The sequence below is a fragment of the Metopolophium dirhodum genome, chromosome 6, assembly GCF_019925205.1.
Source record: "Metopolophium dirhodum isolate CAU chromosome 6, ASM1992520v1, whole genome shotgun sequence".
NCBI lineage: Eukaryota > Metazoa > Arthropoda > Insecta > Hemiptera > Aphididae > Metopolophium > Metopolophium dirhodum.
In genome coordinates, this window is record NC_083565.1 from 17,925,437 (window position 1) to 17,995,742 (window position 70,306).

At 28.9% G+C, this 70,306-nt stretch overlaps 4 protein-coding genes across 8 annotated transcripts; 2 read left to right on the forward strand and 2 right to left on the reverse strand.

The window, feature by feature from the left end:
- Positions 1–9,956: 9,956 nt before the first annotated feature.
- Positions 9,957–31,042, reverse strand: LOC132946935 (protein N-terminal asparagine amidohydrolase). 3 transcript variants are annotated; one of them, XM_061017054.1, is made up of 10 exons: positions 30,845–31,042; positions 30,620–30,704; positions 28,062–28,145; positions 14,303–14,490; positions 13,129–13,194; positions 11,898–12,080; positions 11,680–11,787; positions 11,500–11,600; positions 11,117–11,278; positions 9,957–10,576 (listed from the first exon to the last, which is right to left on the reverse strand). In XM_061017054.1, exons 4-10 carry the CDS (start codon positions 14,487–14,489, stop codon positions 10,451–10,453), a joined length of 933 nt encoding a protein of 310 aa, XP_060873037.1. In that variant the 5' UTR covers position 14,490; positions 28,062–28,145; positions 30,620–30,704; positions 30,845–31,042; the 3' UTR covers positions 9,957–10,450. The 3 variants fall into 3 exon arrangements, with proteins under 3 accessions (XP_060873037.1, XP_060873039.1, XP_060873038.1); XM_061017056.1 differs by lacking the exons at positions 28,062–28,145; positions 30,620–30,704; positions 30,845–31,042 and adding an exon at positions 24,211–24,364; XM_061017055.1 differs by lacking the exons at positions 28,062–28,145; positions 30,620–30,704; positions 30,845–31,042 and adding an exon at positions 21,345–21,694.
- Positions 31,043–33,533: 2,491 nt separating this feature from the next.
- LOC132946163 (uncharacterized) lies at positions 33,534–40,615 on the forward strand. The gene is made up of 6 exons (XM_061016023.1): positions 33,534–34,237; positions 35,076–35,289; positions 36,857–37,293; positions 37,374–37,590; positions 39,532–39,831; positions 40,096–40,615. The coding sequence occupies exons 1-6, from the start codon at positions 33,735–33,737 to the stop codon at positions 40,498–40,500; spliced, it is 2,076 nt and encodes a 691-aa protein (XP_060872006.1). The 5' UTR covers positions 33,534–33,734; the 3' UTR covers positions 40,501–40,615.
- An 855-nt stretch (positions 40,616–41,470) lies between these two features.
- Positions 41,471–50,572, forward strand: LOC132946164 (dynein regulatory complex subunit 2-like). 2 transcript variants are annotated; one of them, XM_061016024.1, is made up of 9 exons: positions 41,471–41,609; positions 44,415–44,575; positions 44,647–44,760; positions 44,857–44,995; positions 46,237–46,460; positions 46,696–46,893; positions 47,839–48,033; positions 48,428–48,547; positions 49,263–50,569. In XM_061016024.1, exons 2-9 carry the CDS (start codon positions 44,435–44,437, stop codon positions 49,479–49,481), a joined length of 1,350 nt encoding a protein of 449 aa, XP_060872007.1. In that variant the 5' UTR covers positions 41,471–41,609; positions 44,415–44,434; the 3' UTR covers positions 49,482–50,569. The 2 variants fall into 2 exon arrangements, with proteins under 2 accessions (XP_060872007.1, XP_060872008.1); XM_061016025.1 differs by lacking the exon at positions 46,696–46,893 and having other exon boundaries at positions 49,263–50,572.
- Positions 50,573–51,317: 745 nt separating this feature from the next.
- On the reverse strand, positions 51,318–59,117 carry LOC132946162 (ankyrin repeat and LEM domain-containing protein 2). Of its 2 annotated transcripts, XM_061016021.1 has the most exons (12): positions 58,721–59,117; positions 58,540–58,650; positions 58,149–58,465; positions 57,163–57,468; positions 56,939–57,100; positions 56,667–56,866; positions 56,304–56,598; positions 55,975–56,240; positions 54,589–54,797; positions 53,173–53,226; positions 52,673–52,808; positions 51,318–51,575 (listed from the first exon to the last, which is right to left on the reverse strand). In XM_061016021.1, the coding sequence occupies exons 2-12, from the start codon at positions 58,622–58,624 to the stop codon at positions 51,443–51,445; spliced, it is 2,163 nt and encodes a 720-aa protein (XP_060872004.1). In that variant the 5' UTR covers positions 58,625–58,650; positions 58,721–59,117; the 3' UTR covers positions 51,318–51,442. The 2 variants fall into 2 exon arrangements, with proteins under 2 accessions (XP_060872004.1, XP_060872005.1); XM_061016022.1 differs by lacking the exon at positions 58,721–59,117 and having other exon boundaries at positions 58,540–58,706.
- Between the last annotated feature and the right edge of the window lie 11,189 nt (positions 59,118–70,306).

The following is a 70,306-nucleotide window of genomic DNA, read 5'->3' on the forward strand; positions in this document are numbered from 1 at the left end:
AAATTGCATCAAATAAATATAATGCACAATTTATATAAAAAAAAACACACAATTTCGAATCACTTGTAGCCTGAACATAAACATTTGCGAATAGTGTCCCAATCCATACAACAGTCTACAGGATATAATTTCTATTTTCTGTTGAACTATGTCTTCAATATGTTGTCTCACATCACGAACTTTACGCATATAGGTAGCTTTTATGTGAATAAAATATTCGTTTATATTTCTAATAAAATACCTATTCAGATTCCATTGGTTATAACTTATGTTTATTCATCGTTAAATGTTAAATGGTCAGATTCGAGGACTCGGATTATGGTTCTCGGCCTTTTGGTCGGTAAAACATTGAAGGCACAGATAACATGGAAACTGTGAAACAATAATTTTTTGTTCATATTGACTCGTGAGCCAAAACGAAATTCACGTGTGAAACACGTCTGTGTGAGCGACCTATCGGGTTTGAGAAACTAATAGCAAAGAACACTCCCCAAGTTTCAAGGACTATGTGTGAAAAATGTGGTGCCAAATTTAGTTCAGTAGTATTCAAGTCTTTAATATTATAATATTCGTATACGAATACGCAATCTACCATAATTTTTGCGATCTACATAACCTCACTATTGTCATAAATCAAAATAAGAACGATCCCCCAAAAAAATTTCGTACAAATAATCCATACAAAATAAACTTTATCAAATATTAGCTTATGAAAAACCATGTCACATAAAATATTATTATTAAAAATAATACAAATCTATTATTTATAAAAATGTATTTAAAAAAATACATTAATAATTAAATTTCAATATTAAACGTAAAATATCGGACTCAAAATATAATTAACTAGGTACTCTAAAGATACGACGTCAATCACATGCAATAATTAACTGCATATTTTTTATAATATGCTACAATATTATACTTATTACCTACGGCCTACATTTAAATAATTACTGGTAGAATGGTAGCCCTGATATGTTGGTTGGGTATCCACACGGATTTTAATTTTGGTCTGATAATATCACGAAAGTCTTTAACATAATATAGCTACTGTTTATTACCCGAAGATCTCTGTTTCTAATGTTCATGCTTTGTTGTGAAAAAAAATCCGTACGCTGCAGATATAAAATATGATAATTGATAGAATTAATGTACATGCTACTGAAGTAACGCATCTCAGTATCTAATTACCTTTTACAACACGGGCGATATTTTTTGTCGACTCTGGTACTTTTACTTTTTAAGGACTTGGCAATGAAGCTGAAAACAAAAACTTTTTGAATAAAAAAAACAAAAGCACATAGGTATGCTAGTTTTTATTTAAGTACTGGATTTGATGTTAGATCGATGTTTCGCGCTTGAACAACAAGAACACATTTGTTGTTTCAATGGTAATCATTTAAAAATGTGTTTTATATTATACACTTATATCTTATATGGTGTTATGTATGACAAACATTAAATGGACACAAATACAAACATTTGAAATGGAGCTAGTTAATAGGTTTTATTTGAGACGATGAGCGTCGTTAAAATAATCGCCTTTTATGACGCATAAGATACCTAGTCGTCATGGCCGTTCTACCGTAATATATAGATATTTTGCTTATACCAGATGGGCTAACCGTTGTATACTGGTATAATATTTTGATACTTATTCATAATTTATTTACATATAAAGAACCCCCAATAATATTATGGTAAGTATTTAAATCAAAAATATGCATCCATTAGTGTGTAAACCGTATAATTATTACACTTAGATAGATACCAACCTATATAGGTACCTATCTACTATAGTTTGTGACGCTAATACGTCTTATGAGACAGAATAAGACACTGGTTTTTAACTTCTCGTGTTACAAGGTAATAACTGATAACTATGGCCTATGAGAAGTCTGTGTGATTGTTTTTTGCACGGAGTGTTACCTATATTGGTTGTATTCAAATTATATTATATTTTATTAAATTACAAAATCATATATACATATTATAATAAATATATAATGAATTTCTCTAAAACATATAAAACAATATTTGTCACGGATTAGTTTATAGATTCCACTTCATACAGCAACGTAAATAGTAACTTTATACAGTACTTAGGTACCTCCAATTAGAGGTTTCCACTATTACAATTTCCAAGGGTACCTATTTTATAATTTATTTTATTTTAAATTATTTCGAATGTTGTGTGATTGGGTTTTTGGAAAATACTATTTTTTTCTTTTCACTTATAGCCGCTCGACGTCGGGTCTGCAATCCACCGAAGAAGTATTGCCTACCTGATTTGCTGCAACACATTGTCCGCTATCCGACGAAGTCGGATTGCCTACCTAGGTGGCTAACTTAAAAGTTAATCGATTTTGACTTCAGATGACTGACTTGCTAGATACTCCAACACGGTTGTCGACTTTACACTTTTCACATAAGAAAAAGCATCGGACATGCGACAGCACATACCACTCTATCCGCCGCAGGCGGATTGCTTATTTTGGTTTCGTCTAAGACGGTGATGACTTGCTAGACACTCTAACATGCAGGTTTTCGAATTTACATTTTTTGTACACATACAAAAAAGCACCGGACATACGTTGCCGATTTTCATGGGCCATGGAAAATTTCTAGACACTGAAACTCGACTTTCAAACTTCCCGCCTTCGAAACGAAACCAGGCCTTATCACAAATTGTTATCACAAAATCACCTTCTATGTAAGTGTGACATTTATAATTCGACTGTGTCACCAAAATCGGTATCCACTCTCGGCGAATCCAACGGGCCCCGAGTTTCACTTAGAGCTAGTAATGTATATAATATCATCTCCAGTGGAATTCATATCAATATCATAAAATATCATAACCTATATTATTTTCACTGAATGGTGTACAAATAAGTCATAAGTCCGGGAAAAAATAAATTCTTAACTTTCGGTATCAATAGCCAAATTGCTCAATCAGGACTCAATCAAATTAATCATTTCCATCGATTTTCTTAACATACTTTAATTTAGTACCTTGAACTTTTTATGTATTGTAATTTTTGTAAACCGTGTTTCAGTTTTTGTGTGATTCGTATTTATAAATAAATATAAAATGTTAGTCCCTCCCAACGGCCACTGCTGCTGAGTTATTTAAAATTAAATAAATAAAAAATAAAAGAGATTGTATTTCATTATGACTATTAGGTTAGTGTACGTATCATTATTATTTTCGGTTACAATGTTATTAGGATAGACAATGTTATCTAATAAGGCATTAAAGTACCTCCTAATACATCATAATAAAATATAAACTACGTCAAATCGATCAATATGTCTCCAACAGCGCTTATATCGCTATATTTTAATCAAAAATAGGATGAAATTAGAAAAAATAGGACAGAGGCCTCTAACCATCCTGAATATCTGGCACTCGGCCCACAGAATTACAGCACATTTAAACCTGAATCATACACTCAGTACTAATACCAGTATGTATAATCAATGATAATACCTATCATATTATAATATGCGTTCCATTTGTAGTCGTCATTATCGAGAACCCCGTCACTGGTGGAGTGCGTAGTTTGAAAATCACAAAACGAGGGCTGCAGGAATTTAATCGCAAATTGTTTGAACGGGGTGGGAAATGTTGGCGAATAGGGACGTGATGCTGACAATTATAGTAATAATCGAAACGTACACACGCGATACACGATCACACTGAGCACTGGCGTCCTATTGCGGTACGCCTTGAGCCGTGGACTATAATAGAATGCAACGCACTTGTTCTGGTCAGCGTGCATTAAACAGCATCCAATTATTCCATATAATATTTTCTATTACCCACGTATTGGGTATGTGCGTATTGTGACCCAGCCTGAAATCAATGATGATCCTCCGACCGGGTCCGCGGTGGAAATCGAGTCAGCTATCGATTTCAACACGTAATCAATGCACAACGAACCCCAGTCATTATCGTCGTAAGAGAACGGTAAAATCGATACCCATAATTGTATTAATAATATAAAAAACATATATTTTTATTTAAAATATTTAATAACTAGGTAACCTGCAATAAGTATTATCGCGTTAACGACTTTACTATTTCGTAAATATTTTCTTAAGACTTTTAGTTCTTGGCCAATACCTCTATACTGTGGTGTTTCCTGCAGTAAGCAAAAATCGACAAATAATCTCATACTGGATTGTCAAATTTACTTAACTTACCTTTTCTATTTGGACTTGAACTACTGCTGAAAAAAAGGCAAAAGTACCAAACATTTTTAACCACACTTGCAGATTGATTTATATTTATATTTTACAGAAATTCAAATAGATAAATAATACATGTTTTTACAAAAAATTATTTTTGCCTATTTACAGATCATTGGTATAATACAGAGACTTGTCGCAAATATGTGCTTCGAATTATAGCGAAAATGGTTTCTTGCTTAGTGCATAATCTAAATTCTAAGGTATAAATTCTGAGTAAAATATGACGGGCGCTCGGTTTTGCATCTAACAATAAATCCTCGTGATAATATTAATTATATTATAATACGCCGCCAGTCGTATGATGTGTACTCATGCAAGATGCTACATAGATGGACCCTGTGGTGGCCACGAAGGTGGTTGAACCCAGACGGCGTTCCTGCACCACAGCTTCACTAGATGACAAGGATTTAGTTGAGACCAAGAAACGTATGAGAGCTGAAGGTCGGCTTATGACACGGGTTTTTTCAATGCCAAACATCGATGTGATGACCACTGAAAAGGAAATCAAAGCGCCGTATGATGACACAGCTGCAGTACAGAGTTTGAGACTCTCGTTAATGCGGGCCAGCAAGACACGGTGGTAATAACAGGAAAAACGGTCAAGCCTGGACGCCGTTCGATTTGGTCCCACGTTAAAAAAAATTTTAGGCGTGACTGTGCTGCGGATGTGCGTAGTGCCGATAAATTGCTGTTGTGGCCGTTGCTTTGTATACAGTTTATGTACCATATATAGGTACCACCTACAACTCTTAAAATGTTAAAAATATTATTGTATATAGGATGATTTATATGTTTATATAAAAATGAATTAGCCTGATTAGTAATCAAGTGCTGTAAATTTATTGTAATGATTGACAAAAATAAATTTCCGTGTTGAATAATTCAATTGGTTTCAATTTTATGTAATACTAGCTGACTCTGTGCACTTCATTGCCCTTAAAAAAATGTGATTGTTCAAATCCTTTTGGATGTAACTTGCAGCAGTAAGTGCAATTCAGCCACCCTGGTAGACAATCCGACTACGTCGGATCGCGGACATTGTGCGATAGCATATCAAGTAGATATTATGTATATCTAATATAGTAATATATAATGTCGTGCCACAGTGTTTGTTATTGAACTCCTCCGAAACGGCTTAACCGAAACTAAATAATTTTCTAATTATAAATAGGTGTATAAATCTCTAATGAAATGGATCAAGTATGATAGAGAAAATCGGAATGAATATTTACCCGACTTAATAGAATACTTTCGGTTACCAATTGTTTCCCATGAATTTTTTTAGTGTACTGTTGATAAAGAACCACTTTTGAAGTTAAATAACAATTGTAACTATATAATATTTTTATATTTGATTTTCTTATTTTTTCAAAATATATTATGATATATATTTGGTAGGTAGAAAATATTTAGATGAAGCTTATGCTGTTTATACAGTCTTTGGTACCTACTGAGTTAGAAGCACCAAATTTTACTTGTTGCAGTATGTTGTAATTATGAGCAAAAGATCCAACACCATCTTCCTCTTTTGTTTATCATAATCACAAATCAGTGGGAAACTATACCAATAATTATACCACTAAATAGTTATGGTGAAAATTATTTACTCGATGATGGTTTGAGTAAAAAATGTGACCGGATTTAAGAAAATATTGAGAATTACTCTTAATACCACCAAGATCAATTAATGTGCGACCATCATCGAGTAAATAAGTTTTTTTTCGGCACATTTGTTTGACTGTTTCAGCCACCTCATCTCGATCATAGTCTTGCTCCTGTTGCAATTCACGATTGAATGCATCATGCGTAGGCTTCCAACATGAGTAGCTGAGAGAATGTTCAAACGACCAATGTTGGCTGTGTCTCCTTCAGTAGCGATGGCGTCACGCAAGTGGATGTACTCGTCTGATCGTAACTCGACTGATTGAAACGCTCCATTATAATATTCAAATTAAAAAAAATAATAATAAATAAATATTATTCTCATCTCATAGCAACCATTAATAAACAAAAATGTCTATCGTAAATCTCAAAATTCCTGTTTGAGCACATACCGGAGTTGGTCAATCCCCTTTTTAAATTAGCCTATGACACTCACAAAGAATGTGGCTTTCTATTGGTGAAAGAATTTTCAAAATCGGTTCAGTAGTTCCAGAGATTACCCTCAACAACGGTAACTAACAACTCCTCTTTATATAATAATATAGATTAATAAATGGCAAAACGCTATTGTAGAATTAAATAGATTCATAATGAAATGAAAAAAAAGGGTGAGAAGTGAGAACTGAGTAGACTTGGCGATTCACCCTGTATATGTATTAAATATTTTTTTATATAAAACATATAGGTATTTTATTTCCAACAGCTATATTGGAACGTTTTTATTTTGTTTCACTAAATGGCAGATCATTAAATCGTGATCATGAAAAACGGTTTTTTTTTAGATTGGGTAGGTTGGTACACGTGTGTGTTGTGTTTTTGGCAGAATTTCTAATGGGGCACCCGTAGGTTTCTGCCGTACCCCGGGTGGGGGGATGGCGGCACTTGTTCTCCGGACACCGTGACTTGCCCGAAGAAAAATGCCGCCCGCGGCCAAGGTATCGATCTCGGGTCGGCTGCGTCCGCTTGGCCACTCCGTCCCCCCCAAAAAACGGTTATATTTTTAGTTTTACTGTCGGTAATTTTAGGTTTAGAGTGATGAATGTAAAATGTATTCATTTTTAATGATGTGTTTTTTTTTGTTACAAAAAATCTAAAAATTAATTTAACTCAGTTTTTAATAGATGCCGTGAGTCCAAATTTGGACAAAATTAGATATTTAAACACGGAAAATAACGATTGATTTTTGTTTAAAAATATTATAATATAGGTTGACCGTTTGGGTCTTTCTCAGAATCGTTTTCCGTATGGGTACAAATATAATTACATTAATATATACATTTAAATATTGAATTTAAATGTAATACTTCCTTTAAAGTGACTGCCAAGGCACTGAATTTTCAATCTTCTCCCCCAAAGGGTGAATTTTCAAAAATTGAATTACCTTTTTGTTTAGCCAAATATTATTATAATAGCATTTTATTAATAGTTAAAAATCGTAAATTCTTGTGAAAAGTAGCAAATTTTGAGATTTTTAAAAGGAAAATAATATTCCTAGTATTACAATAAAATCGTGCTTATGTCCATTTTATTTATTAAATGTGAATGCGTGGACGGTTTTTTTTATAATTAGTATCAAAGTCTGTGTTATTTTTTTCCTTTAAAGTGCGTACTTCTTCGTCCTCTTGATATTCTTTGCAGCGCCGGTAATATTTTGTATTTTTGCTGTTTATAATTGCTTTATTTACCGTGCATTATTATCTACTATACGAATTATCAGTGAATTAGACTCAGTACTCGAATCCGGTTGCGTATTCGGTATTTCCTGTGTTGGGTAGAATTTTAAATAATAATGAACAATATTATTATAGATCTCAGGAATTAATGTTATTAGCAGAAAATAAAAGAATTTAGACTCAAAATTAAACTTAATTCAAATCAATTAAGATAATTATGAGTTATGACTCATAAATAAACCAAAGTCTAAAATAATAAATAATATTATTATTTGACATTTACTCCTGATAAACCTACCTCAATATGATATGATCATACCTCACCATCACCGGATAAGCCTGTTATCACTTATAATAGGTACCTACTTATACATTTTGTTCATGTAGGTCTCACCTATAACATTTAATTATCAACCATAATATGTACAATGTACATCATCAATGTTATACCTATAAATCTATTCTGCTATATAATATGGTATGATGTATAACAATTTAACATTACTTATTAAGTTGTTACTAGTTACTAATAACTATTAGTCGTTATGCACCCGCTTGTAATTCATTTTTTAAAGGTTATGTTATTTGTAACTTCCTACTTTTTGAATGAAAAAGTAACGTAACGTAGGTAATAAAAATAATGTTGGATAACGCAAATGTAATTTAAATAAAAAATTTAATGTAAGGAGTAATGTTATTTTATGACTTTTTAAAAGTAATTTACCCAACACTGCGTATTTCTAGATCCTAGTTCGTTTCAGCGCGGGGGGGAGCCAAAATCTCTGCATGATATATGTGTTTGTATTAATAATATATTTATTGTATTTATTTTATTAATTTAATTTACAATAGTTATGAATCGTTATTTATTAAATTAATGTAACTTAATTTTTCAAGGCGTTTATGTTGCTTAATGCTTATATGCTTATTGAACACCCAAGCGATAAGTGCACTATGATATAAAAGAATGTTGATATGAATGGTCAATATTTGAGCCCTAAAAAAAAAAACCCAAAAAATACTATTAAGCATATAAAAATTCTGAATAATGAACAAAAAACATGCACCGAATTATACTAATTTTTAATAATTTTGATATAAATTTGGTTTAAATGACAATACATATACATTATAAAAGATTGTAAGAAATTCTATAGATGAAACTGATCGGTAAATCTGAAAATGAATTATTTCCACAATCTTTTTTTTTTTTATAGGTTAGTTTATATATTTGTTTATCGGCATAAAGTTATAGTTTGTTAAGTTTATATAAAAATCATGTAAAAATATTAAAATAAAATAAATATAGGTATAGGTATACTAACATTTATAGGCCCAAAAAATCCTAAAATGTTCTGAAAAATGAAAAAAATGCCCTTAAAGTTTATAATCATCATAAAATGCAAAATAAAAACTTCTTTTTCTGATTCATAAATACATGAAACATTATGTTATACAAAACGAGCATCGCCTAGCAGCAGAGCTAATACAAATAGTGTATCAAAATCCCAACCTTAGTCATTACTTATTATAACAGTCATTTATACAGTCCATGGGACCTCTTATAAGTTATAAGCTTCAGTTATAAAAGTTTGAACTTTTGAAATTACTGAAGCAGCCCTACACGACACGCTAATTTTAAAAATATAGGTAAAGAACATGGGTCTAATCATAAAAAGTTAAAGACATGCTTAACAACAAGGTGGGCATGTCACTAAGTGTCAGTAAATGCTATTAAACATAACTATAGTGCATTATTAAAGGCGTTGGATGAAATAATAAAAAACAGTTCGTTGCCACTTGCCAGATGTAAAATGAATAGGCTTAGGACTTGAAAGTCAATAGATAAGTGTTATCTGATGCTTGTTTAAACATTTAAAATTAAATTCAATGGACCAATTAGTATAACCTAAATAAATAATATCGATATCGAAAAATTGTATAGATACTAGTAAATATCAGTACCGGTTACGGTTTCGATAACTAAGAAAATCTAAAAAGGATTTCAGCAATAAACCTTAAGAGGACGCTACACCCGCATGTGTCGTCCCCGTCTTACAAATGTAAGACATATCAAGAAACTATTTGACATGGGAAAGAACTGAGAAGGATATAGTCATTACTAAGAAACAAAATTTTCCCCACATTAAAAGGAGAATTTTGATTGGGAAATATGGTTCTGATTCCAATATTTTTAAGTTTCCTGCTCAATATTTTAAATTTTGTTGCCAAGCCCTAGTATATAGGTACTATCCGTCACTTGAGTTTATGACGTTATGTAACAAAACAATAAAAATATGCTGCATTTCGTTGCTAATAACAATATTACAACAATACAACTAAAAAACGTCACTTGCAAAATCAATTATGATAAAAAAATATAATTATTGTACTCTTAACATTCATTTTGATTAAAATTCACATGTATGAAACAATTGTTAAAAAAATAAATAAACATTGTATTTTTTTTTTTTTTTTGATTATTTCATCGTACAACATAAAATATAATATTACCACAGTTAAAACTTAATACATATTATAGTTTACTTAATTGTTTTCAAGTTCTCCATTAGCTTCTAAAAATTATAAAAACAGTTTTTAAAAAATTTAATTTAACTATAAAGGCACTTACAAATAAAAAAATAAAATGAACAGCTTATAAAACACAAGATTAGGGCAAAACGAAATGGAATGTTCTATAAATAATAATAGTTAATATTAAAAAAACTAACACTGGTAATTTGTTGTCAATGATATATTACGTTTGAATGTTACCAAATCGTCGACGCCTTACAAACATTGATTTGGCACTTCCGTTTTATCGTTGGATTGTCGAGATAGAGATTCGTATTATTTTAATAGCGAAATGGAGTCCACGTGCCAGAGTGTTCATCTCGTCTATAGTATAACGGTCGATTATCCCTGAACACAGTAACCGCTGGAAATGGATGATCTTGGACGTATTTCAGAGACGCTCGGATCTGAAGTAAAAAAATAATAAAAATTTGAAAATGTTATTTCAATTAATTATTTTCAGCTGTACAAGTCACGTGTAATACCTATAATACAGTTGTAACTTGTATTATAGTGATAAAGTGTAATAAGCATACACCGGGAATCGACATATATCTTATTGATAATTCAAGATGTGAATGTCTAAAATTAAAAAACATTTTTTTTTTTTTCTTTAATACAGAATATTACATAAAAATATAAGATAATATTATATAGAGTATAATGGGCAACATTGAGCAAACTCATGGGGGGCCCAATTAACCATATTATATTCTGAACGTAGCGAACGAATATAATGTATTTACAATTAAGTCTTTTTTTTTAGAAATATTTTTGTTTGAATATTCAGCAAAAAGAAAAAAATAAAACGTTTTTGTTTTCCCAAAATATATTAATATTTTAATGTTTTCAGCGTCATATTATCGAGCTTTGAACTTCCGAGTACGGAGGATACAGTATAAAATTATAAAATTATTATATATATTAGCGTGTAATTTGATTCTTACGGCCATGACTGTGTGCGGTGGTTCTACGTCCGGCGTAGTCGACAAAGCTTGCAGAATGAATTCGTCAGACTGCTGGAGCCACAAGTCGACACTGCGCATAGGCTCGTAGTTGAACGGTCCGATTCTCAAGAGACCCAAGCTGCAGTCATACACGTCCAACACCTATTGATATGTGAAGAAAACATAGGTTATGTCATTAAAAAAATTTTAAATTAAAACGAAAATTGTATGTTTATATTAATGACTTCAAATTATGTAAACAAAATATATATTATAATATGCTTATATGTATATTTTCAAAAACATTAATTTTACAGAAAAAATAATTTTAAATTATAATGCGTATCATAAATTATAACACTATAATACGTATTTAAATATACCGGTTGCAGGCCTGTGAACAGCCGAGCTAGCCTCAAAGGTTGTTCGGGCCCTTTGTCCGGAAAGTTGGCCGGAAACACTTCACCGCTCTTGACCATAACTCCTATGTAAGAGACAAGAACAATGATCAACATTAAAAATTTATTTAAGAAAAAATATAGATATTTAAAAAAAAACATTACCCGCTCCGTAAAGCAACGGCCAGTGGACGTTGTTCCGCATAATGGTGTTGAGTTCCCCAACACACGCGAGCACAAGTTCGATTTCAGTTTGATGTTTGTGAACAGCAACTGTTATATAGGTATGTACGCACGAGTGCGAGATATAATAATATTATTATTATGTATTACGTTAATTTATACCGACTTTTCGGTTGGAAAATAACGTTTACGACATTTACCCATCAGACTATAAAACACTTGTTCGCCATAACGCAACACGTGAGTGAATCCGCCAATCAGAGACATTTCCAGCCGGCCGTCCGGGAAGCCCATGGACAGCTCTTGGATTCTATGCACCATGTTCACCACACATTCCTCGGTACACGAACCGTCTAGATGAGCAAAACCTACAGCACCGGAACCTAAACATGATGTGTGTAAATATTCCCGAAAAAAACAATCAATTATTATATTATGTTATGGCCCAGGCATACTCAAAGTATTATTAGGGTAAATAATTATGAAAAAATTTGGATTTTAAGTGTGCAGGAAAAATATAACCATATTTTAACAAACTATATTATACACACTTTATTCAGCGCTACGTTACTTATTACATATTTAGTATAGATATAATTTATATTATATATAATTTACGTGTTAGTGTTACGGGTACGCCAGCGAATTCTTTATGATAGGGAATATAAAAGCGTAGGTATAATAATATGACTCGGCGTTTGAAAATAATCGGTTTTCGACTTTCACATAGGTATGTTATTATTTGGGCATGCGTGTCACCATGTCCACATAGGTACCCTAATTTATTACGCTAAGCTAACCCTATACGAATATACATATACGGCGAATACAATAGACAATTCAAAATAGTATATAATATAGGTAAGTAAATATAAGTACGCAGCATGCGCGTATATTTCCAAAAAGTATAATTGTAAACCAAAAACGAGAGAAATAAAAAAATTCTGATGATTTGTATACTAAATACCCAATTAGATTCTTTAGAACAACTAGGATTCCAATTTGCATTTGAATATTTAGAAGCAGTGCTTACACAACAGAGATAATCAACATTTGGTTATGAGCGTGTCAAGCAAGTATATTTTGTTGTTTTTTTTAACTAATAAACTCAAAAATATAATTTAAAGTAATATACTGCGCTTGAAATTATTTTAAATAATGAAAAATGTCAATATCACATTTTGAAATTCACCAAATTATTTCACAATGAAAATTGTTTTAATTAATATTGAAGGATCGTTGGCCGTTGAAACTAAAGAGTTTCAGGTAAAGCACTAAATCATATGAACTTATATGTATATATATGAGATCGTTATGGACTTATAGTAGATACCTATTTTATACACCGCGTAATGTTCAAAACATACATAAGGATACTTGGATACGATATAAACATTAACGTACTTATCTATTAATACAAAATAAACTTACCGGTATGTCGGAGTACGAGAATTATGCAAGTGGTAACGTCATCGGAACCAATGATCGAAACGTTTTCTATAAACATGAAATAAATATCAATTTTATTATTACGTCATATATCATAAAACTTAATCAATATCATAGATAATAGATAGGTAGGTACTAAAATGTTTTCATAAACGCGATCAGTAGCATGTTCAGCTTTTTAAGTGGAACGGCGGGGGAGGGTTGAAAGTCTTATGTTATACTTATAATCCAATAAATGTCCGATAAAGTAAAATAATCAAAAATATTGTACATTTGGTGGTTTTTAGAATCCATAAAAATATTATAAAGGTTATTAGTTATTACTTATTAGTTACCTACTTATATTAAATTATACAGTTATATTTCTAAAACATGAATGTCAGTGCCCTATATCATGTGTTAGGTTAGGTTAGGTAGCATACGTACGAGTATTTAATAATTATTCAAAATACGGTCAGATATTTTAAGGTAGAATTGTGTATACAAAGTAATACGTATAATACCAAAAGGACAGGTCGGCACTCATTGGAATCAAAGCGGTCGATGGCTGATAGATAAGGAATATGCTCCACAGTAATTAAAAGTAAAAAAAATTACTAAAATTCATAAAATTCGATTCAGGAAATAAAGAGAATCAAGTTTTTACTGTTTCTAAGGTATAGAAATGCTCACGCAATAATTATGTAATGTCACGCTAATTTGAATTTTTCCGTCGGCCAAAGAATGAGGACAGAAATCGGAAATACTAACAATGTGAACAGGGAAGTAATTATACGAAGCAGGTGCTCATTTCAGTACGTATGAACGTAAAGCTATAGTAATTATTAAGTATCGAAATTATTGTGTTGCACATCACGTATAATTATGAGGATCTCACCTCTCATCTCCATATATTCCAAGATAGGACCGGACAGCGACGTCTTTATAAAAACTCGGAAAGTCGGAACCAATATAATTACAATAAATACCCATTATTAATACGCCATACTGTTTAATAGACGACGTAATTACATTATTAAAATACAAACGCTATTATCACAATAATATTGGAACAAATAAATATAATACAAACGTTTACCCCCCCCCCCCCCCTTGCCCCAACACGATTAAACCACGCGTGGACACCACATTATTTTATAATAATACAAGTACGTACTGTCATGCGGTACGGTCACTGCCATCTCCCGTTGGCACACGTAAAGGAGCCCTATGGGCCCGACGACTTTTGTAGAGATGGTGAGCAGTTGCGATGCGGAATCTCTGAGTACCGGGTGGTTGAGGTACAGCGTCCTCGTGTCCGGCGGGGGTTCGTCCTGAACCACGCCTCGCACTAGTAACACCATCCTGCAGACAATGAGTAAATTAATAAAAATAATTATAAAGACCTTGGTTTTTTTTTCAAATCAAACTTAGCAGCCGCTACAAGTCTTTATAGACTTAACATCATTTATTCTACATAATATGTAAATAGGACATAGGTAATAATAATAATGCAGATCAAAAATTGCGTCCTAATAATTTTTCTACCTATAATTTATTATCATATGTGATTCTCAATAACCAACATACGTCATATCAAGTTGGATTATTAAACAGCTCAAAAGAAAAAAAATATTTAATCCAAAGTAATACACAATTCTTAATTAGATATTTTATATAATATTAATAATAATAGTGTCAACAATTCAAAATTCAAATAAAGTAAACAAAAATAACCGTCAACAAGGTTCAAAATAGTGTAGTATGCCATGATGTGTCACCAAAAAAGAAAAACTATTGTGAAGATAATCTCATTCTCAATTTATATTATAGGTATGGTTTTATAGTTGTTAATTTTTTAAAAAATACACTAATTCTTTAAAGTGTGTTCTATTTCTATGGATCTAAATTAAAGTGTTGTCCTAAAAAAGGTTGAGAAGAACCATATACGGGCATATGCTTACGCTTACGGTATTTATACTTATATTATAAAAAAAAGTTACCTAACCTTAACCTAACCTTTTTTATAAGTATCTTATATTATTATGTTTACATATTTTTTCGTTATTATTTTATTAGTATTTTATTATTGTATGTTCTTCTCTATGAAATACAAGGGAGTTGTTTTTCTTTTTGTTTTTCTCAGTGCAAGATCTTTTTAAGCTCTAATTAGGTTTAAGTTATCTTGTTCAGCGGTTCAATAAAAACCACAAGCTATTGCCGTTCCTAAAATTAGTAAACAAATATACTAATATATTTAGGAAATAATAAATTAAGCTAGGTTACTGGTTAGTCAAACTCAAAAACATTTAAAGTGTACAAACTATAAGACAAATTGAACATTCATATTTTTTTTAAAGCATCAACTGTACAAGGTTTTTAGCCGGAGTTACACAACATATTATTTTAATTGTAGTTATAATATTAAATATAATGAGTGTTGCACATTTAGTTATAAATTGAAATAGGTTTATAGATTATTTAAGGGCTACAAATATAAATACAAAAATTCAATCAGGGACGTAATCCATTTAACCCTTTTTAAAGTTGACAGTGTCGACTTGAGAAAAAATTATACGGATTAGTATCGTAAGTCATGTGTAAAAATAACGTGTTTTTTAGAATAGGTAGGTACCTAATGAAACATAATTATATGAATCTGTTAGCGTATAAATAGAACACAATATAATTATCATACATTTGTGACGATCATGATGATCAAAATACAAGAAAATACAACTCGTCACATACCTACATATAAATAACTTTTTTGTACTTCAATTTGTATGGTTTTTTGAATACTTTCACTCGTAATTGTCATTTTTCAAAGTATGATTTTTGTTTACGAGTGAGTAATACTCTTCTCACAAAAGCATATAATATTACAAATGAATACATACATAGGATTCGAACTATTTTTAGGTACATATAGGTACATTGTATAACATATGTTGTTCTCATTATAAGTGATTCTCCAAGATAATGAAATATTCCTAAAGACATATAAATACAATTGCTTTGTATTGCGTACAAATAAAAAAAAAATATCCATACGATTTAACAACAGTATAATATTTAACGCTAAATAAACCCCTAAATATATAATATAACCGAACAATGAAAAAGTAATTATAAAGAAAAATTGGTTATTATATTAATAATTATTACTTTGATTATTATTTAGTTACGTAACAATTAGTAAAAAAATGGATATTGATTTTAAAAAAATCTTTATATATTATGTTATTAGTTATGCCATATTTCTTTTTATAGATCATAAATTATGATAATATCGCATTCATTAATAAAAAAAAAGTTGTTCATAACAACGTCACTATACGTTAGTTCAATTAAAAAACATACTCTTTTTTTATTATGGTAACTTGTCAATCATAAGTCACAAATTTTTCAAATTTAAATTTCTGAAATAGAATGATAAAATATTTTGCTTAAAATGTACAAACATTTAAACACATTTCCATGTTTAAAAACTATATAAATATAACTGCACAACTATAATTTCTATAATATGTTCGTTTTTTTTACAATTGTGATTTATCTAACTCCAATGCTTTATTATAATAAATAAATAATATGGAATAAATTTACCATAAAAATAATTGATTTTTTTACTTTTAATTGAATATTTTGTTTAAACGTTACATTTTTGTAAGTGGAAAATTGAATAACATAAATATGGAAATAATACATTGAATTGTACATAATTAAAATCAAAATACTAATATAATACATAGGTATTTTATGATGCCCCCTTTCCTATAGATAAATCAAAAAAAAAAAAAAGATAAGGGCTGTAATAACTAATAAGTAATAACGATCGACCTTTAGATTAGGTAGTTAGCTACTATTACCGAACCACCGGGACAAGGTAACATCAAAAATAGATATAATTGCTAGAAGAGTTTAAATTTACCAATGATAATGATATCACATACATATTAATATATTATGTAGGTTTAACGTTCTCCGTATATTATACATATTATATTGTAATTATAATTAAGCAATAGTAAGAAAAATAATAATAAATATATATAATATATTATATACATGAACTTTCCCTAATAAATAAAAATTATTTTTATTTTTATTTTGTGCAATGCAGGTGTAAGGTAAATATAAATGTAAATGTAAGGTATAAGGTGTAAATAGATTCATTAAATAAATTCCTTAGTATAAATAGTTTAAAATTTGTCTAAATATTTTAAACATGTCATTGTCATGATGAAAAGTTCGAAGTCCCTACTAGAGAGGAGAAGGAGGTGCGACATATATGGAATAGGCATTTTATATGGGATAGTCAATTATTTCACAAACTACTAGGCGCTATCTGTCGTATTTGATTGAAACTTGATCTTTAGTTATTAGTTTTATAAGAAATAATATGGTACTGATATCACAGCAACTGTCACCAAAGAGAATAAAACACGTTGTTCGTCTCTTTCAACAACGAAAACTCTATATAAGGTACTTTAAACGCTTTTAAAACAATTTATAACTACCTATGGATTTTTAATCTTTTTTAAATGTGGCTTTATGCTAATTTTTTTTTAAATTCTAGTCAGTACAACATAAGGTTAACTTTGAGTATATTACCAAAATGTTCAAGTTCTTTAAACTAAATAATAAACACGTTAAAAAAAGCCCAAAAATATTTTCAAAATACTAGTGAAAATGTTTGGTGAAAATTTAACAACAAAAATTATTATCCTGATTATTTTGGAATATACTGAACATTTTTACTTTTAACCAGCAAACTAGATCAATTTTGCTACCTACCAGAAACCACTCTCGATATTAGACATTGAAGTATTTTTCTGTCTTAAAATCTCTTTGGTGACAAAAAAAAAAACACATTGTAAAACCAATACATCCCATTACTTTGCTCACAATCTAAACTAGTATGTAAAAAATTACATTTTACGTTTATAAATATCTATAAATTCAATACAATGAACGACAACAGTCGACTTTAAACAAAAATGAATGTGTTTATTTCTAATAAATCAACTTCACCAATATTATTATGTAAACCAACGTATATACGTACGTATATAATATATATTTGTATTAAAACTTTAATAACTACCATTAAGAATTAAGATAATGATTTAAATTACATACGTATAGATATAAATGCCAATTGGTATGGAAAATATAAATAGTTATACTATATTATCAAATGGATTACATCATATTTTGGATATAACATCGTTCGGGCAATTCGAATTATAATTAATACCATCGGATTTTACCTGATAAACAACAACATAATAAACTACGCGTAATATTCTAATGAATACAATATTAAAGTGTATTTTTTTCATACACAGACCACGATTATAGTAAAATACAGAATCATCAATCAATACTTTATTGAAAAAAAATTTACACTATACCTCTATAATATGACCGTTAATTATTTAATTATCTAATAAGTACTCAATATATGTTTCGAGTTAGGTTAAAAAACTTTCATTTTATGAAATGATTTTTTCCTTAAACTAATTGGCAATTTATGTTTTTGAAACGTCACAATTTAAATCCTGTATAATAATATATTTTTATATTATATGTTCACAATATTTTCCGCATTTCAACATGTATTTTATTTAAATCGATCTCTATACGATAAAACGATCACCGACGCAATAAGTACAAAATCCATTTAATAAGATAAACAATAATATATTGTTGGTACTACTATATTTTGATTCTGTTTATTTATACTGTAATGAGCATATTATAAATACAAGAACTACATACTGTTCAAACATAATATAGTGATTCGTACATAGAGATTAAACGGGAACATTTGAAATCAAACAATTACATTTTTCAATGGCAAAAAAAAGAATTAATGATATGAAATAATTAATTAGTGTCTTAAAAATGAAAACTATTGATGAATGGGTAATATCAAAATATTATAATGTAACCCATTAATATATTATTGTACGAGATTTATTATATCCGGGTGGTACAGACTAACAACAAAACGTATCAAAATTCAATAAATATTAGGTATCCATATAGTAATATTAAAATCACCTCCATTACTACGAAATAATATGGTATTGTAGGTTTTAAGTTATTGCAGTTAATTATTTAGGTATAGCCTTGTGAAATGATATATATCTGTCCTGTTCATATTATGTACCTACTTAGTTTTTAAAAATCCGTTTCATTTACAATAGAGTGCACAATGCACATATTATTAGTCGTATTAATATTTACATAACGTGACTAATACACGTATATATTATAAAACTAAAGATACATTGTATCAATAAAAATAATTAAGACCTTTCTGCAGAGTTATGCAAATCATAAGATTATATACCTATTTATAAGGGGGATCGTCTAAGACAAAAAAAAATATTCAAAATAGAAAAGTTTAAATTATTCAAATTTACGCAAAATTAACATAATATGAGGTATTGGGAGTCAACGGCCGTTCTATTGTTTAGGCATAAATATATATATATATTATATACATGACAAGGGTAAGCTATAGTGTCATATTATTAAATAGGTTAAAAACAAGACGTTAGATTGGACTAATACGTTTATATTTTATAATATACATCAATGGGGGAAAATGTACTCGTACATCAAACATCCATATATTTTATAATTTACATTCTTGGAATACTACCATTGAACGGCCCATGTTGAACGATCGAGTGTAATAATAAATTATTGCGATACAATGTTACCACCTAAATTTTAGATATTTCTTAATCTGTTTATGTATAAACCATACGCGAACAAGTTATTGCTGTAGAAATAATGGTAGTTCGGTATATTTATAACTTCGTTTAACAAATATATCGTAAGGTTTAACAATGCTCATTGTCTGTACACCGTATATATAAACGGACAAAGGAACAGCGTACAAGTATTATGGTAAGGTACGTATTATATTATAGTACACGACGTACACAAGACTACAAAGTATATTTTTTTCAAAAAGCATCAGCAATATTATTTTTGTACGAATGTTTAGTATGTATATTTTATTTTAGGACGAACGCCAAATAATTCCAATGCATACGTATTAAGACCGATCAAATAAAACTATATTATTGCTTCCGAGTAGGACAACAATTTAATGTGTCCCAGGACTTATATTTTTATGCGTAGAATAGCCAATAGGGCTAATTCTATGATTTGTTGAACTGTGGAACATATAAATAATATAAACAACATAATGAATACATTCGCATAGATGCTTTAAAAATAATTATATATTATAATATAAAGGTAATGAATTATAATTTGAAACGTGAAATATACATTCTTATTATTACTTTTTATAGAGTAAACTTACATGAATTTGATGTAAGAATTTAAGAGTTAAGACTGAACAAGAAACTGAACTAGATCAAATTTAGGATATGGTTTTAATAACCTTGCATGGTACCTACCTATCTACACTGTTGTGTGGTTTAATATAATAACCATGCCTAAAAAAATGCACAATATGTTTATGGATTGAAAGGTAAACAATATGTAAAAAATATATATTAAACAAGCTTCATGAAAAAAATTGTTTTTCAAAGAATTTATGAAAAATATTTATAATATATTTTGTAATTGATAAGCTTTTTATATTAAAAAAATTATATGGTGGTACATAGCAAAATTTTTTTTTCTTCCTCAAACGTGGAATAAGAACATAAAACAGTCATAGGTATATGAATTGAATTTATATTATACACTACGTGTTGACGTCTAAAAGATGCAAACTTAAATTTCATAATTAGAATGATAATGTTTTGAATCAAATTTTTATCTTACTTATTTTTAATTCATGATGAAATTCATCGATTTGAAAAATCATTAAATTTACAGTCCTGGATCTAAAATAATAATTAATATCAGCATGACACCATTATTGACTTCACAGGAGAATTAAAATATTAAACCCAGTGTGTAAAGCCTAAGCAAACTATACGCCAAGTAACAAATGTTGGAAGTAAAACGTTATTAGTTATAAACTTATATCTAACACAATGTTTGTTTACACATAGAACCAGAAGAAAATACACCACACGGTAGGTACTACAATAGTATATACTAGGTTACATTGTACGATAGTGTGTAATAAGAGTGACAATATGTACGTACTATTATTCAACAATAACAACAACGGTTGGAAATTTATTAAAAAAAAAAAATACAAACAAACAAACCTAATTCGATGTCAATTTACAATTTACTAGGTTGTATTATTCGTTGGCGAGACACTATTAAACCGGTCACGGACACTGGACTTGTCGCACAACAGCCGACCGTTTGGCGACAAATAAAAAATCTGTGTAGGTACGCGGCGCGGGTACGTCCGCGGACTGCAGCGGTATGAATTTCGCCCGAGCGATGAGTTTTTCCCGACGATCGACGACGCCGCCGGTCGACACCCCCCCGGGCACGCACGACCACTATAGGATTGGATTCGCGCGAAGAATTCTTCGACGGCGGCGGCAAACCGGTTGTGTTTGTGTGCGTTGTACACGACTGCCGCCGCCGTGGCTTACTGGGAGACCGCCGCGCCACTGCCGCCGCCGCCACCACTTTCCACCGGGCTCCGGAGACCAATCTCCTCATCCACCCGCACACACGAACACATATATAATGAACACACGGATATATTTTATTTCTTATAGAAAGTACCGTTGTTTTGTTTTCTTCTTTTTCTTAGTCAATCTCTCTCTCTGTCTAACTTCTTTCCTCGCCTCTCTTTTCCTCTCTACACATTTCCATCACGACTATCATCTTCGTTGTGAGCGTGTGTTCATATAGAAGAAGACTAGCTACTTCGTCTATAATACTCACGCTTATCGCATACATATTATTATGTGTAGATATCTGTATAATATATAATATGATCGAACGCACCAAATCTACCAAACAATGATTCCCTTCACAGAAAAATCTTCCAAAATATTTGTCCTAAGAAATCACAGAGATCAAAAAATACAAACCAAAACGTCGATAACTTCGATAGGAATGAATTATAATACAATAGAAATAAACTGATGCAGTACTTAAACAAAATCATTTATGTTGAACATTCCAAAAAAGCAAAAGAATATTCAAATGTCATCAACATCTTGGGAGGGGGAATCTACTATAATAACAAAATCATAGATGCATAATTTTAAGTCATTTAAGTATCGACCGATGAAATAATCCAACGAGTCCGATCGCGTAAACGGCATCGTCGACTACTTAACTACGCGTATTATCCGGAGCAATAAATTATTATTAAATGTGTAGAGAAACTGCTTACCAACAATCATGACCGACGTCTATACTAAACGTATCTCAGATATATGCGAAAAGTTAGTGTAGAGAAACCAGTTCCAACTATTCTTATATATATATATATATAGATAATATTATTTGTTTATATTTTAATTAACTGCCTATATAAAACATTTCACCAGCTATATGTTGATAGTTTTATTTGTACATCACGAATACTCTGATATATCGACGAATAAATTATAAAGTCAAACTTTCGAGCATTTCACTCCAACGGTTTTATTCGAACAGAGATTAACATAGATTTTTCATTAATAATACAACGACATATTTTAATAACGAATAAATGTGACATTAAACGCGGGTCATTCGCTGTATATCAATACATAATAGACTTATATTAATCAACAAGGTGTCATATTCCACAGTTGAACAATTCTTGTATCGTCCTATAATTTAAATATGGAATAGTATACATTATACAAAATACAAAAATACAACACAAATAATAATAATAAAATATTACAACGAATTATTACATTCGGAAGTTAAAATTGGCACGCACACTCGAAACTTTTAGTTCAAAAATATCCTATGTAAAATTCCACCAAGATTATTATTTTTAATATACCTACAACAATACATTATGATATTATGTGAATAAGCAGAAGAACTTTTACAAATAACCATCCAATGTGCACACGCATTCTAATAAATTAGTTTGAGATTATTATATCCTACCTACTTCTTCATTTTGAGTTAAACTATTGTGATTAAACTTAATTATTGTAATTCAACTTTGAATAATTTTAAACTTTAGTACATTCTTCGTAAGTAAATATAAAAATGTATATATGCATTTGATGAGATAAAAATAAATAAGTATACAGGTTGGTTCACCCAACTTTTATCTTTTAATGATGCGTTTATTCAAATTATGATTTTTGCAATTTTTAAGTAGGTAACAGTATATTAGTTAAAGACCATATATTTAAATACTTATATTATATATTTTATACTATTTAATATGATTTGACTCGTAGAGAAACAAAATTCTTTTTCTTTTAATGAGTAAAACCATTTTATTATTGTAAATTGTTATTTTTTTGAAAATGTTGATGCATCTAAATCGAAATCCAAACGATTAGTTTCGAATAATTGTAGGAGGTTTGTGGCGATATGTTTAATAGGTAGGTACATTTAAATATATATAGCCTAACACTGTGCCTAATATCATTATTACAAAAAAAATTCATCGGAAATAGTCTATAAGCATTTTCTGTACATGATACATTTTTTACTTTTTTTTAGCTAAATATTTATAGGCATTTTAAATTGGATTTTTTTTTTAGAAATTGATAAAACACTTCACTTAATCAAAAAGTTTGAAAATGTAATACAAGATCCCTCATAATTTTTATAGTAGTCAGTTTTATAAACACGAATTTTTTATAAACATTATTAAAGTTAACATTTTGACAAAATTCATCAAAAGTGCAAAAGTTTGCAAATTATAGAACTCACGTCATAAATGTATACATTTATTTTTAAATATATGTATTTCAAAATAATGCAATGTCTATAATTTGTGGATTAAAGTTTGAATCATGATATTATACTGGAATATCATTTGTTGCCAGATATATAATTTACTAAAAAGATATTTTAAATAAAAAGAAAAATAGAACAGCAGCTGTTTGAATAAGGTTGAAATGACTATTAAACAAATATTAACTAACTAGGTACCTCAAAAATTTAATGTTTGAAGCTTATACGTATTATCATTTTTCTTACTTTTTTTATTCTTCGTCAATATCACTTTAGTATAATAGTATTTTATTTTTCTTGGATGAGACACGAAAATTATAAATTTTTTATTTAATTTATAACCCAGAACTAAGCAAATTTAATATAGCACAGAGAAGAACATACACACTTCTGGAAAACAAACATAAACTGAATGTATAGTTGCTCGATTAACTAAATCGAACACATATTTTATAATACTATTGGTCCAATACCGCCATTCATTTAAAATACAACTAAGATTATAATATACAATTATCAAGAAGTAATAAAACGTGTAAAACATTAATACCATTAATATATTTCCAAATAAGACAAATCGCTTTTTTTCTCAACTATATACTATTATATACATTAGATAACATATATTAACATATAAAACATATGTAAGGTATATAGTATGAAGGTTAAGAAGGAACGATATAAAATATTATAGTGAAACAACACAACTGTTTTCTGTTAGTATTTTACAAAATGGACTCTGACCACTCATATAGTGGCCCAATTAAAAGATAGGGTGGTATGAGCTCTTATCAACTGTCAAGTTTTATCGAATTATCCGACAGATTTAAAAAAAAAATAAAAGCCAAGGAGATAAGTATCAATGATACTTTCTTGATGAATGCAACACATTAAATACGTAGGCGTCTAATAATATAATGACCACTGATACTATAGAAGAGAAAGAGAAAAACAACTGGACATTAACTCTACCACTCCTACCGCGGCATAACAACCGTACTATAAGGAGACCGCAACGGCGGCCCACTGCAAGGAAAAACTGGTATAACGCAATCGTGATATTAAGTTAAAGCTTCTCAATTATACTTAATATGCGTATACTGTATACGGAACCCGTTAAATGATGACGTTATTCATATAAGTCGGACACATAGCTATAAGCTTCTATACATATATATCACCAAATACCCTTTATAATATAATTCTATCGTATTCGCATACAATAATATTACACTAATTCCAATTATTAATATTATATGTGTAATGCGTGTAATATTTAAATATTAATGTGATTCGGAAAATATTATTTCTTCAAAGACGTTCGAACGAAACAAGCAAAACCTCGACAATATTAACGGTATGGTTTGTTAAATTGTTAAAAGTAATAATGTATAATATTATAAACTACGAACTGTTAAAATGCTGATAAAAAAAATGTATAAACGTTTCGTAAATGTTATCTTCTCTCGCAAGAAATAGTACTCCATTGACTCAATTAAATAAAACACACCGAAAGTAAAATAAAAGAGATCCTACAGATTGCGTCCAACATGACCAAAACGGATGAATAGAACAGATATTATGATTTATGAGTAACATATGCAGCAGTTGCTGCACAAGTGGCAACGACAAAATAACATCTGTACAGTATTAATAACCGTCAATAAAATATTATTATTAGGGCCGAGACTAATTTATTGGATATTATGTATATTCGTATATCTCGTAACAACCAACAGAAATGCGTAATTTTTTGAAAACAAAAAGAAGGTAGTTTTACCTAAACAGGTGAACAGTTAATGGTGTATTGGCCATATTTTATAAATTACTTTTGTGTTGACGTTTTTAGGGTGCATCAAGTTCCCAGCCACAATTATATTACAGTAAATAATTAAAGTATACAAGTGGAATATCAATATATTATAATAAATTATATTGTACGTAGGTATAAAATACACATAGGTCCAAACCGCGGAGCGACGACACCACGTCGTTCGGTTGTAATCAATCAACTGAGGCAGTGTGCATGGCTACGATGTGGGGTCGGGGTCCTTGGCGGCGCGTCGATAGTAATCCAACCATCGCTGGCGCGTACCTATAATATTAACCCGTAAAATAATATTACGACCACACGAAGCAAGAGGCAAACGGCACGATTTATCATTCGGTTACCGCCGCGTCTGTCATCTGTCCGAAATGCAAACGATCCGAACGATGACGACGAACGGTCGTAGACGTAGTGTCTCGTGCACCTTATGTACCTATCCGATAATAGCACAGTACCTACTATATGTTATAATAATAAAATATTAAGTATAGGTACATAGGACGGCGTACAGCTATGATATTATTAGCGTACGTTTTTCGAGAGCGAGCGATGGTCGTTCCAATTTCCAACCGTTTGGTCGAAAACACGACGTGGCGTGGGTGGCGTGTTGGCCATACAGTGCGACGCGCCACGGTTAGAAAAATCAACGCAAGTGAGTTCAACGACTGCACGACGCTTTGAAAGCGTATACCTAAACAATGTATACTATATAGCGTGTGTGGTGTGATACCCATGTATTATAATATGCACAACAACCGTGTATAGAAGAAAATGTTATCGTAAAAACATGAAAATCAATAGTATATACTTATACAAGGAAAACTGATACACGTGGTATGGTTATATACATAATAATATATACAAGTATTCATATTATATACTTTTATTATATCCGCATATACATTATACCGAACCAAAGTTTATTAAATTAGTCAATTTTTAAATTTAAAAAACGGGGATGTATTACGTTTTTGTGTTGTAGAAAGTCATTTTTTTTAAACCAGTACATTGGATATCCAATTTTAGCATGGTATACCTCATACGTGTAGACATTAAAACCGTACATGGCTTAATGTCTATACTCTACCTATATATTAAGAATAACAACGAAGACGCCACTCTGTCTGTGCTCTTTTTATCATAATAATAATAATAATAATAATAATAATTAATAATAAATCATAACATAACTGTTTGGATTTTAATCCAACGTCGACTACGACGGCAGCCTCCAGTTTTTTTTTGGCACGTGCTATTATGGATAATTTTTTTATTAATTAAAACTCAGAATAAATAAATCCCAGTTGTAACTTGAAACTCGATATATGATAAATAAACAAACAAATAAATAAACGATACTAATAATATTTTTTAAAAAAACTATTAAGCAATCAAAAGAATTGATATTATTTATAAGACGTAAAATAATTTGTTTTATGAGTACTGAAAATATGAAGTATAAAAATACCTTTTATACTTAATGAAAACACTATAGTAAACATCAGAATATTTTATTGACTAGATACGTATTTTATACCATGCGTATATAATATTGATAATATTATAAAAAGTTTTCATTAATTGTTTTAATTGTCTCATTTAAAAAGTTCCAAATAATACCCTACCTCTAATTAGCTACCTAATTAATAAACGATTTAATGATCCATTATAATTACTTAACTATTATTTACCTGCAGATGTTCTTAAACTTTATTTGTTTGTTGTTATGCATTAGTTCAGTCAAAACATCACATTGAATTAATTTATTAATTATCATTTATCATTATAGACATAAACTAAAAACAACACAGATAAAAGAATACTAATAAAAAATATACTCATTCAGTTTATCACTAAATGGTTACCTACTAAGAATTGAACATTAAAATTTAATGACCACCTTGCAATATTGATTAACTAGTTTGAATAACTATGTTTATCACATATATTTATAATCACCACTAGGTACATTTAAAATAATAATAATTAATGCCTATAAATAAACTTTTTATGCTTAAGTTATAATTAAAGACTTGGAACAAAAAATTATATACCCAACTAACTAACATATTATTCTATAATCTATATCATAATAAGCTAACTAAGATTTATTCCATTATATATACACATACATTATAGATTCACCTACTAAATAGGTATACAGTATGCTATATTACATTATAAATTATCATGCCATATTTTCACACATAAAATTAAATGATATAAAACTACCAACTACTAACTGTAAAGGTTGTAATAAAACTCTTACCTTAATTATTTTTATAAGATGGTTTTTTTTGTTCTGATACAATATAGTATCAGTAAGTTTTGTTGAAAATTGTTCAACTCCATTCTATAATAAAAATGTTTATATGAGTACAACATTAAAAATTACATGGCAAAAATTGTTTATCTAGTAGTTGGTGGACTATGACAACAAAGTTAATAATATAGTTTATTATTAATATTGTCATATGAATCATAGCTTATAAGGTATCAATTATTTATTTTCAAATGTAAAATTTTTAGTTTCACTATAGGCACTATTACTATACTCTATTCCAAATAAGTTTTGGAAAGAAATCACGACGGAATGTGTTGCGTTAGCGTTTGATCAGTCTCCTTGACTGCAGTCTGTACACTGTCAACTACTGGCCAATCATAGCGGTCCTACCGTTCTGAGGCTGCGCAATTTTTCCCAACTTATTTGGAATAGAGTATAATTATAACTTAGATACCTTTATGCATTAAAGACTATTCGTTGATATATTGATTGTTAATTATTATTTATAAGCTAAGGGCTGCTTTTTGTAACTTTTTACATTTATTAACATCTTTATTTGATATTTTAATAATAATACAATGTTAAAAGTATAAAACAGCTTTAAATTATTTCTTATAGTTTACATTTTGTTTTTAAATGTAGTGATAAACATTTGGATATTATAAATTTATAACAAATAATATGCAAGTTTTTTAGAAGTCCATACTTCTTAATTGTCTTAGATTAAAAACATAAAATTTTATTTTCAACTACTAAAAATTGTCCTACATTCTACAAGCCCTCTCTCTTATTAATGACTATAATATTATATGTTTAATTACTTATAAAGAAGGTTAATTTAATGACTATAAAAAAGTAATATTTGATTTAAAATAGGTACCTAAGGACTAAGATGTAAGAAAAATATTATGAAATAATATAAATATTAAATATCCAACAAGAAAATACAAAAAAACCTTAGTAACTACAACAAATCTAATAAATAATACAATTGATTAGTTATTACGACTTATTATAAAATAGGTATTTATTACAAACTGTTCTGTAATATACCTTACTTTATTTAAAGGATAATAAATTGTTCAAATAAAAATAAAAACAATATGATTCATAATTTTAAATATAATTTATTGAATGTTTAGCATACAATGAGTATTTGACACAATAATTATGCTAATTTAACTATGTCTAAAATTAAAACAATGAACACAAAAAAAAAATCTAGCTAACGGTAGACCAAGTAAAAAATAATTCCGGTAAATGGTTGAATACTTTATGAATGTATAGATATTTTGTTAAATAGATCAACAATAGAAATAATAATTTTAGTGAAGTATTTGCTCATATTTATTCTTTATAGCAATATCCGTGGAATTACTAACTAAGGCATTGCTCAAGTAAGTATTAAGTCATAATAAAATTGAATCAATAATCAGATGTTTAAAATGAGTATTGGGTACATTAAAAATGTTTAGAATTATAATTTAAAAAAAAAAATAAACAAGATTAATTCAAACTAAATTTAGAATTAAAAGCATGCATTATTACCTGTGGCATAAATTAACAAATTATATTCATAACATTTTAAAGGAAAATATCAGAAGAAATATGATTAACGATAAATGACATTCAATAGCATCAGATAAGATACAAAATACGTATTAAATTAAACAGCAAACATTAAACAATTGAAAAAAACATATTATGACCATATATAGGTAGGTACCTAATTATATTTATATTTTATAAAGCCTAGGTATAAGTTTTAATAATCAGTTAATTTAAAAATCAATAGATTAAAAAAAATGATAAGTACATTATTTATTCAATTCTAAAATCAGCAGCTGCTTTTAACACCTGCCAATTATTTATTAAGGTCCCCACACACTGCAGTGGTAGCGGTTACGGCAAAATAAAGCCGGACACAATTTTGCCGCTACCCCCAAGATTAAAGCAACCATTAGACATATAACTAATAATAATCAGAAAAAAATTATTAAATCAACTTACTACTTTTTTGTATGTCTAAGAAAAAAATTAGGAAGTTTGGGGATAGGGATTGTTTACTACTAAATAGTGAACATAATTTTAAAATATAATTATTTTCAAAAATTCCAGTAGGTATAATGGAATAATATTGTACTGTGTTCCATGAATGCTAATTAACTATATACAGGGATTCACCAAGCATTGTCATTGCTCATCAATATAATACCTATTGCCTTAATACCTATAACCTTGTATGTTAACTAAAAAATAAATAAGTTTTTTTGTCGCATGTTATAAAATCAAAATTAACCATACATAAAATGTTTATTTTTTTAAATAATAAGCCAAACGTTTCCTTTTTTATATTAGGTATGTAGATACTAAATACAACATTATTTAATATACCTGACTACTTCCTAAACGTTTAAGAATACCTAATGCTTTCTAAGAACTTTAAATTTGTGATTTATGAGACAACTAAATAATAAAACAATAGTTATAATAAATAGATACGCTGATAGATAGACCTAGTACCAATTATATTGTTTACTTACGATTATTATCAGCATTTATCAAATAATTCCAGTAATAAAACATTGGAAATTCATGTTCATCCAATTATTTTGGATTTGTCTCACCCTGTTTTAACAGAACAAAAATTGTTTACAAACGTTTTATTTTAATTGGTATATAAATCGTAAAAAGTGTACACTGAACAAGTTATTTTAATTGTTTACAATAGGATCAATATATTTTTAATATCTATTAAAATTACTTACTAAAAATTAACAAGAAAAACAAGACATATATGATTGTAATATATATTTATATATATTGTATTGAAAAATATGTACTTATTGTAAATAATGATTTAATACTTAAAAAACTAATAATATTATTTAATATTAACCACAAATTATTGTAGTGAACTATCCAACGTCAACTCCTTCGCACTATATCTAACAGTCTGCGTGATAAATGATAATAACTAGTATTAATTATTGTAAAATATACAATACGAATTATTATCTAGAGTTTTCTGAGACAGTGTAACCAACGTAACGAACTAAAAATATATATTACCGTACGTGTATTTAAATAATATTTATTAATTAATAATTCTGTTTGTATTTATATTTTTACCACAGAATATAATAATGATTTTACCAACCGTCCACCGCCCTGTCCGCCCGGCGTTGCCCGTGCCAACACTTTTTTTTTATATATAAATATAGGTATTTCAATGTTTGTATAAAAATGTGTATGCCATAATTCTACTAATTGTAATGGTTAAATTATATGTAACCAATGGCAACCATTTAAATGAACAAATATAAAATATAGCGCTATATAGGTGTATCTTGGTTTTAGTATATTAGGCAGGTACTTCAGTTCACGAGCAATTCGCCTGTTGAGGGTTGTATATACTATAATATAGCACTTGGTATATTTTTAAACGTGATTCTAACAATTATCTTAACTATCCTGATATATCTAAAAACAATTCGAAATTTTCATAAAAATCAGTCGAGAAGAATTAACATAGATATGTTTTTGAATGGGTACAATTTTTTTTTCTAACCAATTTTTGTAACGCTTTGTTTATTGCCATATAAACAAAAATCAGCAATAAAAATAATACTAAAATTAAATTAAATTCCTAACAAAATGTAGTAGGTACTAGGTACCTATGTTATTACAGTACTACTGCCTACAGCCTACTAAATACTTTTCCACTGCACTATTTAAATACCCAAAAACATATCTTTGATGCCTCCAATTATCCTTGCTGAAAAAAATTATCTAGTAGCATATGCAGCACGGTACTTATAATATATACGAAGTACGAACGAAATTTTTTTTAGTACATGTATATAAGCTATTATACAAACATACATTAAACTATCATATTTGTTTTAAGATATATAACTTCTTTATTCGAGTCCATAAACGCGATGATTTTATGCATGATTGTATTTCATCTGTATCTGTCCATGTAACCAATGGCAATCATTTATAAACAAAAAAAAATTTACAATTTCCATCATAAATCTCAAAATCCCTCTGTGTGGCTGTGTGTCAGTGTGTGAACACCAATTTAAAATGTGAATTTTTGAAAATGTTTTCTTAGTTAATCCGCTTACATGGTGGTACAAACTACAAATGTATAGTAGGTACCATAAAAATGCCAAGTCTCTAGCTATCATAGTTTAGGCTCTATGTTGATCAGGCGACAGGCAGTCAGTCAGTCAAGACATATTCGATTATAATATATAAGATATTATAATGTACTTACACAATATTTTATTATTAACTACTTAACGTCTTAACTACGGCATAGAACAAATCAATATCTAGCTTGGTTTTTATCTTATTTTATTCAGATAATGAGGTTAGTCACTTAGGCCCGAGCCCCAAGAAAATTATTATAATTTTGTAAATAATTCAAGTCAAAATCAAAAATAATCTTAAACAGTTTAGAGTTGAATCATAATTTCATAAAAAAAAATAGCATAGGTACAAAGATCGTTCATTAAAATCAATCGAACAATAAAAATAAAAATACTTTCCTAAATGGTGATTTTAAAATACCTACCTACCTACCCGGTAAATATTGGTATAAAGATAACTATAGACAAAAGTACAATTTGAATTAAAATTTAAATTTTGGACAGTTAAACTAGGTATTCAATAGATGATTCAAATAAATATTAAGATTATTATAATTTATAGGCTGCAAATATGCTGCAAGAGCAAGTAGGTAGGTATATTATATTTTATAATTGTATATCTATACGCTATACCTATTATGGTTAAATGTTGTTATTATTAGAAATATTAAATTAGCTTTGTTCTTTAATATTCACAACTTCATAACTCTTTATAATTATTACTTTATAATAGTTAGGTTGTCAGTAAATTAAAACTCTTCAAAGGCCGGCTATTTCTTTTATAATATAATAAATGTAAATAGCTATAGGTAGTAGGTACTCGGATACCTACTCCACAGAAAAATATTTTGATGATACCAGCTATATGTATACCTACATGCGTAATTGAATAAACAAGGCGGATGAATTGGTATAATAGGTATCTTTGTATAATAATAATTTTAGTAAAAAATGCATTGTATTATTTAATAAAAATATTGTATACAGTATGATTTAAAAATTATTTATGAATATTAAAATACTTGAAACTCCAATCTTACGAGTTTTAAGCCATTAGTTTAAGTTGCAATTGAGCCTAACCTAACCTAGCACTTACCTAATCTAACTTTATATCCTTGATTGGAATATACCACTTTATGTATTACCTTTATATTATTACCTATAGAATTCTTGTTTGCTAAGTGAAACACTCTGTATGTTACAAGGTTATTAGCTCATTATACATATTATCTATTTAGTATACCTATTACACAGAAACTTAAAGATAATATTTAATTGTGTTTTTGATGCACAATAGTGTTTATAAGTTACATTTTAATAATTGTTCAATTCATTTTGACAATTTTACAGTAATATTTTCATTATATCATTGTAAAAAAAATAATAACATACTATTTAAAAAAGTCTTTCACTATCAATATTATAGTTTTAAATAATTATTATAATAATCGTGCATTTATGTGTAAAATATATTTATATTAACGTAATTCGATAAAACATGATTTGGTTACTTTTCAAAAGCTGCAGTAGAAACAAAAAAAGTAAGACGATAAAATCTGATGGAAATTTTATGAAGGTAAATAATTCAAAAGAAATTATTAAAGAACTCCTACCCAAATTAGACGTTTTTAACGATTTGGAAGCATGTAATGATAACGTATTTGTTACGGACAATCATTTTGCATATCTTTCGATATTTGATCCTTACAATGAATTTAAAGATTTAACTCCAGAAATAACAGCAGTGGCTGACCAAATGGTTATTGAAAATGACAATGCAGTAACCTACGAGATTGGTAATTTGGAAGCTAGAATAGAAGATTCTGTGGTTATTAATAATAGATTTAGTAGAGTTACGGAAAAACATTTAAAGACGTTGCAATGTCCATTTACTTGGAATTTTGAACCTGAAGTGTGGAAAAAAAACATCGTTAATAGAATTGAAAAAAAATATGGCAAATACAATATGAATATTTCCGCAGTCAGATTTTCATTTGAAAAGTAAATATATTTTTGTTTTAGAATAATCTATTGTATGTTAAATATGTAGGTACTAGGTAAATACTAAATAGTCATAATTTTATTATTCCATTAAGTTCAAAGTATCTTATTATTTCTTGATGGGTATGTATATTATAGTATGTATTAGTTTTAAGTATAGGTACGTCAATATATTATTTTTTAAATGTTATAGCTCACTTATCAGTTTCTAAATTACTAAAATTATATTTAATAATTAACCTATAGGGTCGTAGCCCATACCTATTCTTTCAAGCAGATAACAAAAAAATGTTTTAGTTATTAGTTATTACATTAGACTTACATATTTAATTTTAATAATACAAAAATTAGGTATTTCAGAAATTCTGAGAAAAGGCATTAGTTTTTACAACGATTCATTATATATTATTTTCACTATTCACTATATTACATTTTTTGCGTTGACTGATTTCTCTGAACATCGTAAAATGTCTAGTCTATTTGATCAGGTACACTTTGGAGGGTTTATTATTTGATATTCTCACCTAAAGAGTATGAGAAAACCGGCAACCATTAAAAATATGAGAAATGTCAGCAACTATGGTTTTAACGCTTAGCTCCAATCAGAATATTTTTTTTTAAACTTTTATTATTTATAACTAATTTTGAATTAATATCACAACATACCAACTAGCATTTCAGTTTGCTACGCCAAGTTACACAAAACAAAATGAGTGTTTAACAGTATATCCAGCCCGATATTTTAATATTATTTAACTTAAAACTATATAGGTAGTGACATAATGTTTATAAAAAATAAAAACGAAAAAAAAATTATATATTATATGCATTTTTTTAGGTACATAAGCAATCTAATAACCAGTTGTGGACTATTTAAAACAAATAAAGTAGACAGAGCACACGATAAATTAATACATATTTGGGAATGGCTAGATAAATTAGACGATAAAAATGAACCGGCATATTTGGCAATTAGAGATGGATTGAAGCATATCGTTATGTCTACATTGTGTCATATATTATTCACCGTGAATAGAGCGCAATGTCAACAGGTAAGTCAAAATTACTCAATATTCATAGAAAAATCGAAGTTAATATGAAGTATATAGGTTCCTGGTATTATAATATAAGCTTAGAACGCTTTGCATTAACCAGAGTAATTAGTAATAGTATTTATAATTAGTATTCTCCGTTAACAAAATACCTTAAATATAGTTCTATATCACTATACCTAACTAATAGTTTTGATTTTTTGAATAACAGTATTCAAGTATTCTTGGAATACCTTTATAGTTTATAATAATAATTTTTTATAAAAGTATTCTCCGAATATCTACTTCTGTCTATAACTCTAGAATATGAGCAAGATGCAACATTATTCATTCAAAACTACTTGAAATTAATTACCTAACGAAATGCATCGATTATATTATCTACTATAAAAATAATATTATAATATATGTAGAAATATTAAAATTCATATTACAGTGAAACTACAAAGTGTCATGGAGCATTAAAAAAATTCTTATTTTTGAGAATTTTGTGAAATAGAATTGAATAAATTTGGTTCTAATTTGGTTTGATTCTCAAAAATATTTCGTTCAACGAAAAATTTGTTAAATAGAAATATGGAAGTTTGTTACACGGTCGTTTCACTGTATATACTAAATATAGACTTTTCTAAATTTACTTTTATATAGCTATAGATAACCTATATAGTGATATTATATAATCATATATTTCAGTAGTAATCTGTATAATATATTTAGGTACCTATTTAGGTATTATACCTATTATAATATTATCGACTATCTGCAGTGGCGTAGGTATACATAACTTTTTTAGGTAAAGGTAGGAGATCAGAGGAAAAAATCCTAATGTCAGGCATTTTAAGGCATTTATGATACTCTAACATTAGTGTTTGTTAAAATAATTTTAGGTGAAACTCTCAAGCCCCCCTCCCTCTAAATTCAAAGACTTAGTTAAGCATATTATGTTTATGCAGTCTATACTTCTATATATACTTATATAAATAATTATCTTTGGATTGTTGTTAAGCTTACATAACAATTAACAACTACTACTACCTATTACCTACCTACATATACACATATTATACTACCTAAACAAAATAAATAATAATATAACATAAGTACCTAAATTATATATATAAATTTAATTCGGTGGGAGTATCTTAAGCAATCACAAAATTAGCTGTCATGATTGCAACCATCGCGTTTTACTATCATCTAGTGGACCCGGATTTAAAAAGTATAGTTAGATATCAACTATAATGTCCCTATAATATTACTAGGTAAGTGTAGGTCGTAGGTATATCAAAATTATAATTCATACAAGTAGGTATTGTCGCTATCATGCTATGTACCTATTTGGCTATTTGTGAAATACCTATACACTTTAACTAAATAGGTAACTACATTTTTTATAAATATGAATAACATTATTAACTTTTTAACCTTTTTTCTAAATTACATTATTTCAGAAATGTATTTTATTTTCAAAGGAGGCAAGGGGGGAGGAACACCCGTAAAACTAGTAAACTATCAATTATCAACTTAATATACCTAATTTTACAATCGATCTAACTGTTTGTTTCAGTTGTTTGAAATGATAACAAGATTTAACAGTTTGGATTCGAAATCAAGAGCTGCAGTTAATGCTTTGCATTCTGCAGTTTGTTTAGAAATTGGTGGTAAATCATTGCATAATGTTGTTCAGTATGCAAAAACAGCATGTGAGTTAGACCCGGACACAGTCCAGTGGAATTATTATCTTTCAATAGCCATGACTGCTCAAAGACAATATCTGAATACCAATATATCGTGCCCTACTGAAGACGAGTTTGATTCTATACAGCAAGCAGTTCTCTTATCAAATGAACCAAATCCATATTTTAACTTCCACAGAATGCATTTGATGACGAACAAAATACTCTATCATTATCATCATGATAATAAAAATAATAAAAGTAATGAAAATGAAAATGCATTGGAAAAAATCAAAAAAGACTTTCTCAATATTATAGAATTAATAAAGTAAGTAATCCAACTAAAGTTAATCATTAATTATTTTTGATATTATAAAATTGTTTTAAATATATATTTTAAATGGTCAGGGACATCATAAGCATGGAACCGGAAGATCCTCATTTGGTTGTCAAATGTGCAAAATCTATGATGACTCTGCCATATTTAACCCAAGACGACATTTTTCTCATTAAACAAATTATATCAATTGCAGTAAATATGGCTTTTCATGACTTTACCGTGATCAGAGCGATTCAAAAAAGCATCGCTATCTTCAGAGAATTGGTCCATACTTGTATAGAAATGGTAAGAACAAATTATAACTTTAATATTAAAAACTGGGGAATTAGGCAGGTAGTCACTGAAATGGATATGTTAAATTTGAATTTAATTATAAATCAATATACATACGACTATAGGGAAAACGATTCTGAGATGAGAGAGAGGCGTGTCACACTCTATTTCTAACAATATTTTATACTACCATTGGTAATACATTACGTTAACTATAGGCGCACAGACATGTCTATAGGCACTATCTTTGCAAACACCTAAAAACATCGATCATTATATTATCATGTATTATATTATTATTGTTAAATTTTACGACAATACCGATGTAGGTACCTATATAATAATTGTATAAATAGCTTAAAATTAGTCTAAATATTTTGAATATTTTATTCCGTAGGTATGTAAAATATGAGTTACGTAATGGCAAAACGTTTAAGTCCCTACGGTTAATATTTTTAAATGATTTCAAAATAACTAAAATCATAATAAGAATTTTGATTATATTATGTTTAGATATGCAATGTTATCGAAGTTTGATCTTCAAACTTGTATAAAAAAGTTGAGCATATTATTATGTATTTTTGATATTTTTAAATTGCTTTAAGAATAACTATAACGACGAATTTTAAGTTCCATTTTCAAGCCTATTAGATATTTAAATTTGAAATGAAACATTTTATAAATTTTAACAACTAAATAGGTAAGTAATATACAAAGTTTGAGATCAATGCTTATAGTAAATAAATTGTGCATATGTAGGTTGTAAGCTCAATTTTCAACCATAAAAAATGTTTTCAAACACAAACAAAAATACATAATTGTAAAGCCAATATTGGTTTCGGTTCACTCAATATCTAAATCTAAAACGTTACATTTCTAATTAAAACTAATTGCAACCTAAAATTCCGCGTAGAAAAACACAAATGTTTCATTGATACTAATTATATTTTGCGGAAATTTTTCGGTGAAATTTCCGCCGCGGATGTTCCACTAGAGTGTCAATACTCACTATAGTGTCTACGACAGGCCCGTGCACGAAGGGGAGTTCGTGTGTTCACCCCCTCCCCCCCATTTCCAAAAGACGTTGATATCAATCAAGTACTGAATAAATTATTTTCTACCCCCTCTCCGAGTAAAATTATTAAAATAATGATTTGTATTTGAAAGTATTAATAAAAAAAAAACAATTTTAATGTACTTTCAAAATTAAGAATAAACATAAATATATAATATTTTTTGATTATTGATGTATCTATTTTATATTTTTTTTTTTCAAACATTTAAAGTTTTTAGATGTAGAACATGATGTTTTTTTTTATGTATTTTCATTTAATTACTAAATACTATTTGTTAGTGATATCAAAAAAATGAAAACAGTACGACGCAGATAAAGTTCTTCCCAATGCGTTGTGGAATTTTGATAATTTTACTATAAATACAGCGAGAGTAAATTTGTCCCTCGCAAAAAAGTTTTTTCTATGTTATACATATTTTGTAAGACGGAGGCAACACATGCGGGTGTGCAACCTCTTAATGTTATACAAGGGGGACGAGGTGGCCGAGTGGTCTAACGCGACGGATTCGGCACAGCCGGTCCGAGTTCGATCCTCGACCACTGGGCGGCATTTTTCTCCGTGCAAGTCACGGTGTCCGGAGAACAAGTGCCGCCATCCCCCCACCCCGGGGCACGGCAGAAACCTACGGGTGCCCCATTAGAAATTCTGCCAAACACAACACACACGTGTACCAACCTACCCAATATAAAACCTACCAAACCTACCCAATATAAAACCTACAGTGCCCTCCCCACACCCAATGGCCTATGTTGCCGCGGGTTACCCAATAAAAAAAAAAAAAAAAATGTTATACAGTGATATTAGGTTTTAATATACTGTATAGTGTGTAGTGTGTACTGTGTAAATGTATAATAAAATAATATATTGTAATGTCTAGAACGAAAATAAAAGTCATTTGAAAAATGCCAATATTGAAAATCGTGTGGAAGACAAAGAGGATGACTTATTAGAAAATGACCTAATACTTATTATAGAAAAATACGGAAAAGGTAGTAAACCGGTACTAGATTTAATTAATCTATTCGAAAAATATGATGGAAATTGTCGATGGAAAATAATGGCACAAATTTGTTCTTACTCGATACTTTTCAAAGAATCTTCAAATCTTCTAGCCGGTGTGGAACAATTCACGATGTTAATGAATGAAAAAAGCATTGCTAATAGCGATATTATTACGGTGAGAAATGGATCCAAATTTATAGATTATATTTATTATTATTTTATTTCAATTTAATATTATTTGTTCACAACACGATATTCATCTATTATTACCTAACAATTCAATATCCAGATTTCAAACATTGTATTTCTGTAGTCAGTGTTGTGCAATAGCTAAACTGAAATCCTGTGTCCTTCTTGTAAATTAAATAATTATAAATTTTAGTATCTTGCTAAAATTAACATAGTTATAACAGTTTTTCATAACCGTAATATTTTTCAGAAACATAGGTCAATATTTATAAAGGATCAGTCCAAGGTATTCAACCTTGCCGAATTAGTGTGTAATGAAATCAAATTGGCCATTACTTTGGGTCGCATCGAGAATCAAGATCAAACTGAATTCTATTTAGATCAATTAACTAAAATTATGGATGTATGTCAACTCAAACCAAAAAAAGTCAACCCCAGTTTTAAATTTGAAATAATTGGATGTAATGAAAAAGAAAATCAGAATAATGTTTCCAAACAGAACGACGCAGTTAACCAACAAAATGACTTGCAGGACACCAAACAAATTGTTTTGAAAAATTCTACTAAGCAACGTCGGTTAAAATATGCTTCAAACAACCATCATGCACGAGCACCTAAATCTAAACCGAGAAGGAGGCATCATCGTTATGACTAATTTTATTGTATTGAACTTCTTGAGAGATTAATCAAAATATTTATATAGAATACTATATAATACTATACTACTTATACTCGTACTATAATAATATAAGTAAAAACTGGAGTCAGTACGGTTTTGATTTTTTTTAAAAAATTAAATATACCTACAAATAATTTATTTATGATTAAACAATGTTAGGTATATCACATCATTCGTGTAATCGGTAGGTAGGTAGAATAATACATAATTACTTATAAAATTCAATACCTATTTTAAACATATAGGAATATTTTTAAGTATAGGCATTGGATATCATACCTATATTGACATAAACAGAAATCCATTAAAATTTCCGGGGGGGGGTTAACATTTTTAACATCAACATGATCCCATACAACTATAAGAAACTGTATATTTTTGGAGGACTAATTATGGGATATTTGTGGAGGCTAAGCCCCCCCCCCCCCCGAATTCCGCCAATGACTATTGGAAATACTATAAAAGTACCTTAACTATATCAAAAAGCTTACAAAATCCAATTTGTGATCTCTACATATTGCGTAAATTAATTACAAAGATGGTATTTGTTGGTATTGACAGAGCTTTACTTAGGAGTGATGGCTTTGAGGGACTGCAGTCCGGGCCCTGTCATAATAAGTTGCCCCATGGATAAATTTGGTTTTATTAAATTATTTAAGTTAAAGTTGTTAAAGTATCGATGCAATATTTTTACCATCTACGACGTTATTCTAAATTTGTATCTAGTCGATAAAATTATATCTATTGAGATAAAATTGGGTAATACGTACATAATCATCGTTACATACCAATACAAATCTTTGAACGCGTGTCGCGTACGTATCATGCGTGTCATGTGCGGGTTTGTGTAGGACGTAGGTATATACCTAAATACCTAATATAACTTAGATTGTAAGCCAGTTCGGTACCTTTATACTACGCAACGTACGTGTGCTCTCGTAAATATATTATTGTACACTATTCGTTTATCAATTGACATTTCTACTTTTTATTAACAATGTTTGAAAAAAAAATACATAAATACTAATTAAATAGTGCAGAAAAACGCAAATTAAAAAGGAGAGCGAAAGTACTGAAAGTTCTTTGTGAGTACCAGAGTATCTTCTATCAGTTTTATTTATATGTACCTATGCAATGTATTTACAAAAAAATCTATTTCTTCTTCTTCTTTTTTATATTATATAATTAAATGGAAAAAAACTCTCTACTCTAATACAAGCTTAGGCTTTAAGGAGTAGTTATATTCTTTATTTATATTTATATTTATTGCATGTATATATTGAATATGTAAATAAAAAAAAAGTTCGATGTGCAAGTTGCCAAAATTAAGTAATTTCTTTAAACCTATAGAACCTATATTAAAGTTGACAAAGTAGTAAGTAATAATTCACCGAAAACCTTGCTGAAACTTAAAAGCCCGGAGCCAAACAATGCAGCAAATCTCATTCAATTCTTGTCGGCAACACACTTAATAAATCAAATATAACTCAAAACCATAAATTTACACAAAACAAAAACTTATAATCATTATGTATGATTTAACTTTAACTTAGTATTTTATAGTTTATTAGTTCAATCAATGTTACTCATTTACGTATTATCAACTAGTAATTTATGTATATATATATATACTTAACTTAATTAGTATACAAATATGTAATGTATTGTCACGTGACAAGTCCAATAAATACCGCGGAACGATTATAAATAATAATAATAATAATAATATTAAAAAAAATTGAATGTTACTGTTAGTAATCTAGGTAATTTATTAGACATTTTGACAAATGCTGATCTTTCTAATAATTATAATGAATCTACAATAGAAAATCGAAATATTAATACTTCAGAGTTCAGATAATGTTCAGAAGTTTGAAAATTATATTGATTTACGTACAATATAAAGATCAAAAAATGTGGTCTGTTCATTTAAATGAAATTTTTAAAAAAAAGTATGCTGCAGCTTAAAAGGATCATAGTTTTTTCAAAATGTTGAACACAAAAATTTTATCTTTCTGGAAAAAAAATGTAAAAATCATAATCTTTCATTAAGTTTATCATCATTTGGAAATCTTTTATCATAAATTACGACCAAATCATGTCGCACTGTCAGTACAATAAGGCCATAATTCAATAAAAGCAAATGTTCAGTAAATCAATAAGAAAGTTTAGAATAAAATGCAAATTTTTTCATCAAACAAAAAATAATGTTAAGGGTATAGATATATATTTATAATTTTGTTGTGATTATAATAAGTGATTTTTATCCTTGTAAATATCTTTACTTTTGTGTGAATTCAACTTGAAAGAACAACAATTTTAATTTTTCTGGTTATGGCTTTATTGCACTACGTTTAATTGATTTTAATATTATTTTGGCCGTAAACAAAATGTATGAAGTATTAAAAATTATGATTTAATTAATATAATAATATTATTACATAATATGTTGATGTTGATCTAAAAAACACTTAAACTGCAAAATAATAGGTATAATAGCATAATATAATATTTAGTTAATAAAATGAACAACTAGTCTTTTGAATGTTTGATTATTTTTAACAATATTAACATTGCAGTTTTCTAACTCTACCATAAGAAGTCATAATAGTTATTATAATAATACAAAAATATATACAATTTAAATACTACGAATTAGAGTTATAGATAATGACTGGAGTAAAAATTAGTGTAATAAATCAATAATAATAATATTTTAATATTATTATTGTTATGACGTATGTTATTATCTCAATATGCAGCGTCATAGGCCATAGCTCTGGAAGTTTGATTGTTTTAAGTTGCAAAAGCGCCATATTTCAAATATATTATATGGCTCTATATGTACTTGTTTCAGTAAACGAGCCACATTTCGTTTTACAGCCACATTATACTTAGGAATTTAACATTGCGTTCAATACAATAAAGATTTTCATCAAATATTATTTTTATTAATATAAGGAAATAGACGGCGCCGACAAAAAATTACGAATTCATAGTACCATAAACACAAAAATCATACATTTCGAGTTGTGACCTTATTGTACTGACGTCTGACAGTGCGATGTGTAGACCTATACCTTAATTTAAGAATATTTCTGAAGACGCTAATTAAATCCATGAATCACATATTGTGCAGCCAACACGTGGTATATTATCATAATATAATATATGCAATACATATAAACCTCAATACATCAAATATCTCGATATTTTATGATAAATCTGTAATATATACTGTTAATAGATTTTTTTGAAACTTTTATTTCCAAAGTAGTTTTGGATATTTTCTTTTATCCCATGGTTCACTATATAACGACTATTTATCCTGCAGGAACTATAAGCATGAATAGACAAGCATAGGTTAAACACCATTAGGTACCTAATTGTAATAAATTATTCAGAAAAAAATATTTCCTTTAGTGCGCACGTGGACGATGATTATAATATACTATTTTTTATTCTGCCGTATTTAAGTCACCTAATTACATTTTGTAAACATTAATTTTACATTAAATAAAATACAAAAATGAATTTGTAATTGTATTATAGACATTTAAGTAGAAACTGCAGGATAATTTCAATTCAAAAAATAATAAAAATACTAGTAGAGAAATGTATGACTTTCGAGATTTTGAATCATATAGATTCAATGGCTCAATCAATTGCGCCACACTATACAATAGTGCGTGTTATATTAATCTATAGTTTCAGTTTATATGAAAATAAAATAGCGTTGCTACCCAAGCAAGAGAGTTTAGTCGATTATGCGATGCACGTTACGTCGCTACACATTACTTATAATAGTAGGTAGCTTATCGGTAGTCTACGCCTGCAAGATACTCAATAACCCACACGTAACGCAAAAGGTTTGTCTTATTGCTCACTAGATCGACTGAAAAATAATAAAATGGCACCAAAAAAGAATAAGAAAAGTAATAAGTTGGCTCGAATGAGTGACGAGGAAAAGTTGCGATACCTGCAGCACCGGGCAGCCATAGAAGAAGAGACGAAACGGCGGAAAGAACAATTAGTCGCCACGTACTTAAAGGTATTCAAGCCAGGTGCTTAGCTACCTACTTTGTTTTGCTGACGTGAATTTTTCTAAACTGTATGTAATAGAGCAAGTTGAAAAAAGAGGAAGCGTTTACCCGGCTAAATACTGCCAAACTGAACCAGCAATGGCGACACAACTTGCGGCAAATCAAGTGCAAGGAACTCAAAGACGAAATGATGGTATGTATAGGTACTATTTTCAATATAGCACTGAACATTTCATATTATTGTAATCGCCTATTTATCGTTTCATTTTACGTGTGTATCTATATGTAGACGATGAAAAACCGATTCCAAATCTTGTTAGACTGCAAAAACGACCACATAGACATGTTATTGAGAGACTTGGAAGACGCTGAAGAACAAAATCTAAAACAGTACGGAGCACATGCGGAGATAGTAACTCAATTCTTGAGTAAGTTAAAATACAGTTAGGTAGGTACATTTTTAATTTGTATTATAATATAATATAAATATATAATTACTGCAATCATAGTGATATTTTATATTGGATTTTATTTTCAAACGAACAAGCCGGGTTATAATTAATGATATCACGATAAAATATACCGTAGGCACAATATAATTTTATGCAAAATACTCATATAATTTAATAACCGCATAATCAATATAATTTGTTATATTAAATGCCTTACCTGACTCTCAACTGTTGCTGGGCTATGCTGTAGCAGTCATATAGGTTACAAAAAGTAATACTTCAAAATACACAGATAGAAATAATGAACACACACTGATTATTGCTCGTAATGAGGAGTCTAGTTGTCGATCTTAGGATCCGCTATTATGGGTTGTTGTTGAGATGGCTGGTGCTCAAGCACTGGTTAAAGGGACGACACGGATATGCTGACCAGAGATTGGCGGGCGGCTTTATCAAAGGAATTTTGCGCATCCGGGACATAGATTTCTCTTCGGTGACTATAAAACCTTTTTCGACCATTCATTTTCTCTGGTGGCATATAAAAAAGCCGCATGCCTTACACTCTACTGTTGCAAGTACGTGCCGGTTTCTTAATTCGTGATCGTATATAGGTAATACAGATCGTACCTTTTTGTCGGTGACAATGGTTTTATTGGGGATGTCCGATTTCTACGTGCGACAGTCTGGCCGTTTTTTATTAGTTTATTACATTTTAGTTTATTTGTTAAAATAAAATTATGTGTGAGCATATCATTACGCGAGTCCGAGTGCTTGTTGCGGTAAGGCTATGGAACATTTTACGATCTAACGGCTTTAAAAGTGCCAGTACATGTGTCACAATGCATAATATGTTGGATACGATTATTTGGTGATGACTGATACGGTATAGGAGTGGCGAGTGCGGAGTTAAGTGTGAGTGTCCTATTCTCACTATAGTGTCGGTGAGTTATCACTTCTTCTCTTTTATAATTTTATAATTTTCTTCTATTTTTATAACAATAAGGGGATGCTTCCATTTTTTAATTCGTAATTTTATATTTTTTATTTGTTTTTAGATAGTTGGGTGGGTACGTTATTCCAGTTTTTCTGTTATACCTACCACCATTATTTTATTATTATTATCATTATTACCTAATTGTCCCTGAATTTGATGTGAAGTATATTTTTTTAAATGACAATAATATTATATTATACCCACATTTGTATTGCTTTAATAGGTATCCATGAGAAATCGTTGGAAGAACTCCATGCTCGCTACGAACACAAAAAGCAGTTGTTGTTAGATGAGTTGAAACATAACTTTAGGTGGATGAGAGATATATTCAGTAGAGACGATGAACGCTTGGACCTTATGTCTGTTATTTTCGAGGCACGTAACGACGACGACACGCGACAAACCCATATAAATTTCGAAGACTCGATCGCCGTATTAAACAATGAGGTAAGGTCCCTATATGTATAGGACGTACCCATATGCCTTGTTTAAACTCTGATAATATTTCATATAGTGTACTGCACTTAAATAATCGAATGCACAAAAATATAATTTTTATAATTTTAAATCTAAAAAAAAAATGTTTAATGTATTACAGCAATATTACTTAGAAATAACAATTCATTATAAGTTATAACATTATTATTATTGTGACTTGTGGGGGTCTGTTATTTGAATTTAGATGCTTTTCGAGAAAGATAGGTTCACAAAAATACGTTTCGCGGAAATACAAACGACTATGAAGAAATTTCAGAAAGTCCTAGACGATTACAGCAATGAAACTGAGTCCAAAAAGAATCATTACAATTATTTAAAAATGCGAGATGAAGCCAACACCGCATCTATCGAAGAGAACAACAAACGAATTCATGCATATTCTGTACGCCCGTTATACATTTATTTACCTAATATATCACTATATATGTCGTAAATATAATTCATAACAAATACAATAGATACTTAAATTTCAGCCAACATACAACACACTGTTGAGATTTTGCTAAATTATATAATCCGCTTAATCTTTATATAACTACATCAATACATATACATTTTTGGACTAAACAAATAACAATATAATAATATAGATTACACTTATAGCTTAAACGTTGGTATGAAAATACAAAACCATTTAACGTACAAAACACAATTAATTTTTGAGATTCGTAAAATAATATTGCGCATAATATAGTCAATTTTGTATTTGTTTTTACTTATAACACTAGGTAAATTTCTACCAAAAAATCTAATTTTGAACTGTTTTTTATCTTGGTAAATTTTTTGATATTTTACTTTTTTTATACAAACCCGTAATTTTAGTTTTATATTCTGAAATGCAATAATTTTGATCTTTCTAAATACTTTTAATCAAAAAGTATTTGTTCAATTTAAGGATATTTATAGGTAGGTACTAGGTACATAAAAATTATTTTGAACAATTTAAGTAGGTAATGCTTGAGATATAAAAATACATTTTTGCAAGATTGCCATTTAAAATAGGACCGTAATTAAATTATCAAATTAATAATAAAACAAGTATCTACTTGTCTACTTCAAACTAAAAAGTAAATAAAAACCTTACAAAATCACACAGGTTGACTAGGAAGTTTGTTGTAGAATTATTGGTGTATACTATATTAGTTTATTAAATATATCCATATATCATAACACAAAATTTATATAGGTACCTACTTGGCTACTCGTATTATGTGATATATTGTATTATATATATAACTATATAAGAAGCCAGTAGTTACTGAGTTTAATGACTACTGACAGAGGCATTACGTTTACTCGATACTCATTACACGTATTATATGTATAGGAAGAGATCAAAATGCTAACACAGCTATGTGCCAAACGCGGCGCCCAGTACGCACAACGAGAAAATGAATTGAAACGGGACCGTGAAGACCTCATAAAACGAGGTTTCGTGGCACAAAATCAACTAAACGTTAATCGAAACGAGTATAAAAATAAACTTGAAGCAATGACGAAAGTATACAAAAACGTTATTGATGTAAGGATGATCAAGTTCATGCTTATAGGTAAACACAGTGGCGGATTTTCAAAAATTTTTTCTATGGGGGAGGGGGAGCGGGGTCCTGAAAAATAATATATATTTCAAAGGTACCTATTATTTTTATTTTTACAAATATATAATTGTTGAAAAATTAAAAATAATTATTAAACATATTATTATTTCAGTATATTTGAAATAGACATATTGTTATATTAATAACCCTATATACTAGTGTATATTATGATATAAAATAAATATTTATATCTGTGTCTGAGGGTCCAGTACCCCTGCCCTCAACCCCCCCCCCCCCCCCGTAAATCCACCACTGGGTATACAATATTATTTTTCTATTTAAAAATTAAATTATTGTTTGTGTTGATGTTGCGTTAAGAAATTAACAAATATTTCAAAAAAAGGCGAGAGAATAATTAAAACAGCGGAAAATTGTGCCAAACTCATGAATGAAGATGATAATAACCTAATCTGTCCCGACGAAGATAATAACGAAGGAGTATGTATACATATTTAGACTATAATATCCTAATTCCCTATGTGGCTATGTCTCTAATTACCTATATACACATAGTAAATACGTACACACAGTGCATATTATAGTTACAAAATGTACTAAATGAATTAAAGGTAGGTATATTAGTTTATTAGTTATTAAATTGTAATGATTATTATAAATTATAATACTGCAGGATAATTTTTTTTAATGCAAAACACACTTCAAATATAAATCTAATTCAATTTTGGTTTTTGAAAAAAAATTGTTTTTATGTAATTTGCAGTATAGGTACCTAATAGTTATAAGAACACTAAATTGTTGTGCCATAGTTTTAATTTCTTGAGTGTTCAAATAAAATATAATATTGGTGTCGTTTAAAAAAAATCCTACTACAAAATCACTGTAAAAAACAAAAATTGTTTATTAATTCGCGAGAATACAGCAGTTGCAAATAAAGATCTTATTGCATTTATAAATTATAAGAAAAAATAGGCTTAGAAAATTAAAACAAATATGCGGAAGACAATTTATTATTTATTTACTTATAATATCTTACGCGAATAAAAAAAAAACCGAATGGTGTAAAAACAATAATACACGCCGTCGTGTGGTTACAAATTGTAATAACAATTATTATTAGCTGCAATGACACTATGACAGTACCTAATAAATCGTATTATTAAATAATTATAATTATGTCTAGTGTTCATTTTAGGAATTCGATAAAATGTCGAAATTCTGGAAGCGTTACGCTCGAGTGGACGTGCAGTGTGAAGAGCTCGACGTCAGACGAACAAAAGCCGCACAGGAGAATAAAGACCTGAAAGCCGCTCTGACCTACTACTTAAAGACTATTGCTCGGCCGGCGTCGGTGCAGAGGGACATAAAAGACGGCGGCATACAGTTGAATTTGCTTCCAGTAAAAGCTGGTTGAAAATATTATGATACGCTTCAAATGGGGTCGACTATATTATAATATTACACAATAGTTCAATACTATAGTAGAATTATTAATAAAACATTGCAGTATTAAAATACACATACCATTATATTCTAGTGCCTAGAGCCGCTAATCTAATGAAATATTTTTCACATTTTAGATTCATATTTTTGATCTCCGGCTCGAAATGGTACTACAATAATTAATATTTAATACCTACCTACATTATTTTTACGAGTTATAACACCACATTTTAAGATGAAAAAAAATCCCGAATCTTGAATACCTACCTATTGCATAAAGTGATTTAAGGTAGGAAATTAGATCTAGATGATAGGTAATTTTTTTAGTGTAGGTGGGAGACAGTCAAAAGAAAAAAGGCGGGTAAGTAGATGTCGCTCTGCTGTACACTAGGTTACAAGTAGGATCTATTATTACTGTAAATGTCTATGATGGATGGTATTAAATTTGAATTCAATGATATAATATCATTGTATTTGTATAAGAAAAACGATTCTGAGCGGAGACGGTATGTCAGTATAGGATAGGTATATAATATTATATTTATATTGTTATTACGGTAGTCGGTAAGTCGAATTAATATTATTCATAATGGTAGGTATTATCCTAAAATAATCAGTGATGCAGGATGCTGAATAATCAGCGATGCAGGATGCTGAAAAAATATTATTTATAATATCGTTTTGGAACCGGCGCACACGGAGCCACTGGACACGTAATTTTAGATTAAGTAGATGCGTATTACTAGAATTAACATTGATTAATATGTATAATCAATGGAATTAGATATTTAGAGCTATGAGTATTTTAAAATTGTAAATTGATTGTACACCTTAAAGTACTCATAACTCGCTTAAAAATTAAAATACAATAAAAAGCCCATGAGGTTGTCTAGATAATAATCTTACCTTTAGATTTTATAAGAGGTCAATTTACTCTAATTTTTTAATTAACGGAGCTACACGTGTTTTTCTGAGCGTAAAATTTGCTATATTATGCACTTGTAAGACGGAGACAACACGTGCGGGTATCACGTCCACTTAACAATTTGTACCATAATGCTTTTTGTTATTGCCTGTCCTGAGTATTAAATATTAATAATTTTAAAATATTGTAAAAGAAAAAAACTGATTTAAAATATATTTGATATAATATTATATTTATTTCATAAAACCACATTAACACCAATAAAAATTTACCCTGATCTTAATAATTTTTAATAGCCAATGGTATTATTTGAAGTACAATATAAAATTATTTTTCTTTGTTAAATCATTCAACGACATTTCATTATTTAATACAAAAAAAAACTGAATATTGTAATTTGTATTAATTATCAACTCCAGAGTTTACAATAAAAATAATTGTATTATTGTAAATTAAGTCTTACGGTAACAATTTACTTAAATAACTATTATTGTTTAATTTCAGTTCTTTAATTCAATCGAAAAATATATACTTAATATAAATAATATATAAAAATATTTTAAGTGACTAATAAAAAATGTATATTGCCTGAACTAATAAACATATCAAAATATTAAATACTTCATGAATCATGAAAATGATTTGTGTCAAAAACATTTCTATATTGTAATATCAGATTTCTATTTAATTATATTATGATACGTTCAAATTTACAATACAATTTAATCCCATAAATATAAATGTAGCATAAACTTTATGAGCAACACCATCAAAAATCACCCTTTAAAATTTGAAAAAAAAACAGATCAAATGGTTAAATAAAATATTAAAACAATTTAACACCGAGTTACTCAAAATAATTCAAAATATAAATAGCACAAATTTAGCTTTGTATTTACATTTATTATAAAAACTTATAAAGACATTACAAATTGAATAAAATATAGTATTGTCTACTTAAATAATAAATCATCACATTAAAAAATATACATTACATTAATTTTTTATCACAGATTGTTTAAATTATTGTAATCATTCATTGAATACAACCACCTATATAGCCATGGATATTTGTTGGAGTCTACATTTATACCATTAATGGCATCAAATATTTCATAATCATGAACTATTGGTACATCGCTGAAAAAAAATATTTCACATATTATGGAACATTAATATTTTTTAAAATCATCAAAACTAATATCAAACTATTATACAATATTTATTATACTATAATTTATTATTATATTATAATTTAAACAATATACTTCTTCCCAAAAGAAAATACTGAGCAACAACTAGTCTCATTTTGTGTTGCACAAAGCTGGTGTCTTCTCTTTTGGGACAGAGTATAACAAATTTCACATTTTTTTTTCTTAAAAAATAAGTGTTTCATTTTGGTTGTGAAAAAAACTTAGAGCGTAATCTTAATAACATATACACTATATGAACTATCAATCAAAATATAATAAAAGTAATGCAGAACGTTAATAAATCTTTTAGAGTATGTAGACAATATGGTGTTGATGGGGAATTCATAATTATATAGTTATTAAATACAGTGAGAAACATATACTTAATACCCATAGAAGCAGCTAAGAAAGTAGGCCTTAGCAGTAGTGTGTACATAGGGTCCAAGTGTTTCTCAGGCAACACCTTAAATATGGGTGGGTGGGTAGGTAATGATAGAAGGAAAATATTACATTGTATAACAATATTATGAGGGATCACCTCATATCAGGATCATTATAGGGTCACCTAAAATTATTTGGGCAGCACCAATTTTTTTTTTATACATGCCACTGGGCCTTTGTATAAATGAAAAAAAAACAGAATTAAGGGAAACCAGAAGACAGGGAAAGGAAAACATGATGAAGTGACTTAAAAGGTGAGATACTGAGATCTTATAATTTCAAGAACGTTACACAATTCTAATAGCTGGGTAATAAGACTGGAATGGGCTGGTCAAAAATGAGAGGAAACCAGAAGCTTCAGTGAAGATGGTTTCACAGGAGAATCCAAGAGGGAAATTGACCTTGTCGAGGAGATGTTGCAGACTTCCACCAGAACACAAATTGGCATGTGATAGGACAAATCAAGATGGATGGAGACAGTTATGTTTAGATGTTTTGTCTATGAGGCCATACCAGAACAGAAAACAATTTAATATTATTCTTAATTGTAAAACTAAATTGAATTAGTTTGTTCAAAATCTAAACTGCTATTAAAATAGTTACCTTGAAAATAATAGGTAAGCAAAATCACGTTCGGCATTATGGAACATATTTGATGCGTCAGATTCATCTGACGAAGAATATTCACTACATGGACTTGTAGGGGCACTCGAAAAAACATCATCATCTGAGTCATAGCCTAAAATCATTAGAAAGAATAAACAAACACAATCTTAGTTATTTTATAGCATTTGATAATATGTAGTTCTCTTCTTTCATTAATTTATCTTAATGAATTTCCCATATTATCTATATATAATGTTCCTTTATATTTTAATATTATCATTTCCAGGTACCAAATTTTAGGAACCCCTGGCTCAAATTATTTTAAACTTAAATAATAAAGTAAATTTAGATCTCAAAATTAAAATTAAAAATGGTTAAATATATTAGTGTATATTGTTTGCAGAGCATAAATAGTGTAGCGGTGAAAAGATTTACAATAAGGCTAAAACATTTCTTCAACAACTAATATTAATTTAATTTTTGAAATTTATGATTACCATGCATATTTTTTGATTCTTCATTCTCATCTTGTCTTTTAACTGGTCCATTATCTAAAAAAAAAAAACATAGAATACTATGAAAACTTAGATATAAGCCAAAGGAACTAAAAAATATCTAAAGGTAAAATTAAATATCTTTAACATGAAACTATAACAATTAATATAAACAACAGCAATCATAAAAGTCAATAACATAATACTTAGGGCCATATTCAAAATCGATGCATATGAATGAGTATTGCTTAAGCTATACTTATGACTCAAATGAGATTCATAAACAAGACTTTGACTTAAGAAAAGATAAAGTATTATTTCTTTTTAAGGTTTGTCAAAACTTACCTTGAGCATTGCTTTTAATTATTATCACACATTTTTTTATTTTTTAAAATATCAAAATTAGCTTAATATGATGTGTTTAAGTATGTTAAATATTAACCTAATCATAATTCCTGTAAAATATAGTTAATTAATAGATTTTAAAAATTATTTTTTGAACTTCCTAACTGTAATATACTCTATTCAGGATAAGTTTGAACCGCTCGCTCGACCAAAACACATTTTTTTTAGCGCATTCTGGACACCAATGGGAGCGTATACACGGCGGCCAGCACCAGGTCTGACGATTGACGATGGCCGGCGACAACTGTCGGCCAATCACAGAACGCATAGCCATCGCATGGGGGGCCAAGCACTATTTTGCGGCTCAGTATGTATGCGCGAATCGGTTCAATCTTATCCTGAATAGAGTATAGTAGGGTATCCTATAAAACAACAAGACACAACACCATTTGCATCAAACTCTGAATACGACCATATAATAAATATCTTAAAAAACCAGTCCACCGTCACCACATTTAATAATCTTCTTACCATCCAAAACTAAACTTGAAACTTCTCCAAATACGAGATAGTACAATTCACTACAAATTACCTAATATCAACCAAGAACACCCTAATAGCCGCTAAACTTTTCAATCATTAATACATCTTATTTATCTCATAAAAAAATTATAAGTCCCTATAAAACTATAAGTATACTATATACAGACTATAGTTCATTTTATTATAGCTGCGACTCAACACTAACGCGCTTCGTGGCAGTTTTGTCTCAAACCAGGAGTTTTCAAACTAGGATCAAAAAAATGTGTACAATTTTCGTTTTCAATTTTAAATTTGCCGCGCATTATTACGCGCTAGTTGTAGAAACCCTAATGAAAAAACATCACAAGGCACGTTAGCGTCGAATCGCAGTTCTAACGAAACCTATTATAATAACTCTTATGTGAAATTTCTAGTTTCAATAAATATACTCCAAAACATAATTCAGAAATAAAACAATAAGTGTGGTATGTTTAATAAATACAACTGTATGTCCTATCAGGCTGAATTTATAATTAAATGTTGTATATTTACCACAAAATAGCTGTTTTGGTTTTAACCTTTTAGTTTCAATACTACACAAACAAGGAACAGCAGTTGAAAACCATTGCTTACAACTAAGTTCATCATCATCATCAGATTGCATATTATGTATAATTGAAGACTTTTCAGTTAGAATTGTATGTATCTGAGTTACCAAACAAGCTCCAGTGATTTCACTACGACTCCCAATTGCATGACATCTATAATATATTTTTGTAAACAAGTCAATAATATATATATACATAATAATCAAATAATATATCTTTAGTTTATATGAAATAATTTAAATAAATATTAGTACAATATTATGATAATTATTTTTAAATTTTGGAAGGTTGAAAGTGCGTACAAGTATAATACATATCTATTACTTATTACCTCATTGTTAAAAACCAACTATGTCTAATGACTTTTTAAGTTTTGAATATTTAAAAACTCCATTACATCAATTAAAAATACAATAATGGCCTTAACTATTGTAACAACTGTAGGTACACATATAAAATATATTATTCAGTGCTATCAATGAATGCTGAAAATAACTGTTTGGTTTTTTTCAAGTTCATTCTCTAGAAGTTTCAGTTTTCCAATATAAATAGTCAAATAATGTCCATTAAGGCGCCCAGTGCTCCATGCTAAAAAATGTCCACATTTCTATAAAATTTGAAAATTATATTTTATATTTTGGTTGCCACCTTAATTATAATATTTTTCCACTAATCTACTACTCGATAACTATTTAGTAAGGGGGGAGAGGGTTGATACTGTGTATTATATCAACAAAAATCACTTCACAGGAACAATTATCATTGATTATAACATTGCAATATAAAAATGCTCATAAGTCGCTTAAAAATTAAAATATTGTAAATAATGTAGATCCAAACACAGATTAAATTCTTAATTTTAAGTTATATAATAAGTACATCAATTCACTCTAATATTAAGAAGACGCCACACGAACATTTGTTGTCTCCGTCTTACAAGTGCGTAACATAGCAATTTATGCTCAACAGATAACGTTTAGCTCAGTTAATTTAAAAATTAGAGTGAATCGATCTATAATGATACTTGATGGTAAGAACATTATTTTTATTCATATTATGTTGGTTTATTATGATTATACAGTGAGTTATGACCATTTTTAAATTACACTAACTTATAAACGCATAACTTGCTAAAAAAATTAACTATTTTAAAAAATCCACATACGAACACAGATAATGTTCTTATCATCAAGTTTCATAATAGGTTGATTCACTCTAATTTTTAAACTAACGGAACTAAACGTTATCTGCTAAGTGTAAATTTGTTATGTTATGCACTTGTGGGGCGGAGACAACATTTGGAGATATGTTCTCTTGGAAATTTACTCACGCGTAATACTTTTGGAGTTTTGTAACTATTAAAGAAACATTGCTGACAAGTTCCAAATTATTAATTAACAACTGACAAAGATGCTCAGCTACTCTTCCATGAATTCTTCCTTTAACCTTTGAATCGAAACGACTATCAGAGTAAAAGCTATCTTCCAAAGCCATTAAATGTCTAACTTCATGACATAACCGAATAGCTAATGATTCAATGCCTAGCATATTTTTATATTCAGATATAATTACATTCGATAAACGTTCTGCTAAAACCTAAAAAATAACAATTTACAATTACTGTATTTTATTAATAAAGCTGTTTTAGTTTAAACATACTTTACAAGATTTTACAACACAAGTATAAGATACAACAGTATTTTCTCGAGGACTTCGTCTATTTAGATTAGCTCCAATTCTCATAGACTCTAACGCTTTACACAATTCACCCATAGGACTTAGCAAAGCAACTCGTGGTGGTGCTATTACAGGATAATCTTGTTCTTTCATACTAAATCTTTGTCTCAAGTACTTTTCAAGAAGATCTAAGCCTCTATTTGATTTAAGATCTACTATTTTATCAAGGAAGGGCCAATATTCAGCCCAACCAACTTTCTCTTTTTCAGCTAAATTTCTATAATTTATTAAAATAAACAATACATAAGTGATAAAAAATTAAAAATTATAAATAGTTTAAATTACCTTCCTGTTTTTTCAATACTTTTATTTTTAAACTCATTTTGTTTTGGACTTGATGGAGACTTTTTTGGTGAAGGAGATAATAATGTTTTTCGCACTGGTGATTTCCAATCCTTCCAAAACTTTAGGGCTTGTGATTCATTCATTGGCCCGGCCACAGCTCTTATTTCAAGTATAGGATTTAATGATTTAAGATTGTCATTCTAAATAAAAACAATATAATAAAATGTAATTATCTTTATACTAAATGTCTTAAAATATATTATAATTATTACCTGTAATGGTGGAATTATTGTAGAGGATTTAGGTGAAAATGGTTTGCCAATTGTCGGTTGAGCACAATCATCATCAGATTTCCACATTGGTACAAAAAATCCATTCTCTATTAAATGTAATATATCATTATACATTTCCTTGTTGTTTCTCGAACATATAACCTATGTTATTTTATATGATATTTTAGTTTTAAATAACAATTTAATTCATCAATGAAACTTACATCTTTAGGAGTTTGGAGATATTTATTTAGAGATGTTAGTATACACTTATCATATGAAATAAGCTCTCTTACTACATCCACATGGCCAAATTTTGAGGCAATATGTAGAGGAGTATCATTTGCAGCTTTATCAGGTGTGTTCAAGTATAAATCTGTGATAATTTCACTCCGTGAAAGATATGACTCTTCTGTACCATATAAACTTTTTATAAATTCTGAACTAGTAACACACTCCATTATAAAATGAACAATTTGTGGTTGGTTGAATCGAGCTGCTACATGCATAGCATTATACCGACATCCTTCCTGGTCAAAAAAAAAAAAAAAAGAAGAAGTTAGTGATGCTTAAAATACTTTTAAGATTTCCAACTATTTTAATAAACTTGAAAATTAAAAGTTTACAACACCTACATTTATTAAGTAAAATTTTGAATACAAAACTGCAAGGTGAATAAATTCAAAACATACCAAAGCTTAACAGTTTGTAAATATAAATTATATTTAAAATAAAAATTGTTTTATTTTATAACAATGTAGAACAAAATTAGATACCTACATGAGAAAATAAAATAGTTTCCACTTAAATTTTATTTATTTTTAATATATCCAAAAAGTGTTAATTACCCTTTCACTGCTCTAGTCGTATTATTACGTCTAAACATTTATACCATTAACTGCTCCAGACATACTATTAAGATTCTGTATTTTATAATATTACCGTTTGTCGGTAACGGTACAATTTTAAGGAAAACCTTGCTCATATTATTTTAAACTTAAATAATTAAACCATATAGACTTCAAATTTAAATTTAAATTTAAAAAAATGTTATTTTTATAGCATATACAGCATAGGACGTTGCAGAGCATAAACAGTGTAGCAGTGAAAAGGATAAAAAATAAAAGGTTTATTAATAATAGAACCTCATAGGTAGTATATAATATATAGTTCAGTAGCTAACATATTATATAGCTTTAAAATATTTTACTTGAATTATTGATGGTGTATCACCACTGCTAACAAGAAACCTCGGATTTGAATTCACAGCCAGTTTCACCTTATCTAATTCTCCGCTTTCAATTAGACGACGAAATGCAACCAGATCTTCAGATTTTAGAGACTTAAAAGTAAAACTAGTAGATACATTAGGTGTACTTTTTTCTATCTGTTTTATAGGTAATTCTTGCCCAAAAACGCTAAATTGTTCAGCTTCAGTTGCTGATCTGAACAGCTTGAATCTGGAGGTTTTGTTGGATTTGACTGCAGAAAGTGTTTCTTGAAAATTAGTGAACACTCTAGGAGTGCCTATGGTTTCAAACAATGGTATTAATTTAAATAAAAAATAGTTTGAACCAAAAAAGCATTATGACAAAACTTACTACTGTTGTCAACGTCAGATTCCACAAAAACGCCATAAAACGATTCTTCATCATCTGATACATTCGCAGCATTACTCGAATCCATGGTCCATGGGATTTCTCCTCAGAGATCTGGACACACCAAAGTGCAAAAATATATTAAAATTCAACAGTATCTTCAACTATGCTGTGATTAACGCACTTGTAAAAGTTGGACTTTGATGCACTAGACCAGAATTATAGACGCCATCATGAGTTGACTGGGATAATTAGTGAAAGATCCATAGAGGAACAACATTTTTATACTTTTTGTACAGTAAAATAAGACAAGAATAAAACGGTAATCGGGTTTGTCACAAATTACCGAAACTTATTTTTATATTTTATTTTCGGTTTCGAGTCCACTTGGTAGTTGCCAGTTGGTTTTATATTTTGTTTTTGTCCGAACGTCGAGTACCGTTATTGATAAATGATAAGCATCGTTTAAAAACATTGCAACGGCGGTGCCAACAAAAACGCTACTCGAATCAGCAGCTTCCCGGATCATACGATCCGCGTTCGGTTCCGTCATTGGGCACCGAAGTCACGTGGACGTGATAACAGAGTATCACCACTTATCATAATATAACAACAGAATATTCAAAGATTTAAATAAATTATTCTGTACTTCCATCACAGATATATGAAAATATTTTTTTATTTTATAAATCTGTGATTTCCATAGACCTTACACCTTAGTATAATGTCTATGCAGTGTATTTCTGTGTAACAAATAATAATTATGGACCTTATCGGCTTATTGTGCCAAAAAAAAACTTATAAGACGTACAACTATTACTACTAGTATAAGGTCTATTTAATCTATAAATCAAAATATGATCAATGTCCATGTACCATGCTGGTACAGACGTAAAGTGGTGCATCGTCACATCGACACATCGTACAATGTACATTGATCATTACTACATTACCACATATTACATAATACATTCATAGATTAAAGATTACTATTAGTACCTATTTAGTATTTACTACTACATTGGAGTATATTAGACATTAGTACATACGTCATACTACATTACGATTTACGAGGTGTCATTAGACGGAACAACACGGACCTTTGTTGATTGTTATTTGTTTATCAGAATAGGTACCAGATTATAATAATTATGAATAAACGTTTACAGAGGCACAAAGTGATTACTATTTCCTTTATTGCGTGAATCGGTGAATCAATCGAATTTGTTCAAACTGATGTTAGGTACTTGTTTCCAGCATCGTCGCAATATTCAGCATTTCAGCTATAGGTGGACGCTAAAGGTTGGGAAATCTACTTGCTATTGTATAACAATTAATAAAATGAAAAAATAGTAATACACATACACTATATTATACAGTGTAATACAATAGTGAATAGGTATTTATGAGTGATTCAGTGAAAATATTGATATTCCCTAGTTATAGGTAAATTATTATTAATGTATTAACAAAACAGGCAATTTTTATATTTATCATTTATGTAATGAGAATAATGTACAGAATATTGGTGGGCAGGAAAAAGCGCTTGCCAAGTTGTGGTCTGCATGTAAGTACACTTTTTTGATTTTTAGAGAATTATTAAGTAGGTGTTGGTATGTATAATATTAATATCTATATTGTATTAAAATAGGATTAAACGAAATGTTGTACTTTAGGCAGTGCCAGAAATGGAAAATTGTCTGAACCAGAACGAACTTTTTTTTGTTTTTAAAATGTTAACCCTTTTTATTATTTATAGTATTGTACTATTTTTACGGAACTTAAGTTATTTCTTCTTACTTTTTACCCCTCTTAAATTTTAAACAAACTTTGGTACTTAATTCTTATCTAAATACATAATATGTATAAGTGTTTTTTTATGATGTACAAACTACAAGTGTATAACACTACAACTTTAATGGCCTATACTCTGACACTCTGTAGTAAATTAACCATTTAAGATAAAGGTCTGAAACCACTTATATCCTAGCCATCAGCCATGTGATTCTAACAAGACCCTAAACAACAAAATCCGTTTTCCAGTTTCGGAGATCTGAACTACGTATTATAATATAATATATAAAAAAGAAAAATCTAGCTAAAATTGACTATTTTCTTAACGGCTATAAAGTTAATTTATTTTAAATTTTTAAATTTCTCATTCTGTATCTACTTGATTACCCCTTTTTAATGAGCTATCGATCAACTTTGCAGCTCTCTTAATTTAAGAAAAAAGTTAAGAATAGAGTTTTCAGGGCTGAACACGTCGACGGTTTTCTGGATTCAAATCATTATAATATACCATATTATATCATGTAGTATTGTTACGGATCTCCCTGGAGGTCCGTGCACAAATAAAAACAACGAACACTTTCGAACTAATTACTACTCTCTATATTTAACTTGAAAAGAAAAACTTACAATGCACTTAATGAATTATTTAATGTTTTATAAAAAATGGTCTGACAAATATAATGTTCTGGTGCGAATCACAATGTTCCGTCTACTGCTCTGAAATGCCACTGGCACGGCTTGCTATACGAGCCGTGCCTGTAGCCAGCGCTTGCCTGGAATTGCTGTCGCAGCAATTCCAGACAGTCGCCGTCGTACAATATTATATTATACACTATTATATATATATACTAACTAATATAGCCAGGGGTTCTTAACAGTATGAATAGTACGATATCCAATACATCTCATATTCCCGTTAAGTCATTAATATCTAAAATTTAAGCTAGTTTAATAATTGCTCTACCCTCATTATTACCGAGTTACATTTTTATTATTATCCTATTTACCACAATCTCTTGAAGTTTTTAATATTCAGATTTTTGTCATTCCAATTAAAAATATAAAAAGTAATATTGGAATTCAATGTATGTATTTAGTGTTAATAAGAGGGGTTCTACAAACCAGCTTGTAGATACAGTTTTGGGTGTACAAGGTGTTTTAGGCGGGTCCCACACTACTACAACGAGACAGGACAGTAGTCGGTAACTCTTAAATGTTAAAGCATAACAATTATTTTCAATCGTGGTTTCCCTTCAGTTGTCATCTATCAGTAACGTTATAGTCGCGATTACTGTGCTCGGCACTCGTGTTGGACAAGCTTTAATCTCAATCAAACGCGTACCTACCACAAAATAATAAATATGTACCTAGGTAGGTACTTAAAATTATATTAATAACTTTGTAAAAGTAATTGTAATTTAAATTTTTTTTTTTTTTAATCAAAAAAAATTGTAAATAATGACCTGCTAAAGAAGCTATGCTAATAGTTAAATATTTCTGGAAACATTTTTAAACCCGCCAGCCTATGAAACCAGAATATGACTAAATGCAAAGTCCTAAGCCGTATAAAGGGTGAAGGGAAATGTTGTATGACTATAATAATTTTCCACCATCAGTAATGACTAATTCGAAAATGTAGAGAAACGTAGGTTATGTACATTCTATATACGTGGTTAAATATTAAATAACTTAAATTTCTTTGAAATAAAGTTTCTACTGCAGTTTGTAAATTATGCACAAATAGGTTGTAGCCCTAATCAATATAGCTATAGCAACATTGACTGTCTAACCGAATATTAAACTTTGTTAATATAATGACCGGCGTCATTACTGAAAACCACTGAATTCTGACATTGACGATAACATTTATTATACACGGTGAAACGAATACAAAAAAACAATCTAAATGTATGTTTTGGACTGCAAGTCACTGAACAGTGGACATAGTACATGGTTCAATAGTATATTGTGTATACTGTATACCTTATTCGTAGGACGTAGGTATATCAGTACCTATATGTATTCATTGTATATAATGTATGGTATCTGCAATCGTTTTACACAGGTATGGTAAAATACCGACCACGAATTAAGATAATATTTTATATTATTATATTAGTTCGTGATTATTGTATATAATATCATATCTAATTCGTGATACACTGATACAGTGATACCTACTAAGAATTATTATTATTATTACATACTATAGGTGTCTAGATACATTGTAATATTATAATATATTATATATTAATTATACCAATATATACTTACAATACATATTATATATTTATTTTTATAATTATATAAATGTAGGATAGTAAAAAGTAATTTACAAAAAATAAACTGGACAAAATAAAGACACAAAATAAGCTGTAGGCACAGCAAGTGTCTCGTCGCGTCCGTCACTTTCAAATTTTTTTTACAGAATATATTTATTTATTCTATAAATATATTTATGTGGTAAGACTATATTTAATACAATGTATTATTATTTATTTTACAAATTTATGACTAAAAGTTATTATGTAATAGTAAAATGGAAAATGAATAACCAATAATAATTAGAACGCTCGTATAGTGTTAGAAATAGTCAATAATTCGTAATATTGTTCGTTTGTTTGAAGTTTGAACCATCGTGGCATCACTACATATTTTAAATAATTTTGATTTTATGTTTTCATACGTTTTTATGTTTTGTTTGAGATTTAAATTGTCTAGGTAAACTGTAAATTGAACTAATTTTGTTTCATCCGAATACAACTCTAATCTAATTTTATTTTTAATTAAGTCCAAACAGAAGGATGATTTTGATCAACTAATTTTTAAAAACAATAATAATTATGGTTCTTTCCTTTTGTTTTGTTTTTGATTTGATGTAAACTGTCAAGAGTGATTTTATGGACATTTCTCGTTGATGGTAGCGTGATGGAATATTTCGAAGTCTGATGTACAATAGTTGATTTTATAGTATTATTTGGTTTATGCAATTATACCTAACACACCTGTAAGACCAGTGGTCATAAGTGGTATCAAAATAATTGACTAAACCTGTTGCTTCCGGTGGCATAATTTTTCTCAAAAAATTGATTCCTTCTAATACTTTGATTTCTGGTAAACAACAATAATAGTAAATAGTAATATTAAGATACGGTGCGATAAGATTAGTCTAATTAGTCAGACGATTTATAGTTTATCATGGTCTACTATTTTTTTATATAATAATATTATAGGGGAATTTAAAATATGTAATACAGATAAATAACCTGTTACACTTATTTTCATTATTATTGATAATTTTTTTTTCTAAATTGTATATTAAATTGTTTTAACACAAAAATATAATGTATAAAAAAAGTTGAATGTGGGTCGCACTCAACGAGACACATTGTTAGAGCATATAGCTTATTTCATGTATTTTGTATCTGTTGATTTTATCCGTAGCTTTTTTGTATATACAGCTTTTTTATCCTATTTCGATTTATAATATATAAGTATATGAAGCCATGTAGCCATGTAGGTAGAGTCGTGTAGATTATAGAGATTAGAGGCTGTAAGCTATATTATATTATTGATATTTTATGGTTTTATGTGACGTGCCAGTCTCTCATCTGACGACGAAATTGTACAAAATATGGTAAATTAACGCTTATTTTTTTTGTTATTATATATTATATAAATAGCTAGTATCGACTTATTCCTATCAACGCATACACCGGCGCGGCGGTACGCGTAATTCTATACCTCCTACCGGCTACCGGGCTACCTTGTTTTGTCCAATTTTTTTCGCTGATTATACACACTACACCAGAGGTTCCCAAACTATACAACATGTACCAGGTACTTGCACTATAATATTACTCTTGACCTGATAGTATACATGTTGGTACTAAGAGAAGTAAATTTAAAAAAAAATGTGTTTACATAAATAATTATAAATTGTAGGCGCCAGGCGGTATAATTCCGTTGCCAAACGATTAGGAACGATGAATATAATTTTTATGAGTAAATAACAATCAATAGTCAGAAGTAATTTAGATTACATTATATAGTAATTACATTATATAGTAATTAGTAATATTTTACTGATATATCATTTTTCATAATATTGTGTTACTCATTAGTGGTACCCCGTACGTGACTAATTCAGTAATACGAAAATACCTACATAATACACATGTGGATACTGGATATGTATAATAATTATAGTACCTACGTGATCAAAAAGTTTGGGAACCTCTGTATCACACACATAATAGTTTTCACACCTCAGGCTAAATTTAGTCCGACCACGGTGGCGTCATAAATCATTATTATAATATTATTAACGTGCCGTAAACATTTCGTTATTCTAACACACTAACTGGCATGGCAGTGGCACACATTTCGATTTTCTAATTGACGACAGACACAGAGACACTGACCGATGTCAGTGTTTGGCGTTTAGGTAGGTAGGTAGGTAGGTAGTTATATAGTATATAATATTATATTATACGCTCAGACGTCATATATACTACAGTTGTAGTCTTATATCTATATAGACGTTATTAGAGTATAAACACTGTTATATTCGGAAATTCGACTCTTGGGTTATGTCATGTTCCGCGGTTTTAACACTATAGACACACGGCAACGGCGGACGGATTATAGCTGACCTAAAAAACATGCGTCGGCGTTGTCGTGGACAAATAATAATAATAATAGCATATAATAATAGTGGTGGCAGCCGATTGTTGGTGGCTCATGAGTGACGAGTCACGATAATGTGGTCAAACCCGAAATCGTAGAAGCATTATAAAAGTGCAAGATTTAGTTATTTTATGATAATTGTTGTAAAACAGAACAAAATACTTTATATGTCATAAACTCCATACGTTTTCAATTAAAATATTTAAAAAAAACTAGTTACATGAATATTTAACTATAATATAGGAAGGTACTACACAATTGAGTATGTGTTTGAAATTAAAAAAATCCTTATACGTCCAAAAAGACGTAGAACTACTATTGTATTTACATAACGATAAATATAATATAATATATGTAGTCAATACTACTATATTATGTATTTATGCGTAGGAAATAGCAACATTTTATGGGTACTAGTTACCTATTTATACGTATACAGTTTTATATGCTCAACTGCTCAATAAAAGTAAGTATTATACTATTATTTATACTTTTACAATTCAATTTAGATGTATCCTTGACTTATTATTGTAAATTTTAAATTAACAGTACCTACATAAACGGTAATACCTACTAATTAATATATTTTATACTCTGATTATTATGCTGCGATTGGTAAACTGTCATTGACATTTGTTATTATTATAATGTATACCTATTTGTTATTTCTGTTACTGTCCATATTTTGCCAATCAATAAACATAGTTTAAATTTAAATATTGCTAATAATTTATCAATGGTCCAAATAACGTCGAGTCACTTTTCTTAATGAGACATTATAATTTATTAGGGGAATGAGGAAAATTGAGTATTTTTACGTAGATATACCAACTTGTATCCTAATAATCCTAATAATGCATTGACATTTGACAATAATTTAATAATCTTAATGTTGTCTGCAACATAATATATTTTATGTGTAGGAATATACCCATTTGGCATATAGGTATAGACTATATAGGTATTCTAGCAAGAAACAATGGTCAGAGTTTAAAATAATATATAAGTAGGTGATAACTAATTAACTAAAACAAACATACACTATTATTTAGGTACAATAACTGTAAATACCAACTACTTTCAAAAAATTAGAAGCTCTATTATTTTTGTTTGCGTTACATTTATTCATCTATGTGTATACAATTGAATGGACGTTGTGGGCATGGGGCTTAAGGGTTCATATATGTTATAGGTTTAGAAACTATTGAATCAATTACACCAAATTGTAAACACGCATTCCTTGAGACTCAGAGAGTGTTCTTTGCTACGGGTTTCCAATTTCCACCACTATATAGGGTGGCTCACACAGAAATCTCGTGTTGGCTATCAAAAGTCAAAACTGAATAATTGTTTTGTTTATATAATACCAATAAGCAAGGCCGTCCATCTTCGAAAATCCAAGGAGGGGGGACACTGTATTTTTTCGGCAATGATTTTTGAACAATATTGACCTTTCTGTTAACCTGTTAACTGCTACATGTAAGTTTACGTAGCATAATAGGTATTATTGTAATTATACAAATAATAATAGTATTATTAGTATTTATCAATTTATCAATTTATCTTAACTATATAATTATTTATAAAATAAATAAAAGTAAGTAAAGTTCAAATTCTAATAAAATGTAAAATATATAACATATAAATAATGCGCTTTATTATTTAATTAATACAATTAATACTTAAAAAAGTAAAAACATTTTATAAATATAGCTTAAGATCATGAAATTTTAAAACGAGAACTAAGTTTCATTTTTTTTTAAAATTCATCAACAACATTTTGAACAAAATTATATTTTATTATATTTTAATTTTAAAGCGAGTTATGAGTATTTTAAAATTGTTAATTGTTTGTAGGTACATCTTAAAATACTCATAACTAGCTTTAAAATTAAAACATAACGAAAATCCTATAAGTTACCCTGGATAATAACCTAAACTTTAAACTTTACAAGGGGTCAATTCACTCTAATTTTTAAACTAACGGAGCTAAACGTGATGTGCCGAGCGTACAGAGCGTACCGTGTAAATGTCCGCGAAAGTATGAAATATTATTGCAGGCATGGCGACTTTAGTAAAATCAATGATATTTAATATACGTATAGATATTAAACTTAAAATAAGTTATTCAATAATAATAGGTATTAACTATTATTATTAAGTATTTAATATCTATGATGATATATATATCATCATATATCTGTTGTTCAAATCATGGAACTACGTGATAAAATCATAGACATATTTTACTTATATTTTTTTTATATTAATATAATATTTTCGATGGATAAAATTAATTTCTGTGATTATAGAATAAGTAAGTTACAACCACTATGATTATCAATTTTCTTTATTCGAAATTGTTTTTTGAGATATCACTAAATCAGGAAAGTTTAGAGAGTAGTTTGTACTACGTTAAAAAATATACCAAGTGCTATATTCACTCCGTAACAGGTGGATTATTCCTATCGGCCATCTCGGTCAAAGTGGTTCACAAACCGTGGTATACCGATGCTAATTTACAAGTGAACTGATAGGTAAGTACACTATAAAACCAAGATACACCTGTATGGCGCCGTATTTTATGTTTGTTTATTTTTTCCCGTAGCAAAGTCAGGTTATATAAGAATTAAAAGAAAAAATCTTGAAAAAAAACAATACTGCAGATGGTATAGGTAATAACAACATTACATGACCTATATATGTGACCTACGTTTGTTTATGTTAAAATTGTAAAATATTTTTAACGAGTTAAGACTCAGGCGCCTTTCAATATGTTAATCTAAAACATAATTTAATAATTTAATTTAAAAAGAAAATAACTGTAGGTAATGAAAATTTTTTTTTATAAATATAATTATAAACTGTACTAGACCGGAGGGCTAGTAAAATTATGAACTGTAAAAACTATATGCAGTATTCAATTGTTTGAATATACCTTATAATATAAAATTAATAAAAATGTATGATACCATGGTTTTTATTTTTGAAACTTGTAACGTGATTGAAAACAGCACTATGTGACTAAAGACGTGTAATATAGACACTGGCATGACTAACGTCGAGTTAAGAAATAGTTAAAACAAAATTAACATATGAAATAAAACCTTTTAATATAGGTACCTACGTATTAGCAGATTTGTTTTTTTTAAGTGGAGGGGGATATAGGGCTACGCCATAAAATAAGTATTTAACATATACATTAATATTTAAATGTATATATTTTCATTGATAAAGTAAAAATATTGTTTTGTATGGTATAGATATTTAATTAAATCTTGAATATTAAAAATATTTCAATTTTAATACCTATTTAAAAAACAAACACCTATGTCATTTGCTTTTTTTTATTTGCCTATTTTTATTGATTTTTTTCAGTTGTATTTTTTCCTATTACCGGTTATACATGTATAGCAGCTTTAGTCAATTTTAAAACAGTTATCACAAAAATGTTCCTAATTTTGTTCAGCTCTTTCTAAACACAATAAACCTCCCGAACAAGTTTTATTAAACTGTATAAGGAAATATAATAGTAAGTACATACCTATAGTTAGTACTAAGTAGATATCAGGTATGTACATTGCCAGCTTTATATTTGGTGCAAAAATAAATTATTCACGCATTATAATCGGCGACTTAAAAATGTCGGAAAAGGGTCAAATACTGCTTTTATTTCTATTATTGATGACTCACGAAATCGTTATAAGTAGGAGTGATAATAATATATTTATATTAAATAAATATTCCAAAATAATATGTTTTTATTTTAAATAAGCTGCAGACATGTATATTTATGTTTACTGTGGATCTGCTCAGCGGGGCCCATTATTATTCTGTGAAAGAAATAATAACAAAAAAAAATAATACCAATTAGGTATACAAATTTCAAGTATAATTTAAATATACTAAAATTAAAAAAAAAAAAATGTTTTTATTTTTTTATAAATCTTTGTGTATATCTTTAATGGCTTCTATAGCCTCGACCTTTATCCATGTAGGTACTTATACTAGATTCCGAGCAAAGCGACGAATGCATTGGTTTTACAATGACGTGTGATTCATTTATTGGAAACTTTTTATTGAATTTTCCTGCAGCTTTTTATCGCACAATTAAAAATGTTATCAATTAATTGGCAGATATATATAGGTAGGTACGTACTTTGAAACTTGTAATATAAATCAAGACCCCAATGGACACCAACCACAATTTCATAGTTTATTTAACTAAATGTAGTTCTATAAAAATGTTTGACAAATTTCTGGACCGATTAAGTTAAATGGAAAAAATTGGACGGTATACCTACCCTATAGCCTTATGATATTTGCCATTAATATTAAGGTAACTATATTACCATTGTGTATACATAGTACTATCTATACTCAATGCTATTACTAAATAATTGGGGAATACCAAATAACAAAACTTATTATCATTAAGTTAAATAATATGTTTAATCAGTGCCATGGCTAGACAATTTTTTTTCTAGCTTTTGCAATGCTAGAATAGTAGAATATCTAATTATGACCCCTTTGTTCATAATGTGTATCTACTTTTTTTATGACTATATATTTATGTTAACAACTATCAATGGTAGGTAATACCTATACGATTAATATAACAATACACTACATTACTGTAAGCCATACGTTAATGTATTCATTAATATAAATTATAAGTATATATCATTATATTAATAAGTGTTGTAAGCAAAACATTTCATTTTTAGTTCGAATATCATGAAAATTTACAAACAAGAATAAAAAACTATATTAAGGCTGTGAAAAGCTGGTCGTTTTTTCGTACATATAGACCAATAAGTGGAAAAAAATATACTTTCAGAAGTCCAATTTTAATTTTGAAAAAATATCACTTTTCGTGACTTTTGCAGGCTTGCATCATACAGCCTTAAGTTTTAATTTTTTTCAAAAATATAATAAAATAAACCAAAAAAAAAAAAAAATGTCGGGGGGACACTTGTGACGTGCCCCTAGTGCCCCTCTGGCTACGGCACTGTGTTCAATGAACTGAAAACAATAAAACTGAAATATGTCCTATACTGGTTATAATCCATATTCAATATTATATCAATAAGCATTGGCGTAGCCAAGGGGGAGGGGCAGTGGGTCATGCCCCCCACCATTAGCTGTAATCAAAACATTAAAATAACATACAAATTAATTATTATAATATTATTTTTTAATATTTTGGCTTTGCTCCCCTTCCATTTTTAAATTTCGAAACTGTCAATGATCAAGTCTAGTTTGGAATATTTAACTAATTTATGCT

Excerpts from the sequence above, each read along its gene's own strand:
- LOC132946164 (XM_061016024.1), top strand. The coding sequence starts at position 44,435 with ATGGCACCAAAAAAGAATAAGAAAAGTAATAAGTTGGCTCGAATGAGT. Across the intron at positions 44,576-44,646 it reads TAGTCGCCACGTACTTAAAG|AGCAAGTTGAAAAAAGAGGA; the intron begins GTATTCAAGCCA and ends TGTATGTAATAG. Across the intron at positions 44,761-44,856 it reads AACTCAAAGACGAAATGATG|ACGATGAAAAACCGATTCCA; the intron begins GTATGTATAGGT and ends ATCTATATGTAG.
- LOC132946935 (XM_061017054.1), bottom strand. The coding sequence starts at position 14,489 with ATGGTGTTACTAGTGCGAGGCGTGGTTCAGGACGAACCCCCGCCGGAC. Across the intron at positions 11,279-11,499 it reads TGTTCACAGGCCTGCAACCG|GTGTTGGACGTGTATGACTG; the intron begins GTATATTTAAAT and ends ACATATCAATAG. Across the intron at positions 10,577-11,116 it reads CACCGCACACAGTCATGGCC|ATCCGAGCGTCTCTGAAATA; the intron begins GTAAGAATCAAA and ends TTTTTACTTCAG.
- LOC132946162 (XM_061016021.1), bottom strand. The coding sequence starts at position 58,624 with ATGGATTCGAGTAATGCTGCGAATGTATCAGATGATGAAGAATCGTTT. Across the intron at positions 56,867-56,938 it reads CAATAATTCCACCATTACAG|AATGACAATCTTAAATCATT; the intron begins GTAATAATTATA and ends GTTTTTATTTAG. Across the intron at positions 51,576-52,672 it reads GCTTACCTATTATTTTCAAG|CGATGTACCAATAGTTCATG; the intron begins GTAACTATTTTA and ends ATTTTTTTTCAG.
- LOC132946163 (XM_061016023.1), top strand. The coding sequence starts at position 33,735 with ATGATTTGGTTACTTTTCAAAAGCTGCAGTAGAAACAAAAAAAGTAAG. Across the intron at positions 35,290-36,856 it reads ATAGAGCGCAATGTCAACAG|TTGTTTGAAATGATAACAAG; the intron begins GTAAGTCAAAAT and ends TGTTTGTTTCAG. Across the intron at positions 37,294-37,373 it reads AATATTATAGAATTAATAAA|GGACATCATAAGCATGGAAC; the intron begins GTAAGTAATCCA and ends TTAAATGGTCAG.